General features: G+C 41.1%; 1 pseudogene; it reads left to right on the forward strand.

Moving 5' to 3' along the window:
• Positions 1 to 3,443: 3,443 nt before the first annotated feature.
• Positions 3,444 to 36,875, forward strand: LOC113932649 (annotated as a pseudogene).
• Positions 36,876 to 60,948: the final 24,073 nt, after the last annotated feature.

The following is a 60,948-nucleotide window of genomic DNA, read 5'->3' on the forward strand; positions in this document are numbered from 1 at the left end:
GCCCTCTGCTGGCCATTCTGGGGAAATCACAGCCGTTTAAAAACAATGTGCTCTCTGACTGTGGTTCAGATCATTCGTTCATTCCAACGGTATTAATTGGTCACCTACTATGCGCCAGATGCATATGTGTATCACCATACATGATACTTTTGTATCTGTTGCATGAGATCATTTGTTTTCTTGTCTGTTTAAAGTATTTTCTATTTTAAAAAGTATCCAATGTAGAGAAGACAAAAAGTCAGAAAAATGATATGCTAAACAAAATTTCACATTTGTAGTGTAAGCCCTGACGGTTTTTTTTTTTCTTTTTTGTGATGTCAGTGCTAAGGCAGCCATTCCAAAGAGGCATCCACTTCATGGGCTATCTGGAACAAACGTATTGCCAGCCACACAGCTCCATAAAGAGCCGGGCTGCCTCTCTGCACGGATGTTCTTTGTTTCAGAGATCTTGGCTGATTTTGCTAACTGACCATTTGGGCCACTTGTCTTTTTTCTTTTTAATGCTTTGAATCCCCAGGCTTTAAGGTCACCAATAAAGAGTAAGCCCTTGAAACCTTAGGTCCCCACACTCAACCCCAATAAAAACAGAAGCCCTGGGCCAGTGAGCTCTCTCTCTCTCTCTCTCTCTCTCTAACCTGTGATCTCTCTGTGTGATCCTAGGTGTGTTGTGTAATTTCCAGGTCTTCTAGGTAATAAACCTTTATTTTTTCAAAGTTTCCTGATGGTTGTTACTGAAGGGTATCTTGCAGTCCTAAGAACCACAGGATTGGTCCAGTTGTAACATTGGTTGGAAAGGGGACATGTCTGTGGGACATTCACTGGGGCCCAGGTGAGCGCCCCCAGGCATTTCCAGCCAATAGTGTTTTCTTCAGTAGGCTGAGACTGGCACAAAACAATAGTTTAAGGGAGTTTTGATAGTAGTTTTTTTGGATCAGTTAAATGAGGTAGAAGCATGTAATACATACCATAGCATTTTTAGAACCAGGGATGGCTTAAGAAATTATGTAGTTCAACCCCCTTTATTTTAGAGCCAAGAAAACTGAGGTTCAGAGACAGTACCAGCTAGTAGAAAGGCAGACGGGAAATTAGGGGGAAAAAATGGCTGGTGCTAAAATTTATATCACCTTGTTCCTTGGTTTGCCACAGTTTCAACCTGAGGATAAAGGAACTAATCAAAAAGAAAAAGGATCAAGTGTTTGGTTTTTTTGTTGTCCCTGTGTTTTTATGTTTACGCCATGACCACTGGTTTGAAAAAGGGAACACATAAGAATTAACACTTTATGTAGAGACATATATTTAGGATCCATGCACATGGAAGTAAATAGCCGACATCAGAGAACAGATGAGAGCACCAGGCCTGAGCCAAGAGGTAAAAACAAGGAAAGCTGATCCCCAGCCCCTTGCAAGGTGTGTGAGTCGGGGGCTCCGGCCGAGAGAAAATGCCCGCACCGATCCAGGGCTGGAGGCTGGCACAGCTCAGGAGACCGAGAGGATGAGAAAGCCCAGGAGCTGCTGGGGTACCTGATATGTACAAGGCAAAAGCACTTGATCTTGAGAAAGCCTATCGATGAGCAGGAAACACCTAGTTACACTGTGCAAAGGTTGTGAAGTCTTGATTTACTGAGTCTTCTTTTTTTTTTTTTTTTAAGAACACACACTAGAGTCTGGGCAAGAAGAGTTGAGGCCTTTGTGAGAACAGGCGAAGTCCTCAGCAAGGTCCCCGAACAATGAGGTGGCCCAGTCATGCTCCAAAGAGCCAGCAGGAGAAGGCACTGAAGTGTGGGAAGGGATTCTGGATCTTGCCTCGTTTCCAGTCCTATACAATCTTTACCCCATGGAGTAGACTTGTGGTTCTGTCTTTACCAAAGAGACCAGGTAGGGCGCCTGGGTGGCTCAGTCGTTAAGCGTCTGCCTTCGGCTCAGGTCATGATCCCAGGGTCCTGGGATCAAGCCCCGCATCATGCTCCCTGCTCAGCGGGAGGCCTGCTTCTCCCTCTCCCACTCCCCCTGCTTGTGCTCTCTCTCTCGCTGTGTCTCTCTCTGTCAAATAAATAAACAAAAATCTTAAAAAAAAAGAGAGAGAGAGAGAGACCAGATAACTTCTATGTTCTTTGTCATGCCCCACAACTGCCCCAACTATCCCATTTTGCACACACTCCTACTTTATTCTAGGTGTTTCTAAGCACCAGATGAGGGGCCTGAATATTGAACTGTGTGCAAGAGAAAGGCTACCCCATGGACACTCTCCTTTTCATTTGCTTTAATGATGCATCGAAAAGACCATGATGGCATCTGTGATGATAACTGGGCAGAGGATAAATTAAGTTCAAGTTTGCAATCATGCAGACTAGGGTCCGAAGCCTCAGAAAAGGTATTTATGTTACCCCGTAGGGTGCATTTGTCTCAGCTTATGTGATGATAAGAACTGGAAAGGCCAAAAAAAAAAAAAAAAAAAAAAAGACTTATATACATTACAACCTATACCCTTCACTAATGAGACAGGATTGGAAATAATCCCTCAGAATTTATTGACCCTTAATTTTAGAGCTAATTCTAACCATCGGTTGTCTGGTTTGTCGGGCCAGAGCAACAAATGAGAAGCGAAATACTGCTGGTTGCAGACTCAGTGACAAGAGTCGCAGTAATGACCAGCACAGGGAGGAGACATTAAAACCTCATTATAGCATCTGAGCAGTAATTAAGGAGCTTAATGATGAGAATGAGCAATAAAAGCAGGTTAAGTTATGTTCGTTACACGTGGTTCAAAAAATGAGACAAGAGTGTGATAAGTTTTAGAAATATTTTTGTCAAAACACGAAGTAAAAAGTAAAGGAATTAAACACAAATAAGGATTTCCTTACCTGTGTAAATTTCAGTGTCCTCAACATTCTGTTTACTCGGCAGTGCCGGATAAATGAAGCTTTGCTCTACGTACACAATCAGCACTTGGCAAGAGCTGGGTGCTAGAGCTGAGGCATCACAACCGAGAGAGGAGAGGTGCGTTGTTGTGATAAATACTTGATCAAAGTCGAGAATGAGACCCTCACATTCTAGCCGTGACCTTCACCTCTGTCTTGCCCTCGTGTAGATAACGGTGTTTGAGATGAAGCCTTTTGCACTGGAGGACAAAAACTTTGTTTTCCTGGCTTTTTACTGGCTTCTTAGTATGAGAATGGCCTTGTAAAGGAAGAGGAAGAGACGAGGAAATGCATAACCTTGGAGTCTTAACCTTTCCTAAAAAACATTTTCATCTCATCTATGGAAACAGAAGTCCGAAAAAGAATACCCAATAAAGTTCCTGGAATGAGTAAACCAATATGTGAATGAATACATGGAGGGAAACAAAGACTAATATGAGTCATCTTCCCTGGTTTTGCAGATTCCCAAACTCTCAAGTGAGCATCACTGACAGCCTTCTCAATCGCATCACTTTTGGCGAAATAATGGTCAAATCCAATGTGAAAGGATTCAAGCAAACAGCCATCATTTTTGAAGACGGTAGCACCGTGGAGAATACTGATGTGGTCATCTTTGCTACAGGAAATACCTTCTCAGTTCCTTTCTTTGGAGATTCTGAGAGTATCACTGATGACCAAATATCCCTGTAGCATGGCATATTCCCACTTCCTGTGGAAAAACCAGCTTTGGCTTTCATTGACTTAATCCAGCCAGTGAGAATGGTCACGCTAACAGTGGAACTCCAAAGACACTATTTAATGGGGAGAGAACAGGGGCGCCCAGGTGGCTCAGTTAAGCATCCGACTAGATTTCGGCTTGGGTCATGATCTCGGGGTCATGGCAAGTCTGTGCTCAGCGTGGAATCTGCTTCTCTCTCTCCCTCTGCTCCTCCCCCTTCTCTCTCTCTCAAATAAATAAATAAATAAAATCTTTTAAAAAATAAAAATAAGGGTGAGAAGACAGTGCTAGAATGAATTCTGTGGTTTCTTTGCTGTTGGTAGACACCCTGAACCCAAGGGGTATGAAAATCAATCCAATTTAAATTAAAGGACTGGTCAATTACAATCAATATTACTATTCACTAATTCTTTTTTTTTTTAAATAATTCCATCTTCCAGCCAAATTTTATTTAGCTTAAAGTAATAAAAAGGACAGATTTCTCTCTCTCTCTCTTTTTTTAATTAGGCTCCATGCTGGGCATGCACGGAGCCCAACATAGGGCTTGAACTCACAAGCCCAAGATCAAGACCTGAGCTGAAATCAAGAGTTAGGCGCTTAACCAACTGAGCCACCCAGGCCCCCTTTTTTCCTTCCTTTCTTTCTCCCTCTCCCTCTTTCTCCTCTTACCTTCCTTCTTCCTTTCTTCCTCCCCTCCTTCCTTCTTCTCTCTCTCTCTCCCTTTCTCTGTCTTTCTTTTTGGGGAATTCAGAAAGGCCTGAAAAAGAAACATGGGAGAAATCCATTCATACGAATGTTACAAATGTGAAAGAATTCCCCACCCTTGTCCGTGCTTTCTGAGCCCTGCCCACAGCCCAAAAATAGCCAGAATCAGCAGCCAGCACCAGCTTTGTACTAGGGCTGCGAGTTCCACTTAGAATGTTTATTCAAGTTCTTTCTGGAACAAAATTTCTCCTTGCTTCTTTTTCTCTCTATTCTATGGACCCAACAGTCATGGAGGAACCAGAGAAGGGAAAACATGCTCTTTTTCACGAGTTCTGGTTAACTCCATCTCTGTGGTGTTTTCCTTCTAGAGGTCCTCTCTCAGGTCCTTTCAGTCAGCTTTGGAGAAGCTCAGCACCAAAATTCCCACTTTTTTTTTTTTTTTTTTACTTTCCCAAGCCATACTCTGTCTTTCCCTAGATGCTTCCTTGTTCCATGTATCCTTTCTTTAAAAGATTTATTTATTTGGCAGAGAGAGAGCGTACAAGCAGGGGGAGGAGTAGAAGGAGAGGAAGAAGCAGACTCCCTGCTGAGCAGGGAGCCTGAAGTGGGGCTCGATCCCAGGACCCCAGGATCATGACCTGAGCCGAAGGCTGATGCTTAACTGACTGAGCCACCCAGGTGCCCCCCATGTATCTTTTCACAGGACTAAACACATTGCCCTCCTTCAAGGATGTGATGGCTGACACTGTTTGGAGAAGAGAGGCTTTGGGGAGAAGGTAGGGCCCTTCCCCAGCAGACAATTATTGAAAACAGCACTTATGAGCTTAGGGAGGTGGGGTCAACGGAAAGCAAAATCTCTGAGTCAGATTTTAAACACAACTTCTAACATCAGAGAGGCAGCTTCCAGGACCGTTCAAAGGAAAGATTGGAAGCTCATTATTGCTTACTCTTACACTTACTCTGTCTTGGTTTTAATATTCAGGTACAATTTGGTTATCCTCTAAGCCAAGAGAAAATAATTCATAATGTGGAAATAAGAGAAACAAAGCAGAAATTCACGTACGAAACAAATGCCTGAGGGCTTACTGTTCGTTGGGAACTACTCTAGTCAGATGGGATAAAAGTGGCAATAATAGGATTCCCACCTACAAAGATCTTCCAGCTGACAGTAATTACATGTTTGCCAACAGAAGTGATGAATCTTCACACGAGCTAAGACCACAAATGTGTCCCAGGAGAAATTTTGAAAGTGACGGGAATCATTTGAATGCTCTAATCAGGAAAAGACCTAAGGCTACTAGATATTCCCTAGGTTCCTTTTGTCACCTTTGGGAGACTTCCATGCAAGTCCGTATTTGGGTTTAATAAAGAAGGAAAATAGGGGCGCCTGGCTGGCTCTGTCAGAAAAGTCGGGCGACCCTTGATCTCAGGGTTGTGAGTTCAAACCCCACGTTGGGTGTAGGGATTACTTAAAAGTAAAATCTTTAAAATAAAATAAAGAGGGAAAATAACAGGGCACCTGGGTGGCTCAGTGGGTTAAGCATCTGCCCTCAGCTCAGGTCATGATCTCAGGGTCCTGGGATTGAGCCCTGCATTGGGCTCCCTGCTCAGTGGGGAGTCCGCTTCTCCCTCTCCCTCTGCCCCTTCCCCTGGCTTGTGCTCTCTCTCTCAAATAAATAAATAAAAGCATTTTAAAAAGTAAGATATAAAATAGCCTCAGCCCTAGAACAGGGTAGAAAGAGAGGCAAATTCACCCTCCTGCAGCCAGATGCTCCAAATGAACTCTTAGTTAGTTGCGGGAAATAGTTAAGTAAATGTCCACTTCACACCTAAAGATATGCTGAAACCTATGTAGGTTATAAAAAGTTCCCCAAGCTCTGGTCCCTGCTAACAGGCAGTTTACAGCATCATTGAGAACATGAGACTCCAGGTGCATGAAGGATACTCCTGGACAACATGCACAGCGCAGACAGGCAGTGGTAAGGAATCGGTGAGGGCAGGAGTCCTGGGTGGGAGAGGTGGGGAGAACTCAGGTGGTCACAAGGGGAGGGACTCAAGCTTCGTCCTGAAGGTAAAACTTGTCTGTGCAAAAGGAAGGAGGGGCCGAGCTTCCCAAGATCAAGTGTGGACCCAGAAACTGAAAAGTCATGAACAGTTTCTAGTCTCTCTGCAGTCACTGAAAGCCGCATGGTCCACACTTAGATATCTCAGAACCCTTGGCACCAGCTTCAGAAGGATGACATAAACCACGTGAACAATGTTGCCTCCCCAGCAGGAATGGGACCCACTTTGCTGTCTCTCTTCCTCCCCGATCCCAATCTAGATTTGGAAGTTTTCTTTGGGTCATGCATCTCACACCAGTAACACCAGCAGGAACTGGGGAAATGGGACGGAGCCCACAGAACCAGCCCGACCCAGAGAGAGCGGATTCTCAAACCCATGAAGACCTCCGGCGGTCCATGAGTACACTTGCCAATCTCTTAGGGGCAACACGGTTCTAGCTTGTCTGAGCCCCATCTCAGTGTTCCTGAACACCATGTTAACATATGAACACGACAGAACAGAGCAAAGGTTACAGGGGCCCACGTGTCCCTCTATTTCCTAAGGCCAACCCCACTGCCTTTGGGTGACTTCGTTCTTCTCACGTGGCTTGCTCCCAGAGAGGAATTTACCCATCACAGGTCACTAAGAGAGGAGGTTTGACTGGTTGTCATTGTCTTCCTCTGTCATTATGTATTCAGGGCTCACTACGCCCATGGCACTGTCCCCAGCAACGGCAATCATCCCACATGGGTTGAGCATTCATTAAAAGATAAGCATCTCATGGAATTCTATTGGATCAGATTACTCCATTCAGTAAGAACAATCAGATCATGGTTGCTTTGACCAAATATCTCTACATATCTATTACTAACAGAGAGGAATTTGAAAAATATCCATTCCCCTTAGTGTACAGCAGGATTATTATATAGTTGTAATTGCCCATTATTCAACTAACACGTCAACAAATGAACATTTATTTATCTACCATGTGCTAGCCACTTTTCTAAGTGCTTTACACGTGTTATTTCACAAATATCACAACAATATACACAGGGGAAGAATTCTTTTTTTTATGGAAGACATTAGCCCCGACTGCCCAGGGCTATATAACTCATAAATGGTGGTTCAGCATTTGAACCTGATACTAAAGTCGGTGTTCTTTGCTGTACATCACACTACCTTTCATTCATTTTCAACGGATATTTTTCAGGAGTTTATATACCCGGAATATTTAAAACCCTACTAGCATGACATGTATTTTCTTTATTGCTGATTACTTGCTGAAGCAAGCGAATTATTACAGCTTACATAGGCAAAAGATGTATTTTTCTAGCAACACATAAATATTTATAATGGAATGCCTTCTTGAAATTTCCTTTTCCATATAATTTATAAATTGCATATTATAATGATGTGAAGTCAGAAACATTTTGAAATCAAATTCTATTTCCTTTTTTTTAAAAAGATTTTATTTATTTGTGAGAGAGAGAATGAGAGACAGAGAGCACGAGAAGGAGGAGGGTCAGAAGGAGAAGCAGACTCCCCGCCGAGCAGGGAGCCTGATATGGGGCTCGATCCCGGGACTCCAGGATCATGACCTGAGCCGAAGGCAGTCGTCCAGCCAACTGAGCCACCCAGGCGCCCATCAAATTCTATTTCCTAAGATGAAAATGTTTATCACCTCAGTCCATTTAGAACATTTGAATTTTAAAAGTGTACATTTTAAAGAACTTTTTGTTAAAAGCCTTTCTTTGAGTGATTAGTATGGTATATATATCATCAACTCCCAAATTCTGGCTTTCAGTAGAATCTGAGGTCGTGATCGTACAAAATGTACTTTCACGTTGTAAAATATTGGAAAAGTATCTATAATTCTATCAATCTCATTGTAAGATTCATCAGTGTTGTTCATCAAATATTCCTGGTTTCCTCTCTGATCACATAGTAGGTGTTAGCTTCTTTGCCCCTTTGAAGTTGGGCATGACAATATGACTTGCTTTAGCCAAATAAATGTGAGTCGAAGTCACATATTTCACTGCCATATAGAATCTTTAGGATATAGTACAGATCAAAAAAAAAAAAAAAGGATATAGTACAGATCACATCTTTCCTCTGACAAGGTTTTGATAATTGAGGAAGCAGGTGTGAAGATGGAAACTTTCTCAGCCTGGGTCCCCAAGTAGTTACAATGAGCACAGCCTGATCACGTAGTATGAGCATTTGTTGTGAGTCTTTGATAGACAGAGAATGCTTATTACTGTAGCATAACCTGGCTTATGCTGACTGATACACAGAAAAGGGCTTCCATTTCTCATGTTCCTTTCGCACTTTGTGCACATAAACATATAGGGTTGTTTTACATGCACATAATCATATTATACAAACACTTTTCTTTGACACTTTTCAAAAACATATTATAAACATCTTCTCAGCTTTTTCTGAACACCATGTTTGTCATTTAATGGTTGAATAATAACCTATTTTATCACTAAGCAATTACTTATTAACTGTTTTTTCAATTATTTAAGTTGTTTCTGTGTTTTTCTATTACAAATAATGCAGCTAAAAGTACCTCTGCACATGTAGCTTGTTTTTTCAAAATTATTTTCTCAGGATAAAGGAAAGAAATCATTATTTGCCTTCCAGTTTCATAGTATTTTATAGTCAAACTTACAGTACACTTTGAAGTTGGTATAAGAATTTTAGTATTAATGAAATTGAGAAAAAATTGCCCTTTATGTTGTCTTTCTTTGAAATCACTGTGCTAATTGGTTCAAAAGATAATGTCCAGAATATTCTGAAGCCATGCCCACAAAGATATCCTTCTGAGATAAAATCAGGTCACACTCTAAACCTCGCATCCTGATGAACTACTTGATCATAGCATTTTTTACTTCCTATAAATGACTTAAAGGTACACAAATTTCTGCACTAAATACAGCTGAATTGTTTCTGCTGAGACCAAATTAGCAGCGTTTCATCTACATGCTCAATGAGGGAAACAATATTTCTCTAGAATATTTTATTGGTGGTAAACACGTTTATACTACTACATTAATCCTCAGGAAAACCAGACTGGTTGCCCAGCCAAGAAACAAAAAACTCTTGCTTTCTTCACTTTACATTGATCACTATGATGAATAAAGCAGTTTTATTTCTTTTAACGCTCAGACTATATATCTGAGATTGTCTGCCACTTTTATAGTCTCAGTATTTTATATTTATCTAACACTATTTTCCAAGGCCCTCAAAGTGCTTCTTAGATATTATCTCATAAATGCTCTGTAGAATGATGAAGTCAGCACTTTACACAAGTATTTGAAACATTCAGAGCCACCGTTTGTGAAATATTTAACCACTGCCAACCTTCTTCCCTTGCTTTCCTCCTCCTCTTTCTTCCTCTCTCTTCCTCCCACCTTATCCCTTATTTGTCATTTTCTCCTATGTTTCGGTGCCTAAGAGATAAAAACATCACGCCCAATACCCTGACAGTAAACGTAAGGGCTGCACAAAGAGGTGGGGTTAATATAATTGGCCAATTATGGGCCAGGCAGCTGCTGACGTCATCCGATGGGCGCTCACACCACGACTTGCCAGGGTGGGCATAACCTCCGTTAGAGACCCGTTGCCAAATGTCCAGATGGTGTCCTTGAATAATTCTGCGAGACCTTGGGCTGGTCACATGATCTTTCTAACACCAGATTCTTACCTATAAAATGGAATTAGCCCCCCTGTTTTCCCCTTCTCAAAGAGGGACTGGAAGAAACAGATGAATAACAGAGGCAAAAGCGCTTTGAAACCATCGAATACAGAGAGGAGTTAAGATGGTGGAGGAGTAGGGGGACCGCTAACCTTGTCTCGTCCCTTGAAAGAACTAGATAAGTTATCAAATCATTCTGAACATCTAAGAAATCAACTGAAGGTCTGAAATCATCTAGATCCATATATAACCACATCAATCTAATAAAATAAATGTGATGGTATTAGCAAAACTCTACCACTACAGAAGAAACCGAAAGAGTAAAACAAAAACAAAAGCTTATTTCTCCAAACAAAAAATCTTAGGTTAGGTTATGTTCTGTTGCAGGAGAAAATAACATGGGGGGTGGGGGGAAACAGCAGACATTTTATGCTGACAGGTATTTTTCATAAATAGAAACTATGTTCTTTAGAGGTTTGCTTCCAAACCAGCTTTCTGCCACCAATCCCAGTTATTCCTATGAACTGTGAGGCACTGGATTTGCTACCAGCTGACCTGGATTAAAATCTGGGGTTACTCCTTTAGTGACTTTGAGAAAAATTAACCCATTTTTCAGAGTCTGCTTCATTGACAATAAGTGAGGATACCTGTAGTACATACTCCCAAGGATCAAATGTGAAATTATACATTGAAAACATTTTGTAAGTTAAAAAGCAAACCAGTCCCTAACAGCATCCATCTCCACAAACTCAAAAAAAGTTTTTTAAAGGATATCACGGGGTGCCTGGGTAGCTCAGTCGGTTGAGCGGCCAACTCTTGATAAGTCCTGGGATCAAGCCCTGCATCAGGCTCCCCACTCAGCAGGAGTCTGCTTGAGATTCTCTCCCCCTTTCTCTGCCCCCTCAAATAAATAAATAAATCTTTAAAAAATAAAAATGAAATAAAAAGGATATCATTCGCTAATTCGGGTACTATTTCTAAGTCAAAAAGGACTTGATCGCCATCAAATGTTAGTAGTGAAGGAGAACGAGATGAGGCCACCACAGCCCGTAAGAGTGTAGCTCCTTCACTTCCCAGGTGAGGACTCTGGGGTGGAGCAGGGGTTCGCCCTGTGCTGCTGCGGAGCGCCCCCCTCAGGTTCCTCCGTTCCTCTGCCCAGCCTTGTCCCGAGCCACCTGCCCACATTAGCCTTTCCACTTTTTGCCCAGCCAGTGACTCCTCCTCAGTCTACCCCTCTTCTCCCTGACTCCCCACCAGAGCAGCTTTAGAATCACCAGGGAGGGGCACCTGGGTGCCTCAGTCGGTTAAGTGTCTGCCTTCAGCTCAGATCATGATCCCAGGATCCCGGGATCAAGTCCTGCGTTGGGCTCCATGCTCACCGGGGAATCTGCTTCTCCCTCTGCCTGCCGCTCCCCCTGCTTGTGCTCTCGCTCTCGCTCTCTCTCTCTGATAATAAATAAATAAATAAATAAATAAATAAATAAATAAATAAATAATAAATCTTTTAAAAAATATATTTCCTTAATTCACTCAATTCTATATGCCATCATTGAGCATATTCTGTGGTCAAGCACTGGTTAGGAAGAGAAGATCCCTGCCCTCCAACGTGGACTGGAGACCCACGTGCCCCAACAGAGGCCAGGAGGTGGGGGTGTCCCCATGGAGCCAGGTGCCAAATCTGAGGCCTGCTTCTCCCTCACCAGTCACTCCACCCGCCACTGAGCTCCCTATCTTTACCTCCTAAACATCCATCTTCTCTGCAGACTCCGTCTGTGCCTTCCTGATGGCTCAACTCGTTTGCCACTAGCTGACCAGTAGTGTTCCTGCCTTGATTGTTTCTCCACTGTCTACAGCATAATCTTTGCAAAACCCAAAATCTGCCCGTGGCACCACCTTGTTCAAAAGCCTCTGGCGGTACCTCTCTGTTTGTAGGAAGACACTGGCGTGGCAGATGCCCTCCCCCCAGGTCCTGGAGCCACCACAGCCCCTTGCCCTGCGTTCCAGGGGGACTCCCTGCACGCCTGGACCACTGCTCACGTCTGGGCCTACGTAACGTGCAGATTCCTGTTGGTCCACCTCTTACCTCAGTGAGAAATCGTTACTGAGTCTTAGAAACTTAGCTCAGCTAGCGCCCCTTCTGAGAAAACTCCTCTGCCCCTCCTCCCTTAGAGTCATGCATTCCCTTTCTTGGGCCACCTCCGCTCCCGAAATGTATTTCTGTTACTGCCTACAACACACAGCGTGGAATTATTGCTGAATGTCTGTCCCCCAACTAGAGCAGAGGGCTGTCGGCAGGTTATCCCTGCGCTCCAGGGACGCCTGGATAGCCGCGCATAGTCGGCCCACAGTGAGGGTCTGCTGACCGGATGACTGAGGGGCACTACTTGGAAAAGCCACCAGAGCACAGACTGGAGTGTGTTAGAACGTGCAGACGAGAGTCCAAAACCTGAAGTCACGGCGCCGCAGTCAGCTTTGTCTACACCACTGGCCTGAGAGGAAAGGAAAGCAGAGAGCAGCTCCGGGTCGAGTGTGAGAGCAGACAATCCTCGCTCACCCACGTGGAGCTTCACTTCTCGAGCTCGTCTCCTGGACAGAGAATGACCCAGCCACACGGACTCTTTGGACGCAGGTGCAGAGAGATAGGGACCACCTTCCTCCAGTTAGGGAAATGGAGTTCTGTCTATGCAGCGAGAAAGCTCTATGAGACAGAAGGCTGACTGACTCAGGCCCTTAAATATATAATTAGAGAAATAATCTCTCTGCAGATTGAGGGTGTTGCAGAGGTTTTATGTGTCAGAAGGGATAGGCAAGGTCTTAATTTGTCGTCCTGCAATTCTCATGTCCTCCCCTTGCCCCAGCCCCAAAGGGCACACACAGGCTCTTGGGGATTTCCTGGGATCTTCCTCAAATGCCATGCACGCTCTGGGCAATCTGAAGGTGGCCCTTGGGTGAACAGGGTAAGGGTGCTTTAGCCAGCAATCTTTTCTCTTCATCCACCTACATAGGCATCAAACTGGAAGGGCAGGCTGACTCCACCTGTAGCGAGCTGAGCCTTTTCGAAAACATAACCCCATCTTCTCAGTATTTTTGTGGCAAATATAGGATGGGCCTTTCCTGTGATACCAGCAGTGCAGCTGCTAAACCAAAGCTTAGATATCAGAGAACAGTAAACTCAATAGCTTTCTTCTCAAAAGATCAGCTTCTGGATTTTCTGTGATTCGTGTGGCCACTCAGCTGATGAGTGAAACCCCAGTTCGATCCTGCACCACTCTCCCCACCATCTCCCACCTGCTCCAACACACACTCAGGGCTCTGACCTCTTTTTGGACACATGGGACACCAGTGAGAGCCGTGTTGAAATGTATGAGCTACATTTCCTCACTTACATTCCTTGCCCTTGTTCATGTTCCAAGGGCAGGGAACTTGTCCTGCTTAACGGTATATCCCCAGTGGTCAGCCCAGCGTTTGGCCCACAGAAGACGACCATCTTTGCACGTAGAACAGGTGAATGAATGAAGGAAGAAAAATTTAAAAGGAAAGAGGTAGAGAGTAAAACTTGGAGATGGTTCAGGGACAGAGGTTTAGAGAATTAAAGAATGCTAAAATAAGATTTTTGTGGATATTATTTAGTTCAGCTTGTTAATTGGGTAGATAAGGCCCAGAGTAAGGAGTCTCACTTATTCTTGGTGAGATGAGAAACCACTGGAAAGCTTTGAAACAAGTAATTTATGAGTTCTCCATTCTGGACACAAATGGCCCCCATTTGCCTCTGGCCAAAGACTGCAATAAAGGTGGTGCTTCTCACGTTTTAATATGGAGACCTTGTGAAATGCAGGTTCTGGGTCAGTAGGTCTGGAGTGGCCTGAGAATCTGAATTTCTAAAATGTACCAAGACGATGTAACTGCCGCTGGTCCTCAGTCCACTCTAAGTAACAAGGGACCAGGAGACCGCCTCTTTTTTAGCGTATTCTTTGCATGACAATCTAAGAAGGCTCAAAAAACATCGGCTTATATTTACCTGGTCTATCTTTTCCCGTACTTCTGCTTCCAATCTTAAAGGACGCATAAGGAAATAGGATTTAGTTGTCGAGCTGCGGTCAGCTGGGATCCAAGGAAAGATGTCAAGTGCATGGAAGATCAGGGTTAGCTTTGAAAGTCAGAGCTGAGAGCTGCTGGGTAAGCATTCTAACTTAGGATCACCACAAACGGGTATCTTTCTCAGAGAGGGGTTTGGGGTTAACACTAGGCCATAAATGATGGAATCTTTTATTTTTGCTCACCGAGACGCAAAGGTTGACCTCTGGTTCTCCCCTTGCCTGCTTCTCCAGAGGGTTCTGATACTTCCGGTTGGTAAATCATCAAATACTACTGTACATCCACTATTCCAGGCCCTGTGCAGACTTCCCTGTGAGCGCAGAGCCCAATTCAGGGCTTGATCCCACAACCCATGAGATCACGGCCTGAGCTGAAACCAAGGGTTTGACGCTTAGCCGAATGAGTCATTCCTCTATTCTGTTCTTACCCTCAAACATGCATTCTTTCATTTCAGTCATTGTATTTTTCATTTCTAGGAATACCATTTGGGCTTTTTTCAGCCTTCCAATTCTTTCCTCACGCTTATGTTTTCCTTTACATATTTTTAGTATATATAGCCTTATTAAAATCACTGTTTTAATTTTTTCATCATCTCTTTAATTTTTGGCAAAAAAATCATATCTTCCTGCTTCTTAGTTTTTCTGATTTTTTTGGCCTAGGGGACATTTGATTTTATGCTTTAGGATACTGGATTTTAAGGCATTTCGTTAACTAATTTTTTACTTTGTTCTATGTGCAGTTATGTTATGTTGGATCAATTTAATTCTTTTAAGGTTTGCTTTTAAGTTTGGTTAGCACTGACCTCACTGCTAATATCATCCTAGGGAATCTACCAAAAACCTAATGTATTACAAGAGTCCCTCCACTCCAGCTATTGGGATTGTGAACTATTCCCAGACTAGCATGAACTCTGGGAATTTTTGGCTTATTGCTTTCTTACTTTTTTTTCCCCCCAGCCTAATGGAGTTTCATCCCATTCATTGTGCAGATAAATATTCAGACAAAGACTCAAGGGGGCACTTTGGCAGATCTCTGTAGTCCTCTTTCTGCTCAACTACGTCCTCTAGCTTTCTGCCCACAAATTCTAGCTGCCTCACATCTTGAACCCTTGCCTCTATCTCCTCACCTCAGTGAGACCAGCAGATTTTCTTTGGTTCCCCTTCCTGCACTGTGGTCCGGGGATCTCCAATGGTAAGGGTTATCTCATCTGTTTCCTTTTCTCAGTGATCTGGTACCCAACGTCTGAAAATAACTGTTTAATATACTTTCTCAGCTTTTCTAGTTATTTATGGTGGGAGGGCAATCCGCATTACCTTTAATCTTTCATGGATGGCAGCAGAAATGTTATACCTTTGGTTCTATAATTTCCAGTTGACTTTTTTATACAATGTACTCCTCTGGTGAAACTTTTTATAAACAATATTCTAAAATCCAACTGTCTGTGTTTGCAAATATAAATTTATTGCTTGCAACATGAAAAGATATATACTGATATCTTGAACTCTTTTAAACCAAGTTATGTATATATAAGGTAAACATTTCATTGCATCTCTAAATTATGTATTAACCACAGAGCATTTGTTTTAAATTATTAACACCAAACATTAAATTGTTTATGGGTGCTACCTGAACACTGATGTCTGTATTTAAAATTCTTCATAAGATTATATTTCTTCCCCTATTTGCTTGATACAGAGATTAGATTCTGTATATTTTCCTTATGGCATCCCACCATGTCAACTTATTCATTCATATTGTCATTAGTTAACTCATCAGTTTACTCATAAGCTATTAACTCCTAATTTTTTCCTGAGTGTGCACTGTGTGCTAACACTATTATAGACCCCATAAAATAATAGATGAACCATTCCTACCCTGGAGGATCGTCCTGTTTTGTGGAGGAGATACCACCTCATAGAGGTCAGCAATGGAAAGAGGGAGAGTTGGCAGTGAAGGGTGTCTGGAGTAGATGACTAAAAGCTGTACACTGAAGGATGAGGAGAGCTTCTCTGGGGGTCAGTTATTGTAGGCAAAGGGAACAACTTTGAATTTAAAGTAGAAACCCTGACTTTCATGGAGGAAGTGGGGAAAGACAAGTCTGGGCAGGTATATAATGGTCCATTGTTCTGGTTACTATTACCGTGAAGCAAATTATCACCAAACTTAGACATTTCAAACAGCCATATATATATATATATATATATATATATATATATATATATATATATATTAAGCTTACAAATTCTGTGGGTCCAGAACTAAAAAAGAAAAGGCATAGTAAAAATGACAGTCTCTGCTTCGTGATGTCTGGGGCCTCAGCTGGAAAGACACGGCAGTTGGGGGCTAGAATTCCGGGGGGATCTTCACTCTGTCTGGTGGCTGAGGCTGTTGTCAGTTGTGATTTCTCCAAGCATCCTGGGCTTCTTCACAGTGCGGTGGTTTCGGAGTTGCTCTTTTTACACGGAAGCTCAGGCCTCTAAAATGAGTGTCCCAGTGACTAAGACAATTGCATCACTTTTTGTGACCTAGCTTCAGAAATCATGCATTCACTTTCATTGCATTTTATTGGTTATAAGTGAGTCAAGGCCCACCCAGATTCAAGGGGAAGAGGCAGAGTTCCCACCCCTCAATAGGAGAAATATCAAAGAATTTGTGGCCATTTATTGAAAACCAACACACAAGTCATGAAAAGGGCTGCTAAATCAGAGTGACAAGGAGGGAATTTGAACTTAAATAATCAAGGGATTCCTTTCCAGTTCTACCATTTACTGGACAATTAATCTCCTTGGAGCCTATTTCCTTGTCAATGAAATGGAAATAATGTTTTTCGTAATTGGATCATGGTGAGGATTAAATGAGATTATGTTTACAAAGTGCTTATTAACAATGCTTGGCACATAGTTAATGCTCAATAAATGATAGCTCTCCCCAACCTAAATTAAATCAAAATACTTAATACTTACCATATGATACAAAATACCATAATCATCTATGCTACAGAAATATCTTACATGGTATAGTTTTGAAGTCAGATTTTAAGAAAAGTAGGAAACTTTTGGAAGTATCTTAAAAAAAAAACAGCAAAAAATACTAGGAGGCAAAAAACATGCTTTATATGTTAAGGTCGGAGAAGAGAAGACTAAAGAAAATGTTGTCAAATCAGAGTTCTAGGCAAAGAGACAGCAAGAAAAGAGCTCTCTCTCTAACCTAATGTACACCCCTTATGGAGGAGGGGTTCCCAGGTCTGTGTACCAGTCTGTCAGACACCATCATGTGGAATGCTGCCCTATTTAAAAGCAGACCAGAGTCTCATCCCACATAGGCAGAACATTCCAATTCTTTGCAGAAATGCCTTTTAAAGTATTATATATGTTCTGAATGGGGGAAAAACATCTAAGGTCCAATAAAGCAAAAGGACACATGTTAAATGAGAATGAAAGAAGGTCGATATTAGACCTTAAGTAAAAGTTTATGTTTAGCATGAGAATTTGACATCACCCCTTGCCATACACACACACACACAAAAGCTGCCTGTCTTAAATAGGTAGGAGGGATGCTTTCATGGAAGAATATGGGCTGTGAACCTTTTAGTGAGCATCAAATTTTGATCAATGTGCAAAGTTAATTTTCATCAAACTAAGAACATATACTGTTAGGGCAATGAATATCAGATAGACATTGAGAATCTTCATGTACTTGGAAATGAAAAGCACAGGGGGGCCTCAGTGGCTTAGTCATTTGAGCATCAGACTCTTGATTTCAGCTCAGATCATAATCTCAGGGTCCCAGGATCAAGCCCCACGGTGGGCTCCGCTCTTGGTGGGGCGTCTGCTTGAAGATTTCTCTCCCTCTCCCTCTGCCCCTACCCTTGAGCTTGCTCTCTCTCTCTCTCTCTCTCTCTCTCAAATAAATAAATAAATAAATAAATAAATAAATAAATAAATATTTTCTTAAAAAAAGAAAGGAAAGGAAAAACACGGTGCAATAAGGAGTCAGCACCAAAGAGAAATGATCACATGTCCAGTGACATGGGGGTTCAGTGAGCCTGTAACATTCTGCTCCGACAGCATCACACTAGAGATGGGCAGCCGAGGGACACCGGCCTGCTCAGAAGGGCACTGTTACACTCCAGCCATGGCTTGTCTCAATTTATTAAGTCCTTTAATCTTTTCAAGAATAAGTTCAGAAAGTCTAATCCTAAAATGTGCCACAAACACCTGGAAGTTGAAAACCATTGGCAAAGATTCTGACTCCCGACAGTCTTGGGTTGCTAAAGAGATTTCTGCCACTCAACAATTGTGTGATCTGGAGGACTGTGGGCATGTTATTTAATCTGTCCTCATCTATCAAGTGGGGATAATAATATCCAGAACTCTTGTGAGGTCTCCATGAGACACCAAACGTGGGAAAGTGCCTACCTTTCAAAGTATTTAAGAAATAGCAGGTGCTCTTTTATTGCTGATACAGATCTGTAGTACCTTGGTAGCTTAAGAAAAATATGGATTTTTTTAAAAGATTTTATTTATTTATTCATTAGAGAGAGAGAGAGACAGCATGAACAGGGGAAGGAGCAGAGCGAGAGGGACAGGCAGACTCCCCGCTGAGCACAGAGCCCAACATGGGGCTCGATCCCACAACCCTGAGGTCATGACCTGAGCCGAAATCAAGAGTTGGTGGCTTAACTGACTGAGCCACCCAGGTGCCCCTAAAAATATTGAATTTTGATTCCTCCCTAGGGCATTCAGCTTTAGTAAATGCAGGGTGAAGTCCAGAGGGATGTTTAGCATTTATTTATTTTAAGTTCCTTAGTGACCTCTAATGCTCAGCTAGGTTTGAAAACCACCCAAACAGGTAATCTTCTAAGGAATAAAAACTCAATTTGTAAGTTATGTTCCATTTTTTAAAATATCTTTGAGTATGGCAGTTCGTCTAAACCATATCATAAATTCTGTGAGATTCATATTCATATATTTTCATTCTTACTTTACACATTTTCTAAAAAGAGGCATTGCTCAGATTCACACAGGTAATAGCAACAAATGGAGAAAAGAGCAATTCTTCTGACCTATAGTTCCAATGCTTTCTTCTGTAGGCAATGTTTCCAACTACTTGGCTTTTTGGGTATTTACTTTCTGTTGGAACACTTAATAGATGGATTTAGCTGTCTTTAAGGTAAAATGTATAATGACTATTAATTATCTATAACCTATAACTTTATAGTCAAAACAAGTGTATACGTGTGTGTATATAAATTAATTACTTAAGATGTAAATTTTGACCTTTCTGCTTTCCCTTCAGGAGGTCACAGAGGAATTGAAGATGTTGATTTGAGGCACTTCACCTTCTCTGTATTCCACAAAATCATGAAACCCCTAGTTCAGAGACATTTTACCTTGTTTGTTCTTAATTAATTACAATAATCACATTGCCCATTAAATAGACTCATTGGTTTTAATTAACTGAAGAAATACTGGCAATGATTTTAAAGGGCTAATAAGATTTAATACAAAATTATTAAGATGTGTTACGTCACAATTCATTGCCATGAAATACAAGACAAAACTTTATTAGATCACTTTATTAGATAACCTTCCAATCTATTTTGCATCAGTTGTAAAGGAAAACTGGAATCAGCACCTGAGAACATAACTATAGGAATCTGGGGTGGATTGAGTTCTTAGAGCCTCTCCCATAATTAGATGTGCCATAAGGCAATTCAAAAGTTGTGTTTCTGACCAAGGACATGAGCCAAGATGAAATTCTTAGAGCAAGAGAGCTGGAGAGTTTTACATGGATTTCAGCATTTCCTTCATTGTGTGACCTCGAATTTTTGGTTTCTAAATCCTTTTGATAGAATTTCACCATATGTGTGATGCCTAGTGGGTCCCCACTAGGTTGTTTGGGAACAATCCTAGGTCAGCCTTCTGCCTGCTTCTTTCTTCCCACCCAAGGAAGAAAGAAGCTTCCCTTGCTTTCTGTTTTAGATCTGTTAATACCCATTTTATTTCTAGGATTTCCTTAACTGCAGAGTATGATATGGAGCCCTCAAAAAAGTAAATTAGGTCCTTTTTATTTGTTTTGAGATCTTTCATTCTGTGAAGTGGTCAGAGAGTAGCAATAATAACACAGGTGCTGGGATTCATGGTCAAGATCCCAGATCCTCAGCTCCTAAGTTCATTGGGAAGTCTGGTGGTCTCCTGCTCCCTCAAGAACACTGAGGCTCATCGGGGTGCACTGCCCTTCCCTGAGGGCACTTTATTTCCTATCAATTTTACATCATCCTTCAATTATCACTCTTGACTAAATAAATAGCCAATAAATATTTACTGCCACCTCCTGTGTGGTAGCATTATCTCAGGCACTGTGGAGAAGGGAAAAAGTTCTCAACCGCCTTGATCTTTTAGCTCCTTTTTTGACCATTTAAATTGCTGTTGTTTAGGGTTCCTAAGATTTTTGTAAGTTCACTATAGACAAGAATCTTTTCATATTTTTGCATCTCATATCCCTTTAAGGAAGGCAAAAACTTTGGATATTTTCCCCAGAAAAATGCACATTCACATGTGCATAACTTTTGCAGGCATCCTCAGGAGGTCCATGGACTCCTGAATTCCATCCAAAACACCTTGAATAGCCATGGGTTTCAGATTTAGAACTACAGACATAGACATTTCTGCATATTATTTTCTGAATCTCAAAGAAGAGTTTTGAACCAAAGGAGATAGAACAAGGAGCAGGGAAGGAAGGGTTACAAGAAGAAGATGATGAACAAAATTTTTATTTGAGCTTCTGGTTGATGTTTACTAACTTTTGCCTGTTGTGTAAGCCTGTCTTGGAGCAATACACAGATTTATATTCTGATGCCAGCTCCTTATCCCATTGGGAACTGGTTGGCAAAACTCTGCAATTAGTCCAAGTTTTTATTTAATTTTTAAAGCTAATGCACCATACAAAATGAATAAAGAACAACGAGCCAGCTGCAAATCAACAGAGATCAAAAAGGCATAAAATGAGATTACATACAATACTAGCTTGAATTTTGAAATATATGAAGGAATAATCTTCAAAGAAAATAATAGTTAATTGTACATGAAAAAGTATAAAACCTATAAAACAAAAAGTTTAAAAATAAAAATTATCTCCAAAAAAAAAAATAACAGGGCTCAGATGATTGCCCAGGAAAATTGGTATTAGTTTTCAATATGCAGATATTACCATACTATGTAAATTGTCCAAAGTATAAGGTAAATATGAAAGCTTCCTCATAACTCCAATAACCAAGATAACATAATCTTGACAAAGACAGAACAAAAAAAGTAAGCAATAGGCCAGTAGTAGCTGTAATTTTAAACCATTAACAAAATTCAAGAAATAGGGGCGCCTGGGTGGCTCAGTTGTTAAGTGTCTGCCTTCGGCTCAGGTCATGATCCCAGGGTCCTGGGATCGAGCCCCGCATCAGGCTCCCTGCTCAGCGGGAAGCCTGCCTCTCCCTCTCCCACTCCCCCTGCTTGTGTTCCCTCTCTCGCTGTGTCTCTCTCTGTCAAATAAATAAATAAAATCTTTTTTAAAAATCCATATTTTTATTAAGCTACCAAGGTACTACAAATCTATATCAGCAATAAAAGAGCACCTGCTATTTCTCAAATACTTGGAAAAGTAGGCAGTTTCCCACATTTGGTGTCTCACTGAGACCTCACAAGAGTTCTGGATATTATTATCCCCACTTCATAGATGAGGAAAGATTAAATAACATCCCCCAAAGTCCTCCAGGTCACATAATTATTGAGTGGAGAAGTTCCATGTTATAAAGATGTCAATTATTCCATAATTACCTGCTACATTTAAGTTTTATTTCTAGGAATGGTGAAAAAGTAATCCAAGCTTCATCCAGAAAAGTAAATTTGATAAAAAAAAAAAAGTCAAGAAAATATTGAAAAAGAAGAGTAATAATTGAAGGCTACCCAGGGAAATATCAAAAATCTTTGAAAGCAACAATATTTAAACAGTGTGATTCTGATATCTGAGTATAAAGAAATATTAGTGGAGCAGAAAATGAGTATCTACAATAAAACAAAACATTTAAATATTAAAGATACTATAAAGTGCCATTTCCAGTATGGTAAGGGAAGGATGTCTTGTTTGATAAAATGGGCAGACGCACCTGGTGATTATTGGAAAAAAGGATCACATTGAAGGATTGTTTCACACTCTATCAAAATTGAACTCTGAGGGCCCCTGGGTGGCTCAGTCGGTTAAGCGTCTGACTCTTGATTTCAGCTCAGGTCATGATCTCAGGGTCGTGAGATTGAGCCCCATGTCAGGCTCCTTGCTTGGTGTAGAGCCTGCTTAAGATTCTCCCTCTCCCTCTGCCCCCCACCACCACTCACCTATGCACACTCTTTCTCTCTTTCTCTCAAAAAAAAAAAAATTTGAAACTCTGGAACTATCAAAAAGTTAAACAAAAATATGAAAACATAAAAAAACAATAATATAGATGAATAATTTTATAATCTTGAGATAGGGAAGACTAGGAGTATGACACAATAGCCACTAACTGTAAAAGAAAAAATATATTTCACTTGGTAAAAATGGGGGGGAAATCTATGTAATTTTTAAAAGCTAATGACAAAATAAGAGAAAATATTTGGAAAATGTATGAGAGAAAAACGGTTCCTACTTATAATGTTAGAAGATTTCTTTAAACAAAAAGAATAGAAAAATGTAGAAATGATATTCATCAAATTCACTAAAGAAGAAATACAAATAGACCAAGAATATATGAATGGAGTTTAGACTCACTGATATTCCAAGAATGGCAGATTCCATTAAGAAAATGGAATATTTATGTAATTAGCAAGGAGGAGGGAAAAGGTATCCTCAACCATTTTTAATCATCAGAAACTGCTTAAATCTTTATTAGAAACAATGTATCAGAGATCTGAAAAACTGTTCCTCAAATGCCTTTGGACTCAGCCATCGCAGATGTAGGAATTTACCTTAAAGAAATAGTCAGAAAGAGACAAAAATTTATGTATGAGTATGTTTTTGGTGAATCGTTCCCAGTCCGTATTCTAGCTTTGGTGATAAGGCTCTATCAATTAAAATGCATTTATATTCATTATCTATCATCCCAGGTGATGAAATATTTCCTCATGTTTTCCAAGTTTCACTATAGATCAGTTTCCAAGCTGTATACTGTCTTCATGAAGTTCCTTCTGGGCTTCTTGGTACCTTTGATTAATCAGACTTTGTGAGACCAACACAATTGCTAAAATTTGACGACATGCCAGCTTCTTACTTGAACCCCAACTTTAAAAGCCAGGTGGAAAGGGGAGAGACAAGGGGAGGGATTTTTGCAAACTAGTCATCGCATAAAACTCACCTTGGTGGGCTACCTCAGTGTGAGGAAGAGCAAAGGAGAAGATAGTAGTCTCCTGAAGAGACAGGATTCGGGAGCCTATTTCTTTACCTTGGTGCCGGGAGATTTCAGGAGCAAATCAGCTTTTATTTTTCTTCTTACTACAGGTTAGTTTTATGGCCTTTATTTCCTTGAAGACCTTGGGGCTTAATGGGATTTTTAAATTTTTGTCGTATGCCGTATCCCTGCATGATTAGAAAAATATCCTGTGTTCTATATACACAATCAAAAGAAAAAGGTTAGCTAATGCATATGGAATATTCACAAGGGAAGGAAAAAATGGACCAAGACTTCATTCAAAGAGCAACTCATTACCTTTTCCAGCAGAGAAGAAGACAGATTGGAGTCAGCATCGGCTATACTTTTGGAGAGAGATCTGGCCCACTGAGGTTTCATTTGGGTTTGTTTCAGATGAGGGGCTAAAGAGACAGAGGTGATGGGGCACAGGAGTTTAAGGGGAGCTGCTGGAGGCGCAAGAGGGTATAAATGATCAAGGATGCTCCCCCAACACACTAAACACAGATTGTATGTGCTAATAGCCTTTTACTTCACCAGCCTGGGAAGTGAAATACCCAGGAGAAAAGTATTTGACTCGATATTTTTGACATTTGAAAGGTGATTTTTCAAACAAATGTACATAACCCAGTGAAACATAATAGCCTTGGCATTTAAAAATGGGCACTGGTGGGGCACCTGGGTGGCTCAGTCAGTTGGGCAGCTGCCCTCAGCTCGGGTCGTGGTCCAGGGGTCCTGGGATCCAGCCCCACATCGGGGTCCCTGCTCAGCGGAGGGAGGAGAGCCTGCTTCTCCCTCTCCCTCTGCCTGTCACTCTGCCTACTTGTGCTCTCTCTCTCTCTCTCAAATAAATAAATAAATAAAATCTTAAAAATAAATGGGCACTGAGTATTTGGATCTACTTTTCAAATTAATAAATGCAGTATTTGTTATCCATGTATTTCTGTTGATAGCAATTTCTTTGTTAATATGCACTCATTCTGCTACTTCGTGATCCAGGGTGTTGGCTGATATTACAGTCCTGCTAAGTACTTGAAAAACCTATGCATTAACTGCTGTATTCAGGGGGGTTATTTAGGTAGCTGCTGCTGTCATTGGGTAAACTCATTGCCTATAGCCTCTGGATATATTTTCAAGCAGTAGCAACACATCAATGGTACGGGGTTATGTTAATAAGCCTTAATTTAAAAGAATTTACCAAGGAACTCCAGATTAAAAAATAGTCTCATGTTTTAATAGCTGCTCTAATCCACTATAATATAAACTTGTTAAAATGCAGGACAGAATTCCATTCAGTTCCTCCTTCAGAGAAAAATCAGGGATAAAATCGCCAGATGATAGTTAAGGAAGCCTCTCTTAAGAAAACTCTACTTCCTTTTTTTTATCAAAGATTTTATTTATTTATTTGACAGAGAGAGAGAGAGCATGAGCCACCGGAGAGGCAGAGGGAGAGGGAGGAGCAGACTCCCTGCTGAGTAGAGGGCCTAAGGCGGGGCTCGATCCCCGGACCCTGGGATCATGACCTGAGCCGAAGGCAGACGCTTAACCAACTGAGCCACCCAGGTGCCCCAAGAACACTCTATTTCCTAAAAAAAAAAAAGAAAAGAAAATTGGCGGGGGGGGACTCTATTTCTTCATGGTTCAGCTGAATAGAAGAGGATGGAACAACCTCGTAGAGCAGATAGGGTAAGGAGGATAGTGTCCTCGGAGGCGCTCACTGGTAAGTGGCATCTCTGAGTACCTGTTGATACTGTCCATCTATTTCCTTTGCTCCATCCTTTGAGAAAGTGCACTACCTGATCTGACCTCTGAGACTGATCCTGAATCTGACACTGACACCTAATACTTCCTCTCCAACCTCATTATGCACTCTACCCTTTTGGCACCCACTCACAAAGCTTCCTTTGCTTTTCTTCAAAAATGCCCAGCATGGTCACCTGGGTGGCTCAGTCGTTAAGCGTCTGCCTTTGGCTCAGGTCATGATCCCAGGGTCCTGGGATCGAGCCCCGCATCGGGCTCCTTGTTTGGCAGGAAGTCTGCTTCTCCCTCTCCCGCTCCCCCTGCTTGTGTTCCCTCTCTCGCACAGTCTTACACAATTCACAGCGCTCACCATAGCACTTACCCTCCCCAGTGTCTATCACCCAGCCACCCCATCCCTCCCACCTCCCAACCACTCCAGCAACTCTCAGTTTGTTTCCTGAGATTAAGAATTCCTCATATTGGTGAGGTCATATGATACATGTCTTTCTCTGACTGACTTATTTCGCTCAGCATAATACCCTCCAGTTCCATCCACGTCGTTGCAAATGGCAAGATTTCATTCTTTTTGATGGCTGCATAATATTCCATTGTATATATATATACCACATCTTCTTTATCCATTCATTTGTCGATAGACACCTTTCTAGCCTTAGTTTTAAGAAAAATCAGGAATGGCTGCTAAAGCACATAACAGATATTGTGTGTTGTATGGACTCCTGTTATAACCTGAAAAATGAGGATGATAATGTGCCTCACAGGATTGAATTAGGTAATAGATATTATTATATATATTATATATATTATATAATCATATACTATTATATGTTATTACATTTTATATAACATATTATTATATATATTATTATATACTATTAAATATAATTATATAACTATAAAAATACATATTATATTATATATATAATATAATTATAAACCATGACATATTGTAAAGTGCTAAAATACTATCTCCTGTCTGTATGCGTATGAATAAGTAGATAATATAGAGAGAGAGACTGAAACCAGATTGAGAGACTGAAACCAGAAGGGTATATATCAAAACATTTAAAGCGATCATCAAGGGGAGCCTGAGAGGCTCAGTCCGTTAAGCATCTGCCTTCAGTTCAGGTCATGATTTCAGGGTCCTGGGATCCAGCCCCACGTCAGGCTCCCTGCTTGGCAGAGAGTCTGCTTCTCCCTCTGTCTCTGCCCCTCTCCCCCACTGATGTTCTCTCTCTCTCTCTCAAATAAATCAATAAAATCTTAAAAAAAATAAATAAAAATAAAGTGACCATCAGGAATGATATTCGTCTCTGTGATTTTCTACAAAATTATAATAAACATGTGCTGCTTTTATAAATAGAAAAAGATTGCCAGTAAAAACAGGAAGAAAAAAAGAAAGCCTCCTGTACTAAGGCTCTGCATTCTTTTCTACCCATTACTACAAACAGTGCCGATGTCTTGGATGCCCTCTGGCCAGGACTCAGACTCCATCGAGCTCTCTTGGCAGAGAGGCAGCCCCATCTTCCTCTCTTTATTTTCACTCTCTAGTATTCTACACACATCTCTCTTTTCATGTCCTTTTCATGTTCTTTCCACCTTTTCATATTTTTCTTTTTGCTGCCCCACAGAATTATTTGCTCTTTTAAACCATTTACGACAAGGTATCTTATCTCTTAGTGAAGGTACTGGAAAAGCAACTTTGCTTTCTTCAAAGGAATTCATCCCAGGAGCCTCATAATTTGACAAACAAAGGAACTGATTTTTTTAAGTGTTACTCTTGTATTCTAAAAGACAGGGAGTGTCCTTATTTTTCTTGGTAGGAGAAGGCCAAGAGTGGCAGGCCAAGCATCTATGAATCTGCCACCAGCAACACATCGAAGGAGATGACAACCTACAGTGATTACCCATTCCCCGATCGCTTCCCCAACTACTTGCACAATTCCAGAATCATGGAGTACCTCAGGATGTACGTGCAACACTTTCACCTAATGAAATACATCTGGTTTCTGCTAAGTGAGGCAGGAAACTCTCAGCGAGTGCAGGAGCCTCTTGGTGGAGTCAAGAGCCAGGCCAGAGTGAGGGGCAGGAAGGCACGCCCGTTCAGGCTGGGAGGTTAGCTCTACAAGCATCTCTGGTGAAGTCAGCAGGACCTTCCCTCCTGGCTTCCTTCAGGAAAAAGTCTGATGGATTTGTTGAAACACCAGACTATGCACCGGGTGTTGGCTCACCACCAACTACATTTAGGACTGCAGCTGGGGACACTCTGGCCTCCATCTCTACTTTAAAAAGCCTTGGTAGGGAAACCAGCTTCAAAGAAACTCTTTCAGGAAACCCCACAGGAGAGTAGTTATAACCAACCTTACTCATTGAGGCCCAAAACTCTGGGACAGGAGGCAACCAGGAAGAGAGGCCACAAGTCCGAGTTTGTCTCATCCCTAGTCAAAGGTGTGCAGCGTGAGGAAGTGCTCTGACTTCTCTTGCACGGGACAGTGGGACGTCATAGTCGAGGCCGCAGGGAAGCGGGAATCCTATGTCTTTGATGGGATTATGGTGTGCAGTGGCCTTTACACCGACCCCTTCTTGCCACTCCAGAACTTTCCAGGTATGTCATACTGAATGCTAGGGCACTGATGATGTGGGGTTTTATCATTGTTGCTTATTGTTATCCTTGAAGAAAGTTTGTAACTCTGAAAGTCACCTTGTTTTCAAAATAAATATTATTTTTTCTGAATGTAAAGTAATGCATGTTCTTTCAGGGTCCATTCAAATAATACATAATGTTATAAAATTGAAAATTAAAATTACTAATACCCTGTCACCACAAGTTCTAGGCTATTTTAAGAGAAAAGTGCTACATTTTTCCACAACTGGAAAGCAAAAATGTGGGAGTTGTTTTGTGTTGGTAATAGTTTGGAGTAAATACGGAGCGCCTGGCTGGCTCAGTTGGAAGAGCATGGGACTCCTGATCTCGGGGTCATGATTTTGAGCCCCACAATGGGTGTAGAGATTACTTAAATAAATAAATGAAAACTTAAAAAAATAGTTTCAAGGGGCACTGGGTGGCTCAGTCGTTAAGCGTCTGCCTTCGGCGATCCCGGGGTCCTGGGATCGAGCCCCACATCGGGCTCCCTGCTCCTTGGGAAGCCTGCTTCTCCCTCTCCCTCTGTCCTGGCTTGTGTTCCCTCTCTCACTGTGTCTCTCTGTCAAATAGATAGATAAAATCTTTTAAAAAAAAGTTTCAAGTAAATAGTAGGATCAAAGGGACAGAAAATATATTAAGATTTAGCTTTATTCCTGAATGTATACATATATGCATAGCATGATGACTATAAATAGCCATGTACACATCTTAGAAGCTACTGCTATGCTATTGTTTACTATCTGGAAGCTTAAGCACCTTGCATATAAGGAATGGTGTGGGAATGGTCTACCTGCACAGCATCTCCCTGTTTATCTCTAGGGAACAGGATATATACTCAGTCTTCTTAAAAAGCGCTGAACTTGAGAGTCCTTTGTAGTTCTCAGGAAATTCTAGATTCCCCCCACTTCCATTGCTATGAGTGTCTGTTTCCCAGTGTATGAGAAGATAGAGAAGGTTAAAATTGGTCAAGAGAAATCTATTAGTTGGTTCGTTAGTTAGAAATTTAAATATTCCTGTATTCATTCATTCAACATTCGGTCAAGAAATACCTACCCAGGGGCGCCTGGGTGGCTCAGTTGGTTAAGCGACTGCCTTCGGCTCAGGTCATGATCCTGGAGTCCCGGGATCGAGCCCCTCATCGGGCTCCCTGCTCAGCGGGGAGTCTGTTTCTCCCTCTGACCCTCCCCCCTCTCGTGTTCTCTCTCTCATTCTCTCTCTCTCAAATAAATAAAAAAAATCTAAAAAAAGGGAGATTAAAAAAAAAAAAGAAATACCTATCCAGCAGCAATTGTCCAGAGGCTCAGCAGAGAACAAAACAGGCAAAACCTCTCTCCCTGAAGAGTGTGCATGCAGTAGATGGACACAGACAAAAATGGGATAAATATGTGGGAGACGATGACTGTGGAAAAGGGGAGAGCTTTTAGGGATGGGGGTTGCGATGCAGGATCAGATAAAGTGGCCAGGTAAGGTTTCCATGAGAAAGGGACATTTGAGCAAATGCCCAAAGGAATTGAGGAAGTGAGGTAGATACAGGGAGAAAGTGCACTGCGCAGAAGGAAGAGCAGGTGCAAAGGCTTCAAGGTGGGAGTGTGCCTCACAGGTCCCATGGGGTGGGAGTGGAAGGGGTAGGAAGGCGGTGATGTCAGAGAGTGAACAGTGAGCCATTGTTTTCACTCTGGCTTTGACTTTGAGTGAGGTAAGAGCTGTTAGGAGGTTTCGAGCAGAGGAGAGGGATGTTCTAATCTCTTCAGCGGCAGCATTCAGAATAGTCGGGGAACGAGGTAGTAAGGGCAGAAGTGGGGAGACCAGGGAAGAAGCTCTTGCACAATTTCAGGTGAGAAATGATGGTAGGTTGGACCAGGGGGTGGCAGTGGAGGTATAATGAAGTGTTCGGATCCTGAGTATAGTGTGAACATAAAGATGATGGAATTTGCGGATAGACCAGATGTGAGATGTAATCGAGAGGTGTCGAGGATAACTCTCATGTTGTTGGTCCCAGCAATTGAGTTGCCATTTCTGGAGACAGGCAAGCCTGCAGGAAGAGCTGATTCTACCTGTATGAGGGAGAAAGATTGAGGAGGCCACAAGGTAACAAGGTTGAAGAGATGTTCGTTAAAAATGGGAGAGGGTGGGCTGAGATTAAAGATACTTAAGGAAGAGCATTAAACCTATTTCTCGAGTACTATATAAGAACGTGTTAAAGGATCCTTATACCATTCCTATAAGCTAAGTGAAACCATTTCCATTTTACACATTGCAGGTGTCACTAGTAGAGAAAAAGCTGAGATTTGTGCCTATGTTTGACCCCACAACCCGCTTGCATTTTGACCCACAGGGCAAAGTGTTCATTTTGGAATAGAAGAGAAATATTTCCTCCTGGGGAAAGGAGACAGAGGACGGATGGATGAACACAAAGTAACTTTTAGGTGTTGAGACACTCACTTAAGATTTTGTTGTTTCATAAAAATGAGAAAAATGTTGTCTTCAGGAAATGAGAGAAAATGCAGTGGGACCAAAGGGAGGGGAAAATACTGAAACAGCCACAGTGAGAAATTTGATGGACTATCGAACTTGCAAAGATGTAGTTTGGGAACAATGGATCCATGCCGGGAGTTTACTAGGGGAGGATCGAAGAACTGTTTCCAAAAGAAAGCTGGAGTTTGGGATCAGATTCTGTAGGAAGAAAGGAACAGGGCAAGGACTGACCCTCAGTCAGGACTGACTAGGGCTGTCCAGCATCACCAGAGGAAAAAATGAAGCCCATATGTGCAGACCTCAGTGTTGTTTAAAAGGTGAAATGCTGCAAAATCAACGAGCTTTTATGGCTTTGCCATATGATGTTTCTATTTTAAGTCAGAGCAAATTATTAGGCAAACATACAAAGTTCCTACATTCTCTTAGCCTCAGCTCCTGGTGGGTGACGTTGGAGCATTTGTCCCCAGTAGGAAAGCAGGGTGAAAAGTGCTGGTGGGAGGGGTGTACTGGGCCCAGGAAGAGATGAAAATATCTAGACAAGGATGAAGCTTGGGTTGGGAATGCAAGACCGGAAAGTGCGTCCAAGCAGTAGTTATTAATGACAAGGATGAAGAATAAAGATGTACTACTTAAATAGGAGCCAAACTCTTCTTTGAAGGTTTGGCAGGGTTAGGGGTAAGTAAAAAGGGGGCAGAAATGAGATGTCTGAGTGTAAGCATGCAACTTAGGGTCTAGAACAAAACCGTATGAGGATTTCTTCTGTCTGATGATGGGCAGACACAGTCCACAGCCCAGCATTTACAGAACAGCCGAGGATAAGTTCAAAGAGGATGGACTTTGAGTTCAATAATAAGCTTTAGAAAATAATATGAAATAATGACCAAGGCTTGAGCAATACTTTCTTGCCCACAGGAATCAAGAGATTCAAAGGTCAATATATTCACAGCTGGGAATACAAGAGTCCAGAGAAATTTCGGGGGAAGAAAATCATCGTGGTCGGCATTGGGAATCTTGGAGCCGATCTGGCAGTCGAGCTCAGTCACGTAGCTTCACAGGTTTGGTTCCTACAATTCTCTTTCCCGAGATGCACCTTGCCCACTGCCCTCTCAGATGTTAGCATGGTGTGAAATATGACAGGCGTCCCCATACACTGCTTCAATCCTGATTGCTAATTACCTCCTCACACTTGTTTTCTTGGTAAACATCTTGGAAATACATTTAAAAAATGAGAATGGAATAAAAATAAACATTTCAAACTTTAGTGACTGCCATATGGTTTATTTTTACCAGAGCGTGTAGACTTCCCCAGCTCAGCCACCAGTTACAAATATGAACTCTATCAGAAACCCACTTTAAATCCCTTTATTTTTCACTGACATGACATGTGATACATCTTCCAACTCTGATTCCTTCCATACTTATATTTCAAGGGATACTTATTAACTAAGTATTCTAAATTCTGTAATATCTAATAATTAGCAGGTGGATGGCGTATGGGAATTTGTTGATCGCTAGTCTTCTTGCATCATTGTGCTCGTCCAGAATTGCAATGTAAGAGATGGCAGGCGTCAAACACTGGTTTGGAGACGGCACAGGAAGGAGAGAGAGTGAGATCCAGAGGAAGGCACGGGGAGATCTCTGGGACTGTAGCAAACAAGTCGGATGCATCTGTTTGTATGAGTGTGTGTGCCTGTATCTGTTTGTCTGTCTGTCTTCGAGAACAAGGCAAGATAGTTCTTAGCCGTTTCTCATGAGCCAAATGAGAGATATCTGAAAAACTAGGAAAAGAAAGTCTTACATTGTGAAGCATCTATTTTTCATTTATTTGCATTTTCTCCTGGGTGTTGCTCAGCACAAGGCAGTGTGCGTGGATTTGGAACCGGGTCTGGGATAATGGAATGCCCGTGGACGCTGTGCTCGTCACTCGTTTTAATGCTGTCCTCAACAGATTTTATCCTACATTCTTAGTCAACAGACGGGCAGAGAATAAATTAAACGCTCGATTTAACCATGATGTTTATGGTTTGCTCCCTCAACACAGGTATGTCCTAGGACTTTTTTTAAGATTTTATTTATTTATTTATTCGAGAGAGAGATAGAGAGCATGTGAGGGAGAGAGCACAAGTGGTGGGGAGGGGCAGAAGGAGAGGAGAAGCAGACTCCCGGCTGAGCAGGGAGCCCGATGCGGGGCTCATCCCAGGACCCTGGGATCATGACTTGAGCCAAAGGCAGACACCCAACCGACTGAGCCACCCAGGCGCCCTTGTTCTCGGATTTTTAAAAAGTAATTTTGCCTCTGCCTTTTAACCCCGGTGTAGTTAAATATTTTTTTTTTATGTTGGCAAAATATAATCCCTATCTATCTATCTGTTGTGAGGTATAAATGTGGAAGCACATAAAATTAACTATGTGTACAGCCTACATAAATTTAATAAACATTTCTGAGTTCCTGCTATGATCAAGTAGGTTTCTGGGTACTGGGAGTGGAAGAAGGACAAGACCAGGTAAAGTCCTAGCTCTTGCTGGGCCTCTTTCTAGTAGGGGAGAAACCAACTAGTCAAAACATAATGCAATGACATGGAGTAATACGTGCTATGAAGAAACAGTAAGCAGAGTTGGGGAGAGGAATCTTTTTTAGATGGGGTGGCTCTGGAATGCTTTTTTTAAAAAAATATTTTATTTATTTATTTGACAGAGAGAGACACAGCGAGAGAGGGAACCCAAGCAGGGGGAGTGGGAGAGGGAGAAGAGGCTCCCCGCGGAGCAGGGAGCCCGATGCGGGGCTTGATCCCAGGACCCTGGGACCATGACCTGAGCCGCAGGCAGACGCTTAACGACTGAGCCACCCAGGCGCCCCTGGAATGCTTATATGATGAGAGAGCATTTGAATGGGGCCCTAAAGAAGTGAGGAGGCGAGTCCTGAAAGAATATCTAAAATGAGAATCACATTCTAGGCAGAAGCAGCACCAACTTCAAAGGCCGGAATGAACATGATTTATTCAAGGAAGAGCAAGGAACCTAGTGTAGCAAGACTACTGGGAGAGGTGAAGTGGTAGGAAATAAGTTCAGAGACATAGGCAGGGGCCAGGTCACAGGGGGATTTTGTTTGTTTGTTTGTTTGTTTAAGATTTATTTATTTATTTGAGAGACAGAGCACGAGCCCGGGGTGGGGGGGCGGAGCAGAGGGAGAGAGACAATTCCAAGCAGACTCCCCACTGAGGGCAGAGCCCAAGGTAGGGCCAGATCTCACCACCCTGAGACCATGACCTGAGGGGAAATCAAGAGTCAGACACTCAACCAAGCCACCCAGGCACCCCCAGAGGGATTTTTAGGGCTATAGCATGGGCAGAGCTTTGGATTTCATTTTTAGTGAAATAGAAACCCATCAGGATATAATTATACACTTTAAAAGGATCACTTTTGCTCCTGAGTGGAGGAGAAATTGTAGGGAGTCAGTGGTAGAAGCAGGGAGACCACTAGCAGTATTAAATAATGTTGGTAAAATTTATAAAAATGGTATGTAGGTTCTCAAAATAAATGGAAATCCGAATATGATCTGATTTTGCTCTTCTAGTATGAACACCTCCACCAATTGCTTTTAAAAATCTCTCCCCCCAAAAATGTTTTAAAGAAGTTAGATATCAATATTATCACTGATATAAACTTATATACCACATTTCAAAATCTTCTCTTTGCTTATAATAAGCATTAGATAAATGTTATTGGCATTCTAATAATACAGAATGTTTATTCAGTAAAAATTCAGAAAAAGTATTGAGTAAAGGAAATATTTACAAAACAAAAATGTAAGTTTTTTTCTTAGCTCAACTAAAAACTATTTGAAGTATTTTCTGAGTTCAATTCCTTTCCAAAAAGACATATTAATTTTCCTGGATTTCAATTTTTATTCTTCAGATTCCTGAGCCATCAAGCTACTTTCAGTGATGATCTACCCAATCACATAATATCTGGTAGAGTTCTGATAAAACCAAATGTTAGAGAGTCCATGGAGACATCCGCCATCTTTGAAGACGGCACAAGAAGAGGACCTTGATGTTGTTATTTTTGCCACAGGATATACTTTCTCTTTCCCCTTTTTGGAAAATAATTCAAGAGTACCGGACAGCCAGCGCTCCATGTTTAAATTTGTCTTCCCTCCTCAACTAGAGAAACCAACCCTGGCTTTCATTGGCATCCTGCAGCCTGTGGGAGCCACCATTCCCACGTTGGAGCTCCATAGACGATGGGTCGTTCGTGTACTTAAGGGTATGTGCTGACCTTATGTATATTTAGAAAAGACGGCAATCCAGATAGTGTGATTTCAGAAGCATTGCAAAGCTCCTCTGCTGCAAAACATATCTGAAGTTAACCTTTACAGTATCTGAAATTGTGCCACTTGAGATTTGTTACTTTAGGGTTTGATCGTTATTTAACCTGTAGGATTCCTGTATGAAAATGAAGATTTAAAAACCATTACTTTAAGCTATCATCAAGTGACAAGTTGTTGGCAAAGGAATTCATAACATAAATGAACAAGTGTAACTCACTATTTAAAAGACAGCCAGAGTGAATACTCTGGTAATGGGATGACACACACACTACTTTGTGTCTTGTCAGTTGGGTGCGACTCCCTTCAGTCCGTCCTTCTTTGTGAGCTTTGAGGTCTGTTAGTCAAGATGCAAACTCATTAAAGGACATGCCTTTGCCTCTGTAAGGCATGAGCGCCTGATTAAACAATGAATGGAGGGCATTCCCGAGTTACTCCTGGGTCCATCTCCCCCACTCTTGCGGTACCTCACTCATGATGTTCTCTACCAAACTGATTCTCAGGGTATTCATTTCTTTTGGAACCTCATCTTTCTTTCCTAGGATTGAACAAATTACCTTCAGTGAGTGGTATGGTGGATGACATAAGAAAGAAGAGGAAAAAAAATTGAAAAGGAGTAAGAAACTTGCTTCTTAGTAAAAGTCAATTGAAAGTGTTTAGGTGGAATTGTTTGCCTATCAAGTATGCTTTATATTTTTCTCATCATAGAATCTGAGTCTATTTGCCTGAATGAGATCTCAAATATTAACCTCTTCATTTCCTCTTAATCAAGCATAATCTAAGTGTATGGAATATTTGTGGGAAGAATGGATACAGAATAATCCAACATGGAAACTTTAGAATTATGTTTAAAATTCATGTAATGCGAGATAAGCATACAATTATAAATTTATGTCATAGCGTAGCCTTAGAGGTGCAAAGTGTATGAAATGCAAAGATGAAATGAAGGGCTGTTCACTCTTCTAAGGAGTCGGAAAGATAAATCAATGTGAGAAATGAGTTGGCAAATCATTACAGAATCCAATTAAAATTCTGCTATGAAGTCAGAGGCTTGTAGGTTGTACCAGATCTTCTTAATAGAAAATTATCCTCAACCATTGGGGTTGGAAATGTATTTCTATGCAACAAATACCTGTTGAGAATCTACCATGTGAATGCCACAGCTTGTTCTCTACGATCAAAGGGTTCGTCCTAAAAATAGTCAGTTATCCAGTCCTAAGAATAGTCAGTTATCCAGGAGTTGGTTTAAGAAGGTCAGCCAAGATTGCATTTCAATAATACTGAAAATCAAATTAGTGTCACACATACCTGAATAACTTGCCAGTACAATTCATATTTCCTACCAATTTACCAAAATGAGATTATATCCTGAATGAGAATCAAATGCATGGCCAAAGTACAGAAGATTTCAGCAAAGAATATCATTAATAGGACAAAAATCTTCTGAACCCCACCGCCTATGACTATCCAAGACCCTTGGAAGGATTTGAGGTGAAAAATACACTGTGTGAATATTTTGTTAGAAACCACTGAGAAATTATCAATAGCCATTCATTCTTTTTCCCATGGATTATCCCCTCCTACAAGGTCCACTGATGTTGAGAGGAAATTGTGCTTGGAGGGATGGGGGTTGTCAGCTGACTTGCGGTTTTTTTAACTTTTTAATTTTTTTAATTTTTTTAATTTTTTATTATTCCCCCTTCTGATTTCAGATTCCTGAATAACCTCGTGACACACGCAGAGTACAGTACGTGGATTACATGGATGAAATTGCCTCTGAAATAGGAGTGAAACCCAAACTGCTCTCACTCTTCCTGTGGGACCCAAAGCTGGCTATGGAAATTTTCTTTGGACAATGACGCCTTACCAGTACCACCTGTGGGGGCCAGGGAAGCGGGCTGGGGCCCGGAGAGCCATCCTGACCCAGAGAGCATGGATCATCAAGCCCCTGAGGACTCGCGCTCTCACCCGTGACCAGCCTCCATACTCTGTGCCATGTTGGCTTAAAAGAGCCTGTGCCACTCTTCTCTTTGTTCTCACTTTAGTCATCATTATAGGGTAATCCTATGATCATTAGTACATTAGAGCTAACGGTGACACACACTAATTAAGAGATGGGCATGTGCAGTGTTTATCCCTCAGTTCAGACGAGACCAGTACAATAAATTATCTGGTAACTCCAAAATTTCTCACGCAGAAGTATTTTGGCAAAACTGGGGATTTCTTCAACAGAGATTTCAAGTGAACTGGCTTGTATGAAACTTGCTTTGGAAGTGTATAGTTAATTTCCATAACATGACAGATGTTCTCCCTAACGCCAAGTTCTCCTAGGCCCTCCCTTTATAGTAAACACACGGTTTGTCAGCTGTTTGCAATTGGCAAATTCTTGGTTTTGCATGGAAAGCACAGGCTAGGAGAAAGTAACTCTCCCCACGATCTCGAATAGCTAACAACGAACAAATGTCTTCATCAGGAACCTTCTCCTCTAGGATCACATTCTATAGGATCATGGATATTGAGGTAACAGAGTACTGGTACACAGGTTATGTCAGGGATTATTGAGGGTATTTTAGGGGCTGGAGAAGGCCATGGAGGAAAAAAGAAGGAATAATAGAAGTCAGGAAATGTACATAATTTTGTGTTCTATTAAAAGTATCGAAACATGGAATGAATTCTACAGTAAACATACAAAATTCTATGAAAAGATTCAGGAGAATGTGAAGAAGAGACTGAAAGAAAAAGTAGTAAATATATAGATATGTGATGAAATGATTACCTTAATCAAGGTAATTAACATACCCATCATCCCACATAGATTCGTTTATTTTTTAGGTGAGAACACTTAAGATCTACCCACTTAGCAAATTTCAATAATACGATATTCAATACAATATTTAGTAATTTAGTCATACAGTATTATTAACTATAGTCACCACACTGTACCTTAGGTCTCCAGAAGTTACTCATCTTATAACTGAACATTTATTCCTTTGACTAACATCTCCCCCTTTCTCCCCAACCACCAGGCCCTGGTGACCTCTCTTCTATTCTGTTTCTAAGAATTCAACTTTTCATAATTCCACATACAAGTGAGATAATGCAGTATTTGTCTTTCTTTGTCTGGTTTATTTCATTGAGCATAACGTCCTCCGGTTTCCCCCATTATGGCACAAATGGCAGGATCTCCTTCTTTAATAAGGCTGAATAATATTCCATTACATATATATGTATACACACACACACCATATTTTCTTTATCCCTTCATCCATCAATGGGCAGTTGGGCTGCTTCCTTATTTTGGCTTTGTGACTAACACCACAATGAACTTGGGAGTGCAGATATCTCTTCAAAATCCTGTTTTCATTTCCTTTGGATATATGCCCACAAGTGGGGTTGCTGGAATATGGGATCTCTATTTTTAATTTTTTGAGGAACCTTCATACTGTTTCCCATAGTGGCCGTACTGATTTCTATTCCCACCGAGAGTGTAAAAGGGCTTCCTTTTCCAAATCTCTTGATTCCTCTTTCTCATACCCCTTCGCTAGTCCAACAGCAAATCTTGCCACCTTCAGAGTCAATCCAGAATCTCACCACTTCTTACTGCCTCCACTGCCCCCACCTTAATCCCTGCCACCGTCTCTTCTTTGTATCATTATAATAGTCTCCTCACCATATTCCTTACTTCACCCCTACTCTCTGTGGTTTATTTTCATCAGAGCAGCCAAATGACACTTTTAAAACATAAACCGGATTATGACATATTATGTCCAAAATTGCCAGTGGCTTCCCTGTCACTCAGAGTAATGGCTAAATCCGAACAATCCTACCAGTCTTTTCAGGACCAACTTCTCTGACCTCCACGCCACCCCCCACCCACTCTCTTCCGCATTCATTCCTTGAACAGGCCAAGCCTACTCTCACTCCAGGGTCATTGCATTTGCTGTTTATTTTCCTGGATACCCACAGAGCTCTCTCCTTCACCTCCTTCAGGACTTGGCTCAAGTGTTATCTTTTCAAGTGAGATGTCTCTCTTTTTTTTTCATGTACATTACATCCTATTAGGTAAAATTCTGAGCCTTATATTATATTGGTTATCTTTTTGGTTTGCAGATTTACAAGGTTTGGTTCTTTTTTTAAAGATTATTTATTTGAGAAAGAGAGAGAGGGAGACGGCAAGTGGAGAGAGGGGCAAAGTGAGAAAGAGAATCCCAGGCAAACTCCCCGCTAAGGGCAGAGCCCGACACAGGGATCCATCCCAGGACCCTGAGATCATGACCTGAGCCAAACTCAAGGGTCGACCGCTTAACTGACTGAGCCACCCAGGCGCCCCTGGTTCTTTTTTTTTTTTAAGTGAGATCTTTCCTGACTGTATACAATAGCAATTCCCATCCTCCTTATCTTGATTTATTTATTGCTCTATTCTCAAAGACCTCAAAATTTAGTAGGAAAATGTAGCCACCTGAACAGACGAGTAACACTTGACCATGGACACATCTGTCTTTAGCAAATATATGAACAAGTGCTGTTGGAATACAGAAGACAGAGCAAAGAACTCAGAGAAGGGGAAGCGAGGAAGGAATCACAGAGACAAGGAAAATGGACTTGGATCTCTAAAGATGACTAAGAGTTTATTTCTGGAAAAAGAGAGGGACATCAATTATGCAATGTATGAGTGAGCAGAACAGCCTAAAATGCTAGAATATTCAGGGAATGAACCTAGCACAGGGTATGTGAGAGTGTTGTGACAGAAATGAGCCTGAAGAGGTGTTTTGGGGACCAAAATGGAAGGACTTCTGCCCTCCACACCTATCCCTACTCCCTTGGCTCATCTAGACCAGAACCAGAATTTTCCATATCCCAACCCTCCATCAACCTGTGTCCAGCTTCCACCCCTCATCATACTATCTTTTAAAGGGCCACCAGAGTTAAATTTCTAAAAGGTAGATCTAGTCACATCATTCCCCTGCTTAAAACTGATTTCACTCTCTATTGTCTATGGAACCGAGCTCAACTCCTTAGCTAGCATATAAAGTTTCTTTCTATAGGTTGTAAGTGAAGTGAAATTTTCCATTTTTGTCTGTTTTGTTTGTTTGTTTTGTTTTGTTTTGTTTTTCTGCCTCCCCAAGTTTTCCATTTTTATTAAAACTTTTTCCACTTTATTAATCCAGAAATTCCATGCTGGAATTCAAATTTACATCTGATACATATTTCAGTTGTCCCCACATCAGACCCCTGCCCATTCTTTTGAGATTCATCATACAAACATAACTACATAAGAGTAATTTCAAGGGGCACCTGGATGATGCAGTTGGTTAGGAGTCCAACTCTTGGTTTCGGCTCAGGTCGTGACCGCAGAGTTGTGATCTCAGAGTCCTGAGATTCAGCTCTGCACTGGGCTCTGCGCTCAGTGTGCAATCTGCTTGAGATCTCTTTCTTCCTCCCCCTCGGCCCCTCCCCCCCAACTCATGTGCTTGCCTGCTCTTTCTCGCTCTCAAATAAATAAGTAAATTCTTAAAAAAAAAAAAGAGTAATTTCAAGCATAGAAAAAGGTTTTTTTTTCTTTTGTTTGTTTTCATTTTTTAGTAGTTCTGGTCTGGCCTCTTACTGAGCAACGATCCCCTTTAACAATGGTTCTCAAATTTCAGTGTGCATCAAATTCCTCTAAAGAGCTTGTGAAAACACTAATTTCTGCACTCTGTCCCCAGAGATTATAATTTGGTAGGTCTAGCATGGGGCCCAAGAATTGGCATATCTAACAAATCCCAAGGCAATGTTGCTCTTGCTATCTGGCGGCCACAGTTTGAGAACCATTGCCCTGTAACAGCTATAACCATGTGATTAATTCTGAAATCCTTTTATATGCTCATGGGAAGTGAATTCTGCCAAGAATATCAAAGTATGGGTTTTTAGGAAAATGACAGCTTCTGCTCATTCACCCTGGAGCAGTTGCATAGACAGATACAGAATGGTAGATACCAGATCCACAGGACCCTAGGAGAACCAGCTCAGCACCCTCTTTAAGTGAGCCACAGAGGCGTTCTCTGTTTTAACCTTCCTCTGAAAGACCTACAGAGGGATTCCTCTTGGTCACAGACAATCCTGTCTGAGGCTGGCCATGCCAGTGCGCCCATGAGTGGCAACAAAATCCCCTACGCTATCAGCCTCACACATATAACACCTACCTCAGAGCTCACATCAGTCGAGGCTCACAGTAAATACTCATACCTGAGTGATCAAGTTCCACTGAACCCAAACACGCTGAAGGGGTTCCATGCAAATGCAAAGCACTTTGGAACTGTGTTTCTTGCTCTATGCTTATCCCGGATCTTTGATGGTGTCTATTTCAAAGAAACAGTAATTGCATGTATATTATAATTTTTGACATCAGATAATACTTTGTACAAAATCCTTCAGAGGTCAGACAGCTTCTAAGGCTGTATACTGAGTCACTGCTGGGTGTGGAGATTAAAAACCCAAGAACTCTTAAGAGTTACATGTTGCCCCTGAAACAATACAGTTGCCCAGTCACTGTTCCCTCACTTTTCTTGCAGAAATTACTAAAAGAATTGAAGAAAATTAAGAGCTCAAATATAGAGAAATCATGATATGAGACTGGACTCATTCTCTGAAACCGTCCAAACATAGAAATGTCTCATAATTATTTCAGTTCCGAGTACAATACCAAACACGAATGTCAGTGTTGTTTTCTGGAAAAACAGGTTGCATAATGACCATGGTTTTAAAAAAAAATAACAATGTTGGGGCACCTGGCTGACTCAGGCTGAAGAGCATGAGACTTTGATCTCAGGGTCCTGAGTTCAAGCCCCATGTGGGGTATCGAGATTACTTAAATAAATAAATAAATAAATTTAAGGGACGCCTGGGTGGTTCAGTCTGTTAGGCATCCAACTCTTGGTTTTGGCTTGGGTCGTGATATCAGGGTCATGAGATTGGAGCCCGGAGCCAGGCTCTGCTCAGCACAAGGTCTGCTTGCCCCCTCCCTCCCTGCTGCCCCTCCCCCCCTTGCACACGCCCCTGCACTTTCTCCCAAATAAATAAGTAAAATCTAAAAAAATAAATAAACTTAAAAAAATAGCACTGGAAACCTGGATCTAAAATCTCAAATTTTATTAAGACAAGTTGGGACGGCGGGGCACCTAGGTGACTGGCTCAGTCGTTAAACATCTGCCTTCAGCTCAGGTCATGAGCACCGGGTCCTGGGATCGAGCCCCGCATCGGGCTCCCTGCTCAGCGGGAAGCCTGCTTCTCCCTCTCCCACTCTCCCTGCTTGTGTTCCCTCTCTTGCTGTCTCTCTCTGTCAAATAAATAAATAAAATCTTTCAAAAAAAAAAAAAAAGACAAGTTGGGATGGAAATGAAGAGAAACTAAGCTTGTGTTAAGTTCCCAGTCTCAACATCTGCCCTTTACTCGTGACCTTACTGGGGTGATTCCAAGATACCACTGCTGGTGGAATGTTTCCGCTTTAGCCCTAATGCAACTTTCTGGAAGTTTGCTGTGCTCTGTGCCCTAGCTCCACCCCTTGTCAGTTCTGCTTGTTCCGTTCTTCTCCTGGGCCACACCCGAAATGGGCTTTAGGGACTCTGCCTTCCTTCCAAGGGTCATTTTTAGCCTCAAGCTATCACAGCCTGTTTTCGTTTAGGCAGATGGTTCTTTTGACAGCACGACTCTCAAAACCTGAGCTTATCTCTTCAGTTCCTGCCAGGTGCAAGCACCCACAGCCAGCGGGCTGTATTTCTTTGCCTTCCCCCACCTACGCTTCTCACCTCTGCCCCCCACCCACGTGCACACATATCGCCAAGTCGCCTGTTTCTCTTTCTTCCCCACCCCATCTTGAGTGGATTGCCAGTTCTTCTGCTCAAGTGAAAGGATTTACTGAGCACCACTGCCAAGGCTGCACCTTGACACTTTAATCCACTCAGAGGTTTTAACAAGGAGCGGGATGGCTGTACCCTTAATTTGACGCCTTCCCCAAACTGAGTTTTCATCAGCCTTTGTCACTCAAAGGTCTTCCCCAGTTTTATAGTTTGTTTATTGAATTAAGCAGCAGTTGCCTCTTCCAATCCTGTAAGCCCCTGATTTTTTAATTCTTTCTATTCTTCTTATTCTTTCTTGCTGACTGGCCAGTTCTTGTCTGTGCTTATTTCTGTCTTACTGTACTGAACCAACCAAGAGCAATCAACACACACCCCTGTTTCTGCACCCCTCAATTTCAAAGTGTGGATTCCCCTGACAACACCAAGCAATTCACTGACACCAGTGGGGTGTCCTACAATTCAACGCAATTCTGACCCTATCTATTTAGAGACACCATCAGATTCCCATGGGCTCAGTCCCACAAGACCACCCCCACTTCAGATGCCGATCACAAATCCAAGCTGTCTGTGCTTCTGACTGCCTATAAATCAGAGGTTCCAAGACCCACTCCTTGGGTTTGATTAATTTGCTAGAGTGGCTCACAGAACTTCCAAGAGCCAGATGAAGAGATACATAGGGCAAGTTCCTGAACAAAGGAGCTTCTGTCCCTGTGGACGGACAGGCGGCAGGTGGGAGGGTTCTGGTTCACAACCTGGAAACTCAAGGAACACCTTCCTTTGGATTTTTATGTAGGCTTTGTTACAAAGGCATGACTGATTAAGTCATTGGCCAATTGGTGACTGATTCAACTTCCAGACCCTCTCTGGAAATTAGGGGATGGAAATGAGAGTCCCAACCTTCTATTCACCGGTTGGCTCCCCTGGCAACCAGCCTCATCCTTAAATGCCGGCTGTTCCCCCTCATTAACATAACAAAAGATACCTTTATCGCTCTCCTCAGAAAATGCCAAGGATTTGAGGAGCTCTGTGCAGGGTTGAAAACTAAATATATATTTCTTGTAAATTACAGTATCACAATTCCTAGCGTTGTTTTCCAACCTCTTCCTCTAGGGTCTAAAGCAGGAGACAGCAAACTTTCTGTGAAGGTTGAGATAGTCACTATTTTACTTCTGCAGGCCACCAGTCCTGCAGCAACTGCTCAGCCTGGCCGCTCTGGCTCGAAAGCAGCCATAGATAGTAATGACAAGGATGAGTATGGCTGGGTTCCAGGAAAACTTTATTTATGGGCACTAAAATCTTAATTTGCATATAATTTGCACATATTGCGAAATGGTATTTTTCTTTTGACTTTTTTTCAATCATATGAAAATGTAAAAACCATTCTTGGCTTGCCGGCTGTATGAAAACAGAGAGTGGGCCTGTTTGCAGAATCTTCTTTACAATTAGAAGTTACTTGATCATCACAGGTGGCCATTTAACCAAAAGTCTCAGCTCCAGCTTGGACCCTTAACACTTTCCTAGATTTTTTGCATGGCATCGTCACATTTCGAGGTATCAGTTAATCACTCAGGATGACAGATTTTGCCACCATTCAAACAGCCGCCAAGCCTCATCAACTCAGAATCACAAATGTTTACTTTGATGTGTACTGTGGCGAGGTCAGCAGGAGTTCTCCACATACCACAGGGGACCCAGGCTGGTGGAAGAAGCTTCATCTCTGCTCATCTCTGCTTCCAAAATTGTTGAGACATGAAAGAGGGAACATGGTGAATTGTGCACTCACTGTTCAATCACCACCTAAAAGTGGCATGTGTCACCACCACTCACCTATTACTGGCCAAAGTCAGTCATGTGGCCACACCTGACTTTCAAGTTGAAAAGTGCAATCCTAACACCATTAGATAGAAGAGTTTCCCAGGAAGTCCAAGAGCTGGAACATGTTTGAACAGCCCTGATGTACTGGACACAGGAATAGGTTATAGAATACTTCTGAGAACTTTCACCAATAAAACCAAAAACAACGTATACAACTTTCTAAAGGCCAGAGAAGGGACAAGCAAAGACAGCATTGTCCACGTAGTAAGGAAAAACATTGATACCTTAAAAAATGGAAGCCATAGAACAAAATGATGGAAATAAAGTCCAACTAATTACTTTTGAAAATAAATGTAAATTGGTTAAACTCTGAAACTGGTTGAATAAGACAAAGTCTAACTACAGAAGATAAAACAAATGACACAAAAGATTAGACCAAGGGACAGAAAACTATGTCCCACAGACCAAATCCAGCCCAATCCACTGTCTCTTTTTATAAATAAAATTTTATTGGAACACAGCTATGTCCATCTGTTTATGTACTCTCCATGGCTGTTTTCTGTGGTATGGCCCACAAAGCCTAAAATATTTATCTGCCTCTTTACAAAAAAAAGTTTACTGACCTCTACATTAGGCAATGAAGAATAGACTAAAATATAGAATACAAACAGGAATAAATCAATTATAATATTAATAAAGTAGAACGAAATGTCAGCCTTCACTAAGTGGATAGAAAATCCTTGAGTTTTAATGAATGGGAAAATGAGCTCAGAGTAGAACAACTCACATTTTTTCAATTTCTTTTTAAGCTACACAATATTCTCCTTAAGGTAGAGGCTTATTTAATTTCCTAAATCATAATTCTTCCTTTATAATCAATGAAGTTCAAACAGTAGTTTTTATTTCTATCTACACCAATTATTCAATATCAAATTTGACTCCTTTCAAAGAATGGTGTTTGAGTAAACCCCCAACACAAGACTGTGGGCACAGTGTTTGATAATGCTGAAATGAATTTTGGTCAAACATACGAAAAATTTTAGGAAATGATGTGTAGCATATATTTATAACATACATAAGACCTTAACAACTTCATTAAACCAAGTGTTTTATATAAAATGTTTTTAAAATTAGGTAAATGCATTTTTTCTCTATTTTACACTATTCTTATATTGGATTAAACTTTTTAAACTACAATCTGAAAACATCATAGCTCACCTATTTGCAATAAATGCTCCTCTCTTAAATGGCTTGGTAATTCTCCAATAGAGCTGAAGTGAGCCTACCTGCTCTAGAAGAAATCAGTCCCTTTCACACTTCTGAGTCACCAAAACAAAGAGTTCCTGTATCCATTACATATCTTTTTTTTTAAAGATTTTATTTATTTATCCGAGAGAGAGAGCGATTACAAGCAGGAGGGAAGGGTAGAGGGAGGAGCAGACTCCCCACTGAGCAGAGAGCCTGAAGCAAGACTCGATCCCAGGAACCTGGGATCATGACCCAAGCCGAAGGCAGACACTTAACCGACTAAGCCACTCAGGTGCCCTCCATTATGTATCTTTTAATCCACTGCTTAGTTTTTTAACATCTGTGAAAGACAGTGTATACATCCATGAGTTCCTCAGGTAATTAATATCATGAAATGGTGTCTTAATGTTGACTATCCTACCCCAACACTCTTGGACAATTTGTTTATTTGGAACAAGCCGGACTGTGCCACATCCCCACTCTCCCTCCTATTTATTCCTCTCACAGATATTTATTGAATGTCCACTGTATGTATTAGCCAGGGTTCTCTGTTCAGAGAAACAGAACCAAGAGGGTATAAGTAGACAGGTAAACAAATAGATATAGATAGATACCTATCTCTATATAAAGAAACAGAGAAGCAGAGACACAGAGAGAAATCTATTGTAAAGAATTAGCTCATGTGATTATGGAGGCTAGTAAGTCTGAAATTTGCAGGCAGAATGCAGACCCAAGAAAGAGGTAATGTTGTAGTCTTGAGTTTAAGGCAGTCTAGAGGCAGAATTCATTCCTTCTTGGGGGACCTCAGTCTTTCCTCTTAAGACCTTCAACTGGTTGGATGAGGCCACAGACATAATGAAGAGCGATCTCCTTACTCAAAATCTACTGATTTAAATTCTAATCACATCTTAAAAAATACCTTCACAGCAACATCTAGACTGGTCTTTGACCATGGACACCAAAGCCTAGCCAAATTGATGCATAAAACTAACCATCCCACCCACTGTGTGCCAAGCACCGAAGATAGAAGTGGACAAGGCTGACAGACCCATGGTCCTGAGTAGCACAAAAATACAGATTCACAGAGCAAAACTGAATTAATACAAAACAGAGAGAGAGCAAACTATATGCAGGCATGTAATGTGGAGAGAGCAGAAGGACTTGGGAGATGCAGTCAGGCAAACTTGGCCTCAGGGTCATGGATGTGGGATGGGTGTGCTGCTGCTCATTTGGGACAGTGAGACTTGGCTCTTCACACAGTGCACACACATATGGGAAAGCACATGTGGGGAAAATGCTCATCAGAGTAGCTGTTGGTTCTTTCCACCTCTCCTATGTCTCCATCTATCTTCCACTACCATTTTTTTGCAGGACTCACTGAGAAAATAGACCAAAACGCATACCTTTGTGGAAATGCCATTCAACTTAGCTACCAAGACTTGGCCAGCATTCTTCTGGTGACAGGCCCCATGAATTCCAACCATTGCTCTGAGCTGCACGTTGTCTGTTTTGCCTCACTGGAGTCACACTTGTGACTTTGCATGACCGCCGGTACATTCTACAGAGCATATTAGCCTCATACAACCTCAAAGTTATCTCTGTGATTACATCATCTCCTCAAGCCTTTCCCGGATATATCATAATCCACTTATGATCCAGAAGGAGATACAAGTGCTACCTTAACCAATAGTTGAGCAACACTTAGAGAATTACTCAAGAATCAAGAGTAACTTGCTACTGTGAGTTTAGAGAGAGAAAAGAGTTTGTCTGAATAATCTGATTCTGTCAGGACCCTTCAAGTCCCAGAGCTGAGAGGAGGTGATTCCACTGGGTGGGCTTAGCTAGGTTAACTTCCCGGCATTCCAATCTGGGGATTTTTCTTTGTGTCTTGTGTTGTTCCTCTGTGACCCTGTATTTTCTCTTTCCTCCAAGTTTTAAGCTCCTGAGTTCTCAAATTTATTTTATAATGACTTCACCTACTGTTCCTCTAGTCACTCACTCTGGTGACTTTCTTCTGATTTTCTAATAGCTTCTTCTGTTTCAACTTTTCATTCACCAGGGACTGTATACGACTCACTTACACACAATAATTCAACACATAGAACCCAAGCTCTTGCTCTTGACAGATATCTCTTAGGGACAAAACCCTGATCCTTGTACAAAAAGGGGAAGAAATAGATATATTTTGTATTGATTTTTAAATAGAATATCGATTCTGTTCCATAAAATACATTTGTAGGCAAACTCTATTTAAAACATGAAATTATTTTACGTCCTTAATTCTGAAAACTTTTTTCCTCCTCATATTACCATCATCTTAAAAATATTTAATTAATATGATGCCTTGACACCTTTGTAAATTTAAACATTACATATTATTATCCAAGTAATAAAGCAGTCAGTGGGAAAGTCAGCAGGGAGAAAAATTGTTTAGGAGTCCCTGAAGAGACTCACAGCACACTACAGGTGACAGTGGTATAGAGCCTGCAACTGCAGAACTCAATATACACAGGTGCTTTAAAATGTTATTAAGAGTTAAATACAATAGATCTTGAGGGCATTATGTTAAGTGATATAAGTCAGACAGAGAAAGACAAATACCACATTATGTCACTCATATGTGGAATCTAAAAACAAACGAAAAGGAAAAACAAAAAAGGAGCTCATAGATACAGAGCGTAAATCGGTGGTTGTCAGGGGGGTGGTGGGCAAAATGGGTGAAAGAGGTCAAAGGTGCAAATATCCAGGTATAAAGTAAATAAGTCCTAGGGACGTCATGTACAGCAAGGTGACTGTAGTTAACAATACGGTGCTGTATATTTGAAAGTTGCTAAGAGAGTAGATTTTAAAAGTTTTCATCACAAGAAAAAGAATTCTTTTTTTTTAAGATTTTATTTATTTGAGCGAGAGAGAATGAGAGAGCGAGCACATGAGAGGGGGGAGGGTCAGAGGGAGAAGCAGACTCCCTGCGGAGCAGGGAGCCCAATGCAGGACTCGATCCAGGGACTCCAGAATCATGACCTGAGCCGAAGGCAGTCACCCAACCACTATGTGAGGTGATGGATTATTATGGTGGTGATCATTTCACAATATATACAAATATCAAATCGTTATTTTGTATACCTGAAACTAACATGATGTTATATGTCAATTATGCTTCAATTTAAAAAAAATTAACAAAAAACTGAAGTTACAATTGCTAGTTCTATCCAAGGACTATTCTAGTGAAAGATCTCTTTGGTGGATAGTCCCAGTACATTTTTCCTTGGCAAGATAAATAGCATTTATTTGTACTTCTAAATTAAGAAGATAAAAATTGAAAAATTGGGGCACCTAGGTGGTTCAGTGGGTTAAGTGTGCATTCCGTTCAGGTCATGATCCCGGGGCCCTGTGTCAGGCTCTCTGCTTCTCCCTCTCCCTCTGCCCCTCCCCCACCCCTGCTCATGCTCTCTCTCTCTCTCTCTCAAATAAATAAATAAATAAATCTTTAAAAAATTTTTGAAAAATTGCTGGACCAGAAGCACTGGGAGCTTCGGATTTTATGATTATTTCCCCCACAATGCAATTATTTAAACATTGGCATTATAGCTTCTGAAATGTTTTCTTTCTTTCTTGCACTTTTATTTTGTTCATTTGTTATTGCATGCATATACTTAGCAGATTGCTCCACCTTATGATTGTTTAAAATATAGTTGTTGAATTGAAATTTAATACAGACATGGAATTTTCTTACTACTTACTAAAACATAGGCTACTACCTACTGAGAAGGTTCTATGTCCCAGGCACTCCACCAGGGAGACTGTGTACTCATAAGCATCAATAATGGGAATAATTGATGATGATCCAGTTGCCTGAAAAGGGAATGGAAGAGTACAATTTTGAAGTTGGAAAAATCTTTTGAAAAAGTAAGAAATTTTTTCTTTATTTATAATAGTGAAACTCTGGAAAAACCTAAAATGTGCAATAATAAATTATATAGTGGAAATGTCTGCAGCTGAGCCTCCATGTACACGGAAATGTGTTCACAAAATTGTTAGGCGATAAAGAAGTTTATACACTGTAAATGGGATATATAAATTTCGATAAATATATTCTTATTTTTAGTACATTTATGCAGAAGTATATAATGTATCACAATATCTATAATGTTTTCAAAAGATATAGCCAAAAGTATGTGTCTGTGAGTGTGTGTGTGAGAGAGAAAATGAAAGGGACAAAATATTAACAACCAGTGAATCTAGGTGAAAGGTATACAAGTATTCATTATATACTATTCCTTTAGCTCTTTTTAAGTTTGAGAATTTAAAAAAAAATTTAGGGAAAAACATTATAATGATTTATCTATGTGTCACAGTTGGGCCATAAATTTGAGTTTAACTTTTATTAATCAAACCAAAAAGAAAAATGTAGATAGGCAAATCACAGGGCTTACAAAATAAAGACAGACCAATTATTAAGGAGAACAAGAACGATACTCAGTATGAAGATGAGGCAGTTTTTATGGGGGTGTTTTATCAATGAGGACACTGCATTGTAATAATATCCTTGGGGGCATCTTTAGCCTAACTGCAATGGAATCTCAATTCTGCAGGAACACATTCATTCTGATCTGGTTCCTCATCTTTCACTAGTGAAGTTTATTACTCTGTTATGTTTTAGAATAAATGGCCTAATATCTTTTGAGCAACCTTTGCTAAACATTATTTCTCTCAACAATAATTTTGCTAAATATTGAGAATGTAGTCTCTGAAAATGTCTGGAGTTGAGCAACTTTTAAGATGGTCATTTGATCACAGTGATAGAATGGGACTCACACCCTTTTGCGGAACTGAGAGTCTGAATAGGGCAACTGTCTCTAAAGTAGGTCATCTCTCCTACCTAAGATACAAGCCCAACGAGAGCTTGCTCCGAGGCCAACATTCTTCGCTGTACATGGTTTTGAGTCTGCTTCACACAGGCAAATGCCTGATTAAGAAAAAGAACTGGTTGTTCTACTCCATCCAGGGTGGCCAAAAAAAAAAAAAAAGGGTGGCTGACACTTCGGAAAACAGTGTGGAGGTGCCTCAAAAAATTAAAAATAGAGCTACCCTATGACCCAGCAATTGTACTCCTGGGTATTTACCCCAAAGACACAGATGTAGTGAAAAGAAGGGCCATATGCACCCCAATGTTCATAGCAGCAATGTCCACAATAGCCAAACTGTGGAAAGAGCCGAGATGCCCTTCAACAGAGGAATGGATAAAGAAGACGTGGTCCGTACATACAATGGGATATTACTCAGTCATCAGAAAGGATGAATACCCAACTTTTACCTCAACATGGATGGGACTGGAGGAGATGATGCTAAGTGAAATAAGTCAAGCAGAGAAAGTCAATTATCGTATGGTTTCACTTATTTGTGGAACATAAGGAATAGTATGGAGGACATTAGGAGAAGGAAGGGAAAAATGAAGGGGGGGAAATCAGAGGGGGAGATGAACCATGAGAGACGATGGACTCTGAGAGACAAACTGAGGGTTCTAGAGGGGAGGGGGGTGGGGGGATGGGTCAGCCTGGTGATGGGTATTAAGGAGGGAGCGTGCTGCATGGAGCACTGGGTGTTATACGAAAACAATGAAGCGTGGATCACTACATCAAAAACTAATGATGTAATGTATGGTGACTAACAATAAAATAAAATTTAAAGAAAAATAAATAAAAGAATACAAAAAAAAAGGTGGCTAAAAAAATTTTATAAAACTTCTAAGGAACATTCATCTTTGAACTTCCTATTAAATACTTTCAGGTAAACTGAGAAATATACTTCAATGCAAATGAGCTCATTTAATTCTTTTAAGTTTTATTTATTTAAGCGATCTCTACAACCAATGTGGGGTTCAAACTCACAACGCCAAGATCAAGAGGAGAGTGAAATGTTCAGTTATTTCATATTAAAAATCCAATTTTAGGGGCACCTGTGCGGCTCAGTCGGTTAAGCATCTGCCTTCAGCTCAGGTCATGATCTCAGGGTCCTGCTCCCTGCTCAGTGAGGACACTGCTTCTCCCTCTGCCTGCTATTCCCCCTACTTGTGCTTGCTCTCTCTCTCACACAAATAAATAAATAAGATCTTAAATAAATAAATAAATAAAATATCCAATTTTACATGTTTTAAAAATCTATAGCTTTACCATGATGCTCTCACTTTGATCTTTTACTTAGACATCCAAAGTGCTGGTTGTTTGGAACTGGACAAACCTTCCTTCTTAGGTAAAATCCACTGAAAGCAGCAACTCCACACAATCAGAACTATTTCAGAGTTAACTGAAGTTTCATGATAATAGCCATGAGGAAGCCTCCACCTCAGAAATACCTCCACCTTCTCATCACAACACCTCAATAGTCTCTCAGGAAAAATGAACAAAAATGGAAGACTCTTTGCTATTAAATGGGAATCTAGAGAGTCTCACTGTAGAAACATGAAATCCTAATGTGATTTCTCTAGGAATTCTACTAATAACCTATCCTTAGTAATAGGAGAGATACAGTTTACCAATTAAATTCCATATAATATCTCAACTGCCCTTAAGGATTTCTAGGTGAAAAAAAAGTAAGATTCTTCCTAAACACTCCATTTATTAAGTCCATTGCTCCATGAAACTATGTTTTTCCTATTTGCTAGAACGTTTCCATTAGGAATCTGTGAGTCCAGGCCAAGACTACAAGATTTTTGTCACTGAGTCTCAACTTCGTTGAGATAGTGGCATCCACAATCTCAAAATAATGACAAGATGTGAAGATGAGAGAGAATGCAATTATCAATCCCTTGTGATGCATGACAAGGCTATTTGCACAAGGCTGGACCGTAGTATAAATACCTTACCAGTCAGGACCCTCACCTGTAAGCCCGTTTAGGGGCAAGACCTGTATCCTAGCTGTGACTATAGCTAAGTACATTTATTTTCACACTACTATTCCAACAGAGCCCCCTTTTGCTCTTTCTTTAACCTTTCTAGTAAAAGCTCTGCTTTTCCTTTTCACTTCTGTTAATGTTAGCCTAGGCAAAAATTTCATAGAGCTAGACTGATTACTTATCTAACCAACCAGCATATACACACAATTTGTAAAGTTATGACTTAAGAAATAGGTTAGAAATCACATCAGAATAGTAGAGCTGCTTTTTTGTTTTGGTGACTTTGGTATGGTTAACCTCATACAAGAAAATTCAGCAGACATTTAGCAGTCTAAGCCCTAGTCATTTCCACCTTATGGCTATAATAGGATATATTACATTTATATAAGCTTATTAGATACATATTCATTTATAAATGAGTATTTTTCAGAAGTCACACTTCCACATATCTGTGTTTAGATCATCCTAAACACCTTTTCTGAACTTCTCTATAAAAAAAGATAAATAAAAACTGCCAAATATTCTAAAAATTTGAAATTGTAACAGCTGCCCAAGATTTGCTTCTTTCTCTAATAAATATCAACGATTTTCATTTAACTAGCAAAACTCGTGTTCATAGTCTTGAGATGATTTGAGTCTATAGCAACATTATAACTTTGCTAAAAGGTAAAGAGTCAGAAAGATGTTAGGGTGTGACGCTGTAAGTCTGAGGAAATTTTTTTACTGAGTTGGTTAATTGTCTCAACATTCTACCATTCACTTGGCAGATTCTCTAGTAAGTCTGTGACTACAGCTACTCAAGCAGTAGCAGAATCTAAGTATATCTAAAATGCTTGATCTATTTAAGAGGCTCTCTTGGAAACTTCTGGAGATTGGGACATGCCTCCATTTTCACATTTGTGTACATTTGCAAATATAACTCTCTGGAAGTTTTGAATTGTTTGTTTCTGTAAGAAGTAGTATAGTTTAGTTACTTTTTAAAAAAAAAGATTTTATTTATTTATTCATGAGAGACAGAGAGAAAGAAAGGCAGAGGCAGAGGGAGAAGCAGGCTCCCTGCAGAGCAGGGAACCCGATGTAGGACTCGATCCCAGGACTCTGGGATCATGACCTGAGCTGAAAGCAGACGTTTAACCGACTGAGCCACCCAGGCGCCCAGAATGGCCAATGGGGAGGTAGGGCTGCATAAGAACCAGCCACATGCCATTAAAAAAAAAAAAAAAAAAAATGCCAAGGGTGAAGGGGGTCAAAGGTACAAACTTCCAGTCATAAGACAAATAAGTCTGGGGATGTAATGTACAACATGGTAACTACAGTTAATACTATTGTATATTTGAAAGTTGCTAAGAGAGTAAACCTTTAACATTCTCACCACAAGGGGAAGAAACTTTGTAACTATGAGTGGTGATGGATGTTAACAAGGCTTATTGTGACCATTTTGCAGCATATGCAAAAATCAAATCATTACGGTGTACCCCTGAAAATAATATAATATTCTATGTCCATTATACCTCAGTTAAAAAAAGACAAAAAGACAGAAAAACACAGGCCACAGCAATACTGGTTTCTAGGCACACAACTTCTCCTGGTTTAGAGACATCGTAAATAAAAGATAACACTTCTCACTCATAAATAAGAAGTATTTAAATGTAATTTTGACAAAACAAATTCTATTGTGCCATGGGATTGGTCATTAGTATTCCTTATTTTTTCATAATTTCTTTCTTTTGTATACTTTTTTGATTACTTTATTCATCTAAAAAAGTAATGTTTTTATATTTAAATAAGTTATAGCAAAACTCCACACAATATTTGATATATCCTAAGTAGCTTTCAGCTGCCCTGGCTCAGACCTTCACTGAATAAAGTTCTCAACTCCTCTTTCACATTCAATTCCAAAAAATATGGCAGCAGTGAGAGGCATCTCCGCCCACACTCCAAAGTCAAACAGACTCCGGTTCAAATCCCAGTCCTTCCTCTTATTACTGTGTGAGGTCAGGTGAGTTGCCTCAACACACCAAGTCTCTGTGTCCTCCTCTGTGACACGGGGATGCCAGTCCCTACCCTACAGAGGAGTTGGGACAATGAAATGAATAGTGTGTCCACATCTTAGCACCACGCCTTGTGTTAGAAGCTATTACAATTATTTGCTTTTTCTGCTGCATTCCTACCCAACCAGAAGGCCAGAAATGGAAGTTAGATCTTGGTCTTTGCACAAAGCAGAGACAGCACATCAACAGAAGCCCCTCGACCTCATGTAATATGCCTGAAAGCTTATCCAAACGAAGCCTGAGAAACCCTCAAGAAAATACTTTTAAACTTCTTTAAACTCTCCAAACTTGCACTTAGAGGAGGGACCCCGTAGTTTTCTGAAACCAAGTGCCTCCTGATAGTTATGGTACTCTAGCACCAGGAAAATGCCCGTTAAAAATGTTAATTTCCCTGATGTTCTATGAAAGTTAAAAAACAAAAGTGTTTTTGAACTGACTACAAATAGAATTTTTATTAGGCAGGAGGATGTGGATCAAAGTCCACAATTACCTTTTCCATTCCAAAGGCATCTGGGCCTGGCAGCAGTAATATGCGAGCCCTGGGACAGGCTGCGGAATATTCTCTAGATGTTTTAGGCCCTATTGCTGAAGAGGTTACCCAAGGCATTTGAAGATCCAGGGCTAGATATGGACTCTGGGATCTGTCTTTTCAGGATGAATAATCTATCATACTGTATTCGGAAGCCCTAAACAAATATACACAGTCAGAAGGACACATTGCTGAGAAGACCTCAATCCACTCCAAGGAGACCCCCTCATCCCAAGTGGATTCTTTCATATAGGGCATGAAATAGCCTCCACCCTGTCTTTCTCCTCCAACACCACCCAACAGGGAACTGTATCCAGTGGAAACTTAACAAACACTTCTGACAAAGTATCTCCCACTGGGCAGGCCCATGCCCGAGGAGAGTAAATGAGTAAGAAGACATGTTATAAGCTTAGTATTTTTGACATGTGACTTTCCCAAAATCTTCGAAGGAGTTTATTTCAAAATAATGATGCTTATAAATGTGAAACCATTTGAAACATGAACTAATGACTCTATATAATGTCTTTCAGATGCCAGGAAGCCTTATTATCCCTTCATGTTTGAGGTGATGACACAGATAGATGTGGTTGTCTGGCCTAAGGCACCACAGTTAGGAGGGATTAAGAACCAGGAAACACCCCCAGGTAGATCCTGTGGTTTGAATCACAGCTGCACTGTCCCTGTTTCCCAAGGCTTGAAGGAAATCCTTAGAAAATCGGTAACTCTGGGGCTGCAGGCGGTGGGGACACCAGCTGCCCTGCAGCATTGGCCACAAGGCAGCTTCAGATTCAAGCAATGACACCAGGGCATTACAGGCCCCCCCGTTTTCCCAGCTGATTGGCGTTTAAGTGGGTGGCTCAGAGTTTAGTATCCCTGCCGGATCTAATTCGAAGTACGAATAAGTCCTTATATTCTCGGAAAATCCTTCCCTTAGTTGGGTTAGGCATTCTGTTTAATTAGCAGACGAAACCAATTGAAGCATGAACCTACTCTGAACTCCCAAGAAGCACTGTGCTAGCAGTGTTCATTTATGCAACTTCGTCCCCCCATTTATTTATTCGTCAGTACAACAAACATTTCCTGAGCTCCAGACATTGTCCGAGGCATTAGAGATACAACAGGAAACAAGAAAGCCAAATTTCCTGCCTTCCCAGAGCTATATTGCCTAGGGGGTTACAGATACTAAACAGATAGATAAACATCATGCCAAGGAGGGAGAAGACCAGGAGGAAAAATAAAGCAAAGGAAGGGAATAGAAAGTGATCTGGGGTGGGGGTGAGGTGCTGCTTTTCAAACAGAATAATCAAGGAAGGACTCTCAAGGGAGAACATTTCAGCAGAGATCCCTGCTTGTGCTCTCTCTCTCTCTCTCTCTCTCTCTGACAAATAGATAAGTAAAATCTTTTTTTTTTTTTTTTTACAGAATAAAACTTTGCTAGAAAGCTAAGATCTAAAATAACTGGAAGGAAATTTTGAAGGTCACCCAAACAAGAGGGCACATAAGGCAACCAGAGATGGGCCAGGGGCTATAAACAAGGGCCAAGGAGTAAGTATAGAAGTAAGGACTGATAAGTGGGGAACAAAATGGGGGATTCAGAGACCTGAATCAAGGGAAGGAGACAACTGCTGTGAGCAACTTGGTGCGTAGTCTCTCATTCTTCTTGATGCACGTAAATACCCAAACAATTTTTTAGCAGAAACTGGAACATACCATACCTACTTTCTTATAAACTTGTGTAATTTATTCTAGCAACCTGACAGTTTGGAGTTTGGGGAATTTGGTTTGTTTCAACATAGGGGAATTTATAAAAAAAACTGATCAAAAATTAATTCTATATGAGGTGGTAGATAAGGAATACTTTAGATAAATAAAAAGTCTAAAGGCTGGGAAACATGTTGATGGTACATCCAGACATCATTGTCATATGGACCAGTTTGCTCCTAGCCAGTTACTGCACTTCATCCAGATCACTCCTTTATAGTAACTGTGGATTCCCCTACTGTTTGTTCACACCCATAAGCCCCGCCATCACCTCCATAATCAATTATTACCTGGAGATTCTAGGAGCCAGTCCAACACACAAGAAGTGACTCCAGGTCTACTGTTCTCAGCATCGGGACCCAAGAAAGAGCATCTGCACGGGAAACATCACCTGGCTCCCTCCTTAAACAGACAAATCCCTCCCTGAAGACAAAACCCACCTGGAACCTTCCTAACCCGGTGGCATTCTACCTCTCTACCCTCTGTCTCCATGTGGATCTAGCCAATGTTCCATCCACTCCCTGACACACCCTTTACTGCTCCTCTGACTCCCCGCCTTGAAAACTTGAGAAGGTGAACTAGACACATGGCACAAGAAGGACTGAATTCCCACAGGAACCTAATCCACACTATTACTCAGTACAACGGGGAGGGAATGAGCTGAAAGAAGAGTCATGGGAGCCTGGCTACTGCATCCTTTCTTAATGAGTCACGGCTTTTCAGGAAGCTGGGACTCTGCTGCACCTGAGATAGAAAGCCTACAGAAGAGTTATACTTCCTGCTCATCTCTTTAAGTGGGCCAACTCACTGGGCTGTCACCCCAAACTCTCCACTCCCCATTTTGTTCCCCACCTATCTGTCCTTACTTCTATACTTACTCCTTGGCCCTTGTTTATAGCCCCTGGCCCATCTCTGGTTGCCTTATGTGCCCTCTTGTTTGGGTGACCTTCAAAATTCCCTTCCAGTTATTTTAGATCTTAGCTTTCTAGCAAAGTTTTATTCTGTAGAAAAAAAAAATATATATATATATATATTTTACTTATCTATTTGTCAGAGAGAGAGAGAGAGCACAAGCAGGGGGAGCAACAGAGGGAGAGGGAGAAGCAGGCTCCCCACTGAGCAAGGAGTCTGGGGGGCGGGGGGCTCGATCCCAGGACCCTAGGATCCTGACCTGAGCCAAAGGCAGACGCTTAACTGACTGAGCCACCCAGGCACCCCTAACAAAGTTTTATTCTCTTCACTCCTCACCCCCTACCACCACCACCAAAAAACAAACAAACAAAAAAAAAGCAAAACCTCATTAAATACAACTGTCTGGTATCTTTTCAGGTAAAGACAGCCCCAAGTTCAATTAAACATACAAACCTTTACCAAGTTGAAAACAAATGTATAGATAATATAAACCAGAGTATAAATATTTCTATAGGTGTGCTGAATATGAATGGTCATAGTCAAGTAATGTGTATAAATGTTTTCTCCCTTCTTTTCCCAGAATGGGGGTGTGTGTGAAATGTGAAACTGCAGAATTTGTTCCAAATCAGAAAGAGAGTTGGAAAGAGAAAAACAGGGAGCAGCAGGTGGGTAGAAAAAGGCATTGTAGGAATCTTTCTGGAAACTTGTTTTCACTGCTAAAACGGGCACACCACTCCCACCTGGTGGCAGAATTGTGAGTCACAGAGGCAGCTTTACAAGGTAACGAAGTCCCTTTTGTAGCTGTATTTGCAATATTAAGATTATGAAATGAGCCCTATTAATGCCGTCGAATGTGATCTCTCAAGACAAATCTAGGGCAGATGAGGAACAGCAAAACCTATGGACAAAAACTGGGACAAGACAGAGCAGACCTAGAATTTCCTGAGTGTCTGACAGAACATTATAAACTCAATCCCTGGATTATGAACTGTCTTTTCCATCGCATTCAGTTCAATGCAAAGGCAGGTCTCTAGAGAAGCCCGAGTGAATAACCAGACGCCATTGCAGGACTATAGGAATACGCTGTGGCAAAGCAAATACCCATGTGGATACTTCCAATAAAACCCTTGCTAGAAACAAGATGATTATGTGGACTTTATATAAACAAATAAATACGTTACATAATTTCCAAGGAAAGCCAATTATTTTTTCATCAGCTATTCTTAGTCCCATTGTGTGTGAGAGAGAGGGAGAGAGCAAGAGAGAGAGAGAGAGATGGGGAAAGAGAACAAAATAAGTCAGGAATGGAGACTGATGTAATAAGACTGGAGCCTTGTCTCCCTGCCCAGGACCTGCCTGACTCAACACCTGGTAATTCTGGAGGTCCTGCGGGGTCAGAAGGGCAGAGCTGTATCTGATATCAGGCTTCCCCTCCCCACCCCCCTCAGGCTGGGAGGTAAGGTGTAGGGGGACTGCAGGGCCCTGTGCAAACAGATGTGTAGAGGACGGAGCCAGAGGATTGGGAGTCAGGCTGGAGCCACACTTCCTCTATAAGGCGCACACCCCTCACTCGACGACCCGCACACACTGAAGATGCTGCAAATCGGGGAAGTGATGACTTCACCTCCTCACGTGCTCAATCTTGTCCATGTTGGGTTGAGAGCAAGCCCCACGGAGGACATGACCTTGGAAGCATGCTCTTTAAGCTTATGACTTGAGCTGGGCTGTTTCTGTGCTACAGGTTAAAGAAACTTAAAAACTAGAAGAGTGGGGCTGTGTGATGTTTATACAGACAGGAATTTCAGAATATTTTGCTAAATTTTCCGATTTGAATTGTGATAAGGGATTGGTTCTGCCCAAACAGCAGTGACTGACTCTATATAAGGCGAAGAGGTGGGCAAACTCCCCACTGAGAACAGGTGCCCCTGCCTCCACATTACCCTCGTACTGAATCTCTGGGTGTCTCTTCAGGCTGTTTCCTGCTATCCAGTAAAGGGCAGAGACCATGTCTTTTCCTCTTTTTATTCCCATCACCTAGAAAATTAAGCAGCACATAGCAAATACTCGATAAACATTTACTTGGTAAATGAAAAAAAAATTCCAACCATAAGGGTTTTAGGAGAAGCAGGATTATGATTACTAAACAGATAAAAATAGGGTGAACCCCACGGAGTGAAGTTAAATTTGGGACACAGCCTTTAAAATGCTCTCTCAGCCATGTATAATTAGTGAATATTGACTCCTCCCTGAGAGGGAGGAAGACTACACAATTGCTTTGAAATAAGGCCATGATCTAGGTATTTTTATAAAGTGACTAGGATATTTCTTTTCACTGCTGACAACTGTTTACATTTTTCCACTGTGAAGTTAACCTAATCTTGTACCTTGTCATTTTCTTTCTCCTGCAGAGGTAAATCCTCTGCCTATAAATGTATACAGTCATAATCCCATGAGCTTCACAAAGACAGCTTGATAGTTTTGACGGAGTAACATAATATTTAATAGCTCAAGGAGTAGCTGACAAAGAAGTAATTAAGAGAAACATTTCACGAGCCGATAGAATTTCTTTCTGCAGCACAGTTTGCTAACTACAAAGGTATGACTTAAATCTAGAGATAAATATTAGAGATAATTAGTTTCTGGGCCCTTTCAAAAATAAGCTAAAAATAAATTTGAGCTTAAACCCACTGAATGTAATTAATGTCAGTTAAATCTCAGTGGCCTTATTTCTAGCTTTTTGTAATTTTAGAAAAGCTGGCATTAAAAAACAATCAGAAAATCCTAGAGTGTGTTCAAGTTTTGAGCATGGAATTTTTTTTTTCAATATTTGTGATTGTGGGTTTACAATATTCCAGACACCGTCTTTGGCCCTGGGGCACAAAGCTGAATAGGATAGGGCCTCTGCTCTCAAGATGCTTACAACCTAAGGCAAATGAGCTTGTGATTCTATTTTTATAATAACTAGTCAAAATTGAGGAACCCTGTATTAGCACAGGTCTCTGGAAGTTTGTGACCTAGCACCCAGTGGGTCTCCTTAAACCATTCCAAATGTCTGTGCATGCTGGTTTCTCTCAAATACTAAATGTCTACTT

This window comes from Zalophus californianus, chromosome 10 (assembly GCF_009762305.2).
Source record: "Zalophus californianus isolate mZalCal1 chromosome 10, mZalCal1.pri.v2, whole genome shotgun sequence".
In the NCBI taxonomy this organism is placed as follows: domain Eukaryota; kingdom Metazoa; phylum Chordata; class Mammalia; order Carnivora; family Otariidae; genus Zalophus; species Zalophus californianus.